This window comes from Salvia miltiorrhiza, chromosome 1 (genome assembly GCF_028751815.1).
Source record: "Salvia miltiorrhiza cultivar Shanhuang (shh) chromosome 1, IMPLAD_Smil_shh, whole genome shotgun sequence".
NCBI lineage: Eukaryota > Viridiplantae > Streptophyta > Magnoliopsida > Lamiales > Lamiaceae > Salvia > Salvia miltiorrhiza.
This window is the reverse complement of record NC_080387.1, coordinates 64,423,899-64,486,542: the sequence shown is the minus strand read 5'-3', so window position 1 is coordinate 64,486,542 and position 62,644 is coordinate 64,423,899. Positions and strand designations below refer to the sequence as shown.

The window sequence follows — 62,644 nt, the reverse complement described above, 5'->3', positions numbered from 1 at the left end:
TATATACATACTATTGTAAATATCAGAATTAGTTTATGCTAATAAAAAAATACTGTAGTGCCATAATATATATATATATATATATAGGAATTGGTTCAATTGAGATTTATATATATATTGAGATTTTGAGATAAATGAACATATAAGTACATTTTGATGAACTTGTCAATTAATTTTTATGAACGCGCGTTGGTCTGGGGTTCAATCCCTACAAGTGGCGTGTTTTTTAAATAAATTAAATAGATTCATATGTTCATGAGTTATATTGGTTATGTTCAAAGAATTTATTGATATGTTCATTTATCTCAAAATCTCAAAATATTTAAAATCTCAATATAAGCTAACCCTATATATATATAGATATATATATGCTATTCAAATGTCAGGATTTAACGTCCGATCATATCGTCATAGTCCAATTATTATACTTTGGAAATCAAGAAATTAAGTCGTATGAGTTGAGGTGTATCCAAGTTGATGCACGAGTCAAAATTCTTCTGTTTATTTTATTCAAATTGGTTGCCAGAATCAATTTTGTCAAATATAGATGTAAGGGCAATATTATCTTCCAAGTGCCACCGTGCTTGAGTATTATGACTAGTGATATAATAATATATTTATTTATAGTACGGCTTAATGTTCGATCCTTATTTTTCCATCCTACGCTCCAGAAAAAGAAAAAGAAAAAGAAGATAAGATTCCAAATTTTGCCTCCAGCATAAACAAAAGATTTAATCTGTAGTACTAGTATAGGATTATAATAGTACGTATTCTTACAAATTTTAGAATAAATGTTAGTATTTAAATTTAAATTATTTTATGTGCATCATCTTACGTGAATGCTAGCTAGTTTAATTAAATAAAGATGGTTTAGCCCCAAAAGTACGATTGCTTGGTATTGATTTCAGCTACGTTTGGCATATATATAACATTTTTGTCTTGATATTGTTATTTGCATCGATAGACAATACTATTCTCCCCATCCCATTAAAAATAGTCTGTATTCTATTTTGGATTGTCCCGCTATAAATGATCTCTTTTATAATATTGGTGCGATTTCTTTGATAGAAAAGGGTGGAATACATATATTTTCCCCATTTTCCACGCGTTCTTTTTGTTGGAAAAATTTTCTCTAGCAGCCTTTCCCACCTTTTCACTCCAATTTATGATAATATTGTCACAAGTTATAGGTATGATAATATTTTTTCATATTATATAGTTTTATGATCTTTCAATTTACCATCAAAATTTATATACAATTTAACTCATCTTTCTATATTTCTCCTTCTCTCTATCTTTTCTCTCTTTTCATAATATTTTCATACTATATTTTCCCTTCTTTTCCCATAATAAACTTACAACCAAAGAGAAACATGTCCTAATTAGTAAAAATTAACTCTTGAAAAAATATAGGTCCTACTACTTTTAACCAATTTACATGTTCTTCTTAATTTGAATACCCAAAAATTTTGCGTCACTTGTTGTAATGAGATGGAATTGAAGGAATATATATTATTTAATGTGTTGCATTGGACGCTGAAGCAATTTGAGTCCAATGAGACTTTCTATTCTTCGAAGCTTGACTTTCGAACAGAAGTAAAGGACCGGCTCATGGGATTAATTACGGCAGATAATGACGAAAGTTGATTATGGCTAATTAGTTGTATGGGTTAGATTTCGGAAACATATATGAGTATTTGATAAAGCTTGTCATTATGACAGACAGCTCCATTTTTTGCTTAAACAAAAATTCGCTTGCATTATATGTGATGAGTACAAATGTATATAGAAATACATGATACTTAACAGTAATTCCAATGTGCATGCATTTATTATGATTAAGCTTAATTAGTTAAATAAGATCACCTGATATTGAACAACACATAAATACAAAAACCTTGCAGCTATAGAATAATTATATATATAATCTCCCACCATTATATATTTCATTGTGAGCAAAGTTCTCGAAGAAACCTAGTTATATGGTAATCTTTTTCTTTTCTTTTTTTGAAGTAGAATAACTTATGTAGTTTAATACGTTTTGAAAATTGTTTGAAAATTATAATTAGGGTTAATTGCGCCAAATATCACCAACTTTGCCCGAATTCCATTTTTCCCATCATTTTAAAAAATTTCATTTTCTATCACAGATTGAATTAGTTGTTCATTTTTCCCACGATTTTTTACTCCCCTCAGATCGGAGATGACGTGGCGCTGACATGGCTAGCCAGCACACGCCACATACGTATCACTCCGGCGATTAAAAAAATTGCATTTTTTTATTACACCAAATATCACGAACTTTGACCGAATTTCATTTTTCTCATATTTTTTTTTCATTCTTCCCAGAGTTCCTCTCTGCCTTACTAAGTGTTTTTCTTCATTCTTCACCCATCCACGCACCCAGAATCCCATAAATCCACTTTTCAAAGTAAAATTATAGAGGAGCAATGTCTGGGACTGAAATCATACACTAGAATATATGCAGAAACAATACGTATATATGTGCAATAGCATAGCCGACATTTGAATTCGGGAAACTAGTGTTGCTACTACTCAGAGAACCAAAAAGAAGCCATACAATTTTCCAATATTAACCACCAAGACTCTTGGTACATACTTAACATACGTAAATGTTCAACATTCCATATGTTTCAAGATATTTTGCAACTACCTTAGTTTCAAGTCAAAAATTTGTAAAGGCATTACAAGATTTTCGGTTAGTGCAGCCCTCATTACAAGAAGTTGAAAAAAGAGGCGTTTACAAACAACTACAAACAGTTAAAATCAAAAAGCTGAATAAGCCTCTGTCGAAATCAAAATTCTAACTTTTATCCATTAAAATCAAGCAAAACTAAATAGCTACAAACAGTCAATAACCACATACTAAACAGAAAAAGTTAGCAGAATCAATCACTATGGGGGTGCTCGACAACAATTACAGCTCCGTCACTATGGGGTGGCAGCGCTCCGGCGACGGCGGCCTGGAGGTCTCAGGTGGCGGAGTTCGCAAGGGGACCGGCGGAGATGAGCGGTGGCATGGAGAAGAGGGGTGGCGTGCATGGAGAAGAGGGGTACGTGCCTTTTTTTGGTGAAGAAGAAGACAACAACTTTTTTCTAATTCAAGTGATATTAGGGCTTTTTTTGTGTGATTTTGCTATTTGATTAATTTTAAATTAATATATATATATATATATATATATATATATATATATATTTCACATCAATATTATGTGTAAATTTAAATTCACATCAGCGCCACGTCAACTTTCCAGTCACCGGAACAAAAAATTATGGGAAAAATGAACAACTAATTTAATTTGTGATAAAAAAAAATGGAATTTTTTAAAATTATGGGAAAAATAAAATTCGAATAAAGTTGGTGATATTTGGTGCAATTAACCCTTATAATTAAGTTGCTACGAAATAGAGGCCGGTATATAGGGATAAAATTTAACTATTTCCAAGTGAAACCATGTATGTAGCAGTTATACGTGATTTTATTATTACACGTTTTTATCGGCATACTTAGTGTCATCTTCCAAATGAATAAACTCTGCAGAATTTAACAAGAGTACTTTTACATGTACTTGTTCAGAACGATTAATCTAAATACAATAAATGAATTCGAATCTATATATATATATATATATATATATGTATATGCATGATGTTTCAGTCATAGACTAGTCGTCCTGATCTTGCCAACTGGTTTACTAACTTAAGGGGGTTTGGCAAGCTGACTATTAAAAATGGTTTCATGAAGAGTATAACTAATAACTCTCAAGTAAAATTAAAGATGATACTCCATTTGATAATAATTTATTGATCTATGTATGCAAATCTGCAATGCCCTTTGGCTCAGCCTCAAATAAATCGCTCGGAGATTTGCCATGTACTAATTATTTTGTCATAGTAAGTTAGTAACCTTCTAATTGAAACCTCCCAAAAAAAAAAAATCTCGCCTAATAGTTAGCTACCACGATTAATAGTCGCCAAGAAAACCTCGAATATACAATTAATTTAACTACTTAAATAAAGTTACCTAAAAAATATACTTAATTAATAATGTGTAGACTAATTTAATTAGGATTTAGGGTGTGTTTATTTTGATAGAAAATAAGAGAAAAAGTTTATTTTCACTTATTTTCCATCATTTTCACATGTTTACTATGATGAAAAATTTTCTCCAAGCATAGTGAAATATTTTCCCGGACAACTCATTTTCACTCATTTTATTATTCTAGGGTAGGGGTGTGAAAATATTTTCCAACATTTTTCATCTTTTCATCTATAGTAAACACAGGATAAAAAAATGAGAAAAAAGATAATATTTTCTCATCTTTTCTTATCCATCCTTTTTCAATAAGGCTGCGTTTACTTTGATGGATAAATTTATCCATGGAAAAAGATGGATAACAAAAATTTATACCTTAAAATGTCAAATTTCTTTTCCAACATTTGACACAAAAGAGATGTTTACCATTTTTCCTTCATTATTTTCACTTCAAAGATGGATAATATTAAAATTGTGAACTTCTCTTTTATGTATAATGTGAAAAAAGAAATGTGACATTCAAATACATAAATTTATATTATTTATTTTTTTTCATGGATAAATTTATCCATCAAAGTAAACGCACATTTAATAGTATTATACTTATATATTATTCTAATGGAAAGAAACTCGTGTAGTATGCACCCTACTCAAGTGGGACACATGTACAGATCCAATTAAATATTTCGTATATAATTTATATAGCCACATTTATGTTCGTAATTAAGGTCTTGAATCCCCCGTGAGTAACGACGATAACAACTTTAAATATTTTCATTTTATTTTATTTATTTTTATTTTTTTCTTGAGGGCGAGACCACTTGAAAGTGAACCATGCGGTAGATATATATTACGTAGTTTGACTAACATCCTAATTATCAGATTTTTCCTCAAAAAATAATAAAAATCTGATTTTGTCAAAAAAGTAACAATCAAGAGCACATCTGAAGGTGTGATATCCTACCGTTAACAATATTGACAATTAAAATGCAGCAGTTTTTAATTACCCAGGATTATAGACTTATATAGTGACAACATTTTTCTAAAGAGCACGCAAAAATATACATGCACGTGATATGTAGTTTTATATCGATTTTATAACATGCATCACTTTATATTGGAATACTTTTCTTCAATAGATACATCATATCACTCATAGGCCCATATTTATTTTTTTAATAAGATATATAATTGAGTTTTATATACTCATTGCTAGGATTTCTCAATAAGATATTAATCAAATAATAATATTAGTTTAAATGATAGGAATTATCAAGAATATCGGGATATTCAAAAGTTCTACTGCATCTTAGTAAAATATAGATTAGTCTATACTATTTTCATTTGGAGATCTTAGCCTATCAATACACAAATTTTAAAGATTTCTAAAATTGCACACAATCTTTTTTTATTTTTTTTTCTGAACACAAATACTCGACCTTTAAAATTTGCCCCAAATCAAAGCCGAGATGGCAGTAAAAAAATTCAACATGATCAAACGACAATAAAGAAAAACGGCAATATTAATTAGAACACACTAAAATGCCGCAATGTATAAATATATATTTCACATCCAAAAACCGACTTCATTTGCCATCGACAAGCTTGATGATAATCTTGAAAATTGCAACATCCCTATTCTCTCCCTTAAATTTGTTGTCTCTATATGAATCATTTCTCGATTATGCTCTTGAAATCCACCCCTCAATTTGGTCGTGAATAATTTTTTAGCTCTTCGTGAATTTTCCTCAATTTTTCCTAATTATGCTCAATTGATTGATTTAGGGATTTGATTTTTTTTTTAATGGTGTGTTTCAATACTGTATCATTTTTCTTATCGTCGATTTGACCATATTGAAATTTTTTTATTGTCAACTTAACATCGATTTAGAGAAAATTGAAAGGTTGAACATTTATAATTAAAAAAATATTACGTGCAATTTTGAAAATTTTCCTAATTTTGTATGTTTACCTACAATTTGTTTAGGTTAATACTTATTTTGATAGGCAAATAGACTTCCACGGGGTGGAGGGGGGGAGGGGCGCTAGTGGGGCTCAAGCCCCGGCAAAATTTTGAGTTTATTTTTATTTTTATTTTAAATATTTATTTATTTCATATATAAAAGAAATATAAGAGAATATAATACATTATTTTAATAATAGTAGTATATCCACGTAAAATTTTAATATTTTACAGTGATTTGTTAAATATTAGTTTGTCAAATTTGTGTTATTTCTGTCTTATTTATCTTTCTTAGTTAATTTTTAATGTTGAATTTGAGTCAATTTTCAAGTTAAAGTAAAGTTATTAATTATTAATAATGAAAATTAGTTTATTTTTTAAAAGATGAAACTTTTTTTTTGAAAAAGCCATAGAAGTATGACATTATATGCTTTCAATGTACTTATTGTTGAACTAATGGAATATGAACAATATAGTAAGTGACTTAAGTTTTAATTTGAGGTTCATTAAAATTCTACTTTGACATAAAAATAAACGGGACGGAATGCTAAAAAAAATTAGCTCATGAGCTCTACCACTGAACCTCCATACAAATACTTTCAAACATTATACATTCACAAATTCAGCCCTCTTAACAACAATTTCTATTAGACATTAGACATTAAAAAAAATCTAATTTTATATATATATATATAAAAAAAAACAATAAAAATTTCTAAATTCGTTCCTGCTACCCCTCATAACTGATTATTTTGATAAAAATTCAAATAAGTACTCCCCCATTTTTTATTAAGTGTCCTATTTTAATATTTTTCTTGTTCCCTAATAAGTGTCCCATTTCAAAATTTGAGAGTATAATTATAATATTTTTTTCTATTTTATCTTTATTTAATATTTATTAGAATATAATAATTAGTTATATATATATATATATATTATGATAATTAATAAGATTATAAATATAATTTTTTTATTTATCGGTATGTGTAATTTGATGGTGGGGGACACTTAGTCAAAAACAAAACGAAGGGAGTATATTTCATCTCGGTAACTTTTCCTATGCAATAACGTTATTTGTTCCTCCAAAATAGCAGTAGCCGGCACAACAAAAATTAATGATTCCAAATGGAGTAATGCTAAACAACCACATTGTGCCCACCCACAATTTACTTAAATAAAAAATAATTTAATTTATTTTTAAAATAAAAATAAGATTTAGTTATTTTATCATATTCTCTACATTGTAATTTTTTTTTTGGTAATTTTTTTATTTTTATTATAAAACAAATTTAAAAAAATGCAAAAAAAAGTATAATGTAGAGAATATAGTAAAATAAATAAATCTTATTTTTATTTTAAAAAATAAATTAAATAAATCAAGATTTTCCTTATTGTACTAGAGTGGGTGACTACGATGTGGCTGCATAGGTTTATTGTTCCAAATACTATCATATTTTCGTTTTGAATATTGAATTTTATTTTGACCAATTGCTTCAAAAAACAAATAGTTTAATGTGCGTGCTGTACTTTAATTACTCATAGATTACGGCCATAGCATAAAGGGTATGGGCAATCTCGACTTTTCACAATTTTGTGCAATTTAATTAAATGCCGGTCGTTAAAGAACGTTGAATTCGCCTAACCTTTGCGCGGCGGTCTTGCCCATATATATACAATATATAGTAGTTGATAAAATATTAAATGATGAATTTAGATTTATCCTCTTCCTAATATTTGAATTTATATTAATAATCTTTTTGGACGGAGAAGTAAAAATTTATTTAAACGATGGTATAAGTGGCATCCAAAAATATAGTGCAAGAAACTCTTGCTTCATTGAGAGGACTAGTGTACATAAACATAATGAAGCTTGGAGTTAATATTTGATGCATGATTTATATGCTGATATAAATCAATTGTACGTAAACGAATTTCCTCCGTTATCATGAGAACTATTTTTATGAGAACAATGTGCTAAAATGATAAAATTATTTCGTAGTAAAATTTATACTATATTAAAAAGGGAGTTTTCAATTCCAAATCAATTTTAAAATTGAGTAGCAATTTTGTAGTTAGAATAAAATTGAAGGTTTATTTATAAGCTATACATTTTTTTTCCCTTTAACTTCTTATTTTTCTATTTTATTTATTTTTTAAAATTGTGAAATTCGGCTAATTATAAAATATTTGATATGTATATCAAATTAAAGATCATGACAAGAGCTTTAATTTGGTATATGTTATGTAAATATTGTATTTAAAATATAAAAATTATATTTATTTAAAGATTAAAACTTAAGAAAATTCTCTCTCTTCTCTCCTCTTTTTTTTGAATAAATCTATTTTTTTCAATTATCTTTTAACTTATAGTATTATTTTCTTTTTTTACAATATCAATTTTTATTAATATGAATTATTCTTAATTATTTTTATATTAAACTAAAATATATATATCTTAAATTATGGTATTTTTAATTAAATTTAGAATTTTTATATAATAATCAAATTAATATCAATTTTATATATAATAAAATATAAAAATATTTTTCGTGCGTTGCACGAGCGCAAATGCTAGTTAATTATTATACGTAAAACAAGAAATTTTCATCTCTCATATGATTCAAATCCAAGTACTATATTCATTTATTAAGAAGATGCATTCATCATAAATTTTACTATATTCATTTATTAAGAAAATGCATTCATCATAAATTTTAATAATCGAAGAATTGAAAATAATTTTTCGTTCTCAGAATAGTTAAGGATTTTCAGTTGAACACTTCTCTATATATATATAGGGAATTAAGATGCATCCATCATAAATCTTATTGGTCAAATAACTGAAAATGGTTCTATGTTCTCACAATATTAAGGGTTCTCATTTGAACACACACACACACACACGCATATATATGGGTTCGAATCCTGGAGGGAGCGAAAATTTTACCAATTTTTTTAATATTGTTATTCATCAATATATACTGCCTTATTCAGCAGTCAACACTATATACTGTCTTATTCATTGTACTTATGATCTCACGAAAAATAGCAATCTCACTGGAGTGCATATATATCTCTCTCTCTCTCTCTCTCTCTCTCTCTATATATATATATATATATATATATATATATATATATATATAGGGGAAGGCTAAAATAAGAACGCTTCTTAAAATATAAATTAGGAACCATTTTCAGCCCTTAGATCATCAAGATCTACGGTTGATTCATCACCTTGTTGGATAAATTCATGGTCCTGAGTTCGAATTCCAAAGGTAGCAAAAAATTATTTTTCGCAATTCATGCCTTTATACAGTTTATTCATGCGTGTTATACATAAAATTCATGCATTTTTGCTGGTTCGTAATTCTTAAAATAAGGGTGGTTTATTGAATAACCGCCCCCTATATATATATATATAGGGAGAGGTTCAAATAAGAACCGCTAATAAAATAAGAACGGAGAACCATTTTAAGCCATTCGATCATCAAGATCTACGGTGGATGGATGCAGGTGCTGGGTTCGAATCATGAAGGGAGCAAAAAAAATATTTTTTTTCGGATGCATTAAATTTAATAGCGGATGCATTAATTTGTATAGCAGATGCAATAATTTTATTGGTTCTTATGTTCTCACGATAATTGTGGTTCTCACTATAACCGCACCCTATATATATATATATATATATATAGGGTTAAGTTCCATATGGATACTAACTTTCGGAAGCTTGGACATATGGATAACAATTGGAAAGATTACCGTATTCTCCGACAGATTGGTGTTAGAGTGAGAGCTTCCTCTCCTCCAAATTTTGTGGAAGTTTATTGGTCGCCGTCTTCTCCGCCTTGGATAAAAGTGAATACTGATGGATCGGCAGCTGGTGCGTCGGGTCCTATAGCTGCGGGGGATGTTTCAGAGACAGTATGAACTTGGTTCGTGGGTGTTTTCACTACAAGGGCGGCGTTGGCTTTGCGTTTGAGGCGGAGCTTCTTGCCGTCATTAGCGCGATTCAAATTGCCGATGCTCGTGGCTGGCACGTTCTTTGGATTGAGGCTGATTCCAGTTATGTGGTTAATTTGCTGCAGAAACAGGCGTCAGATGTTCCGTGGCGTTTTACGGCGGTTTAAAATTCTATTCTCAAATGCCTCCCGAGCTTCAGGCTTCATGTGACGCACATATACCGTGAAGGCAATGCGATTGAGGATATCCTGGCCAACCAACAACGTGTGGAGGGGTGGTGGCCTCATGGAATAGAGGAGATTAAAATTGCGGTGCGCAAGGATATGGCCACTCATAGCTATGTCCGTATGGTTAAATAAGTTTCATGGCTTCTGGGGTGCGGCATCGCTAGAGTGGCTGGGCGTGGAACGGGCTGGTCTACGCCCGCTCTGGGCGTGGTTTCTCATTTTTCTTCTTGTTGTAGGTTTTCGCTGGTTTGGCTCTCTTTAACATTTCTTCGAATAGCTGGCGGCCTCCTTTTATTCTAGCTTTTTTCGTAGGTTTTGGCGTTGGTTTTTTGCGCTTGATGCGGTGGTCTGTGGTTTTTTGTGACACGGTCTGGGTAGGGTTTGGCGTCAGTAGCACCTTTTTCCAACGTTCGGGTGCGCTCGGCGTTGAGGTGTGGATGGTTGGGTCCCGTTGGTTATCTGCAAGCAGCATGAAGTTGTCTTGTGTGGTTTGTGTTTTGAGATTAGCTGCTCCCGTCATTGATGAGCTGATTTTTGGAGTGCTATCTCATTTATGTTCGGTTGGTTGGAGTCGTCCTATGCCTCGTTTTGTTCGGCAGATGATTTCTTAGGAAGCTCTTCTGACGTTTGTTTTGGTTTCTTGGTTGGTTTGGTCTTGTTTCTTTCTCTGCGTTGAGAGCCGAGCGGCTTAGAGGTGATGGTTAGGCCGAAGTTTCTGAAGTTGCCTCTCCCGCTCCCTCGCACATTCGGTTTTTGATGAGTATTCTTTTTTCCTTTTAAGGATTTTCCCTCTCGAGTTTGCCTTAAAAGGGTTTTAACGAGTCTCGACCCTTAGTTTTCTCCTCTGTGTTCTCAAGGGTTTTAGGTTTTTCTTTGCTTCTTTAATAAAATTTCTATTTAATAATAGGGTTAAGTTCCATGGAGAAGGATATATAAGTAGAGAATGAAGAAACATTGAACATGTCAGTAGAAGCGGTTGAACATACCAATAATTTTGTTGAACGTTTGGGGGTTTAGGGGTTTGAATCCTATATAAGTTCAACACAATTCCCGTTGAACGTTAAACAAACAAATGCTGACCGTTAGATTAGATAAGATATTTTCGCAACCCCACCCCCAACCCCACCACCCCCCAAGCCAAAAAAATGGCATATTGCATGGAAATACCTCACTTTAATCAAAATCTGGTTTTTTTACAATCTTTATAACTGTGGCAAAAATTTTAACGAGCTTTCAATTGATAGCAATGTTCGTCCAGAGTAATTTTTCGGCCAATTTAAATTTGAATTGACAGCTGGAATGCCAACGTGGCATCAGAAATGCCAAATCACACCCTCCTCCCCCTCCCACGTCACCCTTTATCTCTCTCTTCCCCCATCCCCCTCCCCCCGTCGGCTCTCTCTTTCTCTTCCTCCCAAAAAACATCGATCCTCTTCCCCCTGCGGAGACCCCTCCCCCTCCTCCACCCCAGCGCCGCCGCGTCTTCTCCGGCCGGCGAACCCATCGTTGGAAGATAGAGAAAGCAGCGTGGGGCGACATCCAACGGCCAGATCCGCCGATGAGCCACCCCAGATCCGCCACCACAATGGTGGTTGTGGGCGGTTGTGGCGGACTTCCTGGGACCGCCGCGACGAGGTTGAAGGGTATTTGGGGCACCGCCGCCCTTCTGCAAACCCTAACCAAGCAGCGCCACCCCTCAGCAAGCCCTAAACAAGCGCCGCCCCTCTGCGTACCCTAACCAAGCGCTGCCCCCTATTTCGGCTCCTTCGGGCGGCGATAGCATTCTCCCATGCCACCCCTCCGCTGCCATGATGTATTTGAGCGGTGGGGGAAGCGGCGACGAGAAAAACCCTACTCGCCGCGAACCTCCCCTGCAACCTCGATTTTCCTTGAAATCCTCGCTGGGAAAAAGGTCGATGATGATAAAATCTCTTAGACCACTCCTGAAATCCTCGATTTTACTTGATTTAGGAGCGTTTTTTTGAAGTTTTTTCTAGAATTGGAACTTTTTCGTCATTCTTCAATTTCTGATTTGGGAGCGGCGGGGTTGTTGGGTATCTGGGGCGGTGGAGGGAGGAAGTCCGGCGGCCGTTGCTGCGGAGGTCCTAGAAAACGTCGGCCCTCAAGCCGGCGGACTCGAGATTCTGGGCAGATCTGGGCGGTTGTAGCGGCGGTGGAGGAAGTGAGAGAGAGGGTGAGAGCCGACGGGGAGAGAGGGAATGATGATGAGGGATGGGGGAAGAGAGAGGGTGACGTGGGAGGGGGAGGGGGTGTGATTTGATATTTTTGATGCCACGTTGGCATTCCTGCTGCCAATTCATATTTGAATTGGCCGAAAAATTACTCCGGACGGACATTGCTATCAATTGAAACCTCGTTGAAATTTTTGCCACAGTTAAAAAGATTGTCAAAAAATCAGATTTTGGTATAAAGTGGGGTATTTTCATTCAATTTGCCCCAAAAAAATTATCTTTTCACAAATCTGATTTTTTTACCGCTGCTCCCCTCCACCCCCCACCCAACAAGCTAATTTTTTTTTACAAGTCCGATTTTTTGACCCCTGCCCCCCCTCCCCCCGCCATCCCCCCTCTTTCCCCCTATCGCCCCCAATCCCCCACCCCTCCAAGCTATTTTTTTTCTTTCACAAATCTGAAAAAATAAAAATAAATAAACTTTTTTTTGGCTTGGAGGGTGGGGGTGGGGGTGGGGGTGGGGTGGTAATGGACTAAAATAAAAACACTTTTAAGTGTATAAAATATGAACAAATCATATCCATTAGATCTTGGTTGATCTTGTGACTTGAAATTTTCCTAATCAGAACATAATTTGTAACAAAAGAACTTCAGATTCGTGGATAATATATAATTCGTAACAAAGTACTTTCAATTCGTAATAAGAAAAATGTATGAATTGCAAGGGAAACAGTTATGAATTTCAGATCTCTATATAATTTGATTTTGACCATTAATTCACTATGATCTAATGAACACGATTTGTTCCTATTTTATACACTAAAAAGTGTTTTCATGGTAGCTCACCCCTATATAAATATATATATGGTGTGGTTCTAGAGATAACTACATTATTTGTGAGAACGTGAGAACCATCAAATCTAATGCATCCACTGTAAAAATTAATGCATTCGCTGTTAAAATTAATGCACTAAAAAAAATAAAAATAAAAATTGCTCCCTTCAGGATTCAAACCCAGGATTTGCATTCATCCAACAAGATGATGCATTCACATAGATCTTGATGATCGAATGACTGAAGATGGTTCTCCATTCTTCTTTTATTTAGTGGTTCTTTCTTGAACCTCTCCCTATATATATAGGGGTGCGCTTCAGTGAGACCCCCTATTTTTCGCGAGACACTGAGTACAATGAATAAGACATATATACTAATGAACAAGGGCCACAAGGCAGTATATACTGATGAATAACGAAATTTAAAAAAATTGGTAATGAATAAGACATATAAACTGATGAACAAGACTGTATATACCAATGAATAATGCAGTATATATTTATGAATAACGAAATTTAAAATATTTCGCTCCCTCCGGGATTCGAACCCTGAGAAAAAAAATTCTCCCTCTAGATACAATATATATCAGTCATAGGATTGGTGAAATAAACGCATGAGATCGTGTCTTAGGTCTCACTAAAATATAGGGGCACGCTCCAGTGAGACCCCCTATTTTTTGTGAGACACTGAGTACAATGAATAATACATATATACTGATGAACAAGGGTCACAAGGCAGTATATACTGATAAATAACGAAATTTAAAATATTTCGCTCCCTCCAGGATTCGAACCCTGAGAAAAAAAATTCTCCCTTTAGATACAATATCAGCCATGCGATAGATGAAATAAACGCACGAGATCGTGTCCTAGGTCTCACTAAAAATATGGGGTCTCGTTGGAGCGTTCCCCCTATATATATATAGGGGTGGGCTACCGTGAGAGCACATCTTAAAATAAGAAATATGAGCAATTTTCAATGTATGAATTTTATGTAGAACGCGTATGAATTCGCTGTATAAAGGTATGAATTGTGAAAAATAAATTTTTGCTACATTTGGAATTTGAACTCAGGACCATAAATCCATCCAACAGGGTTATGAATCAATCGTAGATCTTTTGTTCGATCCCGCCTGCATGAGATATAGTATTCCCATCTTTGTGTAGTGTAGCAGGCGTAGTTTTCCCACCTTTATGTAGTTATTTCGCCTGTGCGCCGACGTGCCGTGTAGTTTTTCCACCTTCATATGGTGTAGTCAATTCCGCATGCATGCAATGTAGTGTAGTGGTCTTGCTTGCGTGCGGGTAACTTATTTGATTATATTCAGATACCTATTGTAATTTTAACTTTAAAAAAAATTTGATTTGGAATTTTCCATATCTGCTCTGAGGCATTGTTGCTGTCCTCAATTCGTGGTTTAATGTATATAAACACAGTACTCCATTTGTCCCATGATAATGGTTTATTTTTCTTTTCCAAAAAAGGAAATCGCCTTCTCTCACAAAAAAATGTGGGTCTTCACTAATTTTTATCTCTTTTATCATTTAATCACTTTTCTTCTTAATAACTGTATCGAAAAATAATGAATCATTATTAATTGGCCAGAAAGGGTATTATTTTATTTAAAATTAGGGAACTTGAATTCGAAATCTCTCCGTTTACTCGATAGTTTAGTACTAGTAACTTCTTTTTCTCTTGATAGGAGTAACTACGTTATTTTTTTGTTTGAAGGTGGAATAATACAAGGAACATGTTATGTTTGTATACTTTATTAGCAATAAATACCTATATAATTATCTAATGAATATTAACAAATATATAAGGTTTAATAACGTGATATATTTTAAACAAAATGGCGAATATATTTTAATTTATTTAACTCTATTTCAAGGTTCTTTTAGAATTGGCTGAGTTTAATATTTTTGTGAATCTTAAATATGTTTGGTAAATTAGACTAGTTAAAAATAAACTTTCTAATAATTTAGTTCGACCCAATCTCCAAGAACGATAAAATAAACGGTATAAAAATATGCCTAATTTGTTCAGCACAAATTTTAATAAATACTCCCTCCGTCCCATTCTAATAGGTTCACTTCTTTTGGACGCCGAAGATTAAGAAATTTTACTTTTTGGTAGAAAAGTGGTGTGGTCCACACCAATTAAGTACAACTTTTTTACCCAAAAAGAAAAATAAGCTTATTGGAGTGGGACGGAGGGAGTATTAGTTAAGTGTTATGAGTGAAAAAATAGGTACATTTTTGCGATTTGAGCAAAGAAATAATGGTAATCATATTAGTAAAATTGTAAATAAATATTGTAAGTGAAAATAAAAAATAAAGAATTAATAATTGGATCATATTTAAAAATGGATTGCACATATTTTCATGGGATAGAAAAGAAAAGTGAGCGTACTCTTTTGGGATGGAGATAGTATTTCTTTTCCAAAATATTTTGGGCCGTGCACGTTTAACACGATTTGTAACAATATTGGCACTCATCAAGACCTAATAATCTGTCTTAAATCACCAAGGACACAAAAACTATTCTATCTGCCTTAATTGCAAGTTTGCAACAACCAAACAGTAGCTTAAAGCCACTCTACGCTCTAAAGGAGATAGGCCTACAATTTCATCACAACACCTCAATCCCCATTCATTTTCAGGCCTATCTCCTTTAATCCAACATATAAATTTTTATATATAAGAATTCTGTCACTATGATATACTACTCCAATTCATGTCTTAATTTGTCATTTTGGTCCGTCCACCAATTTGTATCCTAATGCCCTAATTAATGTATTGACATTTACTAATTTTGGATCCCCTTCTCCACTCAACAAATAAACAATATATTTTTTCTTAAAATATGTGCCCCCTTCCCCTAGGATACAAATTAGTGGACGGAGAGAGTATTTTATATCTAAATTCTAGTTGTTCTATTGCAACAAACTGGCTGCTTATTTAAGTAGGGATAATAATGAAACCTAACATACCAGAAATTTTCATACTAAATATCAACCACTCAAACAAATTTAGTCGTCCATCCACAATCCCAGTTTCAAGGAAACACAATTTTGAACTCTGATAGTATTATTTTTCGGTAAAATAAAAATGGAACAGATTCAATTCAATCCTATTCCTTTGTGAAATTGTCATTAAATCAAATTGGACAAGTACACATGTCTACTCACATCATAGACGCAACACAAAATTGCCTTGTGTTGGCTATATCAACTTCATCTTTCACATCTTCAACAAACCAGCAATGCTCAATGTAAATTATTTAATGCTTTCTCCAACACAACTTGGCCGGTAACAAAATGAATGGAAGATGTAATTTCTTTTATATCGAAAAAGAAATTATCTAGACAATAGATAATTTTGGAACACGAGTTCAGAATAATGGAATGGGGAAAGGAGATAATTTCACTTCAGATATAATTTCATATCAACGGTCTGTTCAGGATCCCAGGTAAAGAAGATAACAACACATGGAATCTCAATACAGACCATACCGTTAACTGTCAGATCGTCACAGATCAGCACTGGCACAATCACAAAAATCATCCAACTCTTGTCCAGAATTCAACTACCTCCAGATTTCAGCGTATTACTTAACCTACTCAATTGGAAATAGGGATAAAAACAAGGTAAGATCATAGTATTGAGGCAATAAGGAAAAAATGATCACCAAATTTAACCTTGTAAAAGGAATGGTAAAAACATAACCACATAGTTGGATTAAGATTAACTGCATATCATAGAATAGGAATCGGGATGCTGCATGAATACGAAATATAACGGAGGTGCATGGTGTTGCTTATTGATCCTGTTGGGAGTAAAATTGGTTGCGTAATTCAAGGGAGAAAAATGATAAGAAGACATGGTTGCCAATCAAGTAGAGTAACTTCCAATCACCTTTGCCGGGGAGTATTGAAACATACAGGAGTATCCAAACATCATATATAAATGAAAAATAGATATGCAATTATGCTTACCAGTCCAAGCCCTCGAAAAGGCCTTCTCCTTTTATGGCAGAAGTTTTAAAAATGGCCCACTGGCGGTTCTTGATCTTGTGCAACTCTAACGCTTCTGTTATGGCAGCATCATCAAGTGCCCCAGGAAGATCCTGTTAACCATCAGCATAATAAAACAGAATTTATGCATGGTAATTACACGAAAAGTCAATTCAAACTTCACAGCAAAGGTGAAGTTATGCGTGGTAATTACATAAAAAGTCAATTCAAACTTCACAGCAAAGAAAATACCTGTTTGTTTGCAAATAAGAGGACAACAGAACCTTTTAGCTCTTCCTCCTGAAAGAACAATGATATATAAATAAATATTAAGAGCAGAGAAAAGCACAAGCGAGCATGTAAAAGCTTGTAATCACTAAATAGAGCATGAACTAGAAATATTAAGTGTGTCGCAACACAAATCCTCAGTGCCATTACTGCTATAGAAGTTCCAGTCGACTAGCCAAAAATTTGATTTATATGCTCTAACCTAACCTTATACATTGCAGTTCCTAAATACAAAGAATTTGAAAGATATTATAATAGAGATTTCTAAACTTACGAATTATGCAAAACCTATTTTCTGTACACGTAGCGTGGCTAGGATGTGAGTGGCTATCTAGTGCAATATTGGAGAGCTTTGGGATGCAGAACATGATCTTCTGTCTAATTATATAGATCCTTGAGATAAAAGGGAACAATGGATCAAGAAAGGCAGAAAAGCAACTTATAAATTTTTGGGGTAATTGCCTGGAAATCCATAACGTATACACGGAATTGGTTTTTGCACCTAATTTTATTTTTCTACTTTTAAATACATAACCTTTCATTTTTGTCTCGAATTTATCCGGTGATTGGTTTTTTCTCACGCCGGCGCCGGAATTGACACTGTGGCAGCCAGAATTCTCCACTTGGCACATTTATGACATGTGGAAAAAAAATAAAATAAATAAAAAAACAAAAAAAAATCCAAATCATATCTTCCCCAACCTAATTCACCTCCCCCCTTCTTCTTCCCCCTTCCCCCAGCCCGCTGACCATATTTCACCTCCCCCCACCCGCCGGCGCCACCACCCGGTGACGCCCCCTGCCGCCGCCACCACCCTCTCCCTCCAGATCTAAAACCAAGCCACGGAAGATATGATTTGGATCTAAAACCAAGCAGCCGCGGAAGTTGCGGAGGAACGGGGCGGATAACGAAGTCGGCTCTGGGATGAGGAGGAACCCACGATGGCGCATGAGGGAGGAGCCGCCGATTTGGGGGTAATCGATGAGTTTGCCGAGCTAAGGTTATAGAATAAGGAGAAAATCGAAGTTGAGGCGAAGCATGGGAGGAATGCGAACACTAGAAAGACTAGAAATTCGGTGAAAAATGAGAATTTGGCGAAGGGTTTGAAGAATTTGGGGCCTAGTGGAATCAAAGGATCGAGAGTATTAAGCACTAGGAGTACTAGGAGCTCAAGAAAGGAAGAAAATATCGAAGAAATTGCAGTCGATTTGAGCGTAATCGAGGGCAAGAGGACGACGAGAGGTGGAGGAAGGGTGAAGTAGCTATTTGTGCAGACTACTTGTGACAAAAATGGCGGCAAATGTGTGGTGGCGGAGGGGGAGGGGGGCGGCGGGTGCCGGCATGTGGTGGCGGCAGGCGGCGGCGGCGGGTGGGGGAGGGGAAATTAGGGTTTGGGAGTGAGGATGTTGGGGAAGATGATGATTTGGATTATTTTTTTGTTTTTTTTTTAAAAAAAAATCACATGTCATAAATGTGCCACTGTGTAATTTCCGGCGCCGGCGTAAGAAAAAACCGGTCACTGGACAAATTTGAGATAAAAATAAAAGGTTATGTATTTAAAAGCAGAGTTTTTAAAATAGGAGCAAAAACCAATTCCGTGTAAACATTATAGATTTACTGGCAATTACCCCTAATTTTTTTGGATAATATCAAAGAGGCAATTCAGTTTACTGCAGCATATTATCTAAAATAGCCAACACAGAGCGTTTCTGCTCAATCAAGAGCATGAAATACTAGTATTTGGTACCAAATATTTGACTTCATGTTCAATACAATAATAACGATGAACAAAATATATTAACAAGTTCGAAGAACTAATAATATTTGGCCAGATGACACCTACTAAGATGCCTAAACTGGGATATATTGTAGCTACTAATTTGGCAAAATTGGAAAACATTTCCCCTATTTTCCCTACGAATGTGGTTTTTGAAGGATATTAAAGAAAATAAACAAATAAATAAATAGAATCAAAAACAAGAGCACCTCCAATATTGCATGAAATTCTTCTTTGGCTATCATCAGCCTATCAGTATCACTTGAATCAACAACATATATTATAGCTTGCGTGTTAGGAAAATAACACCTCCAGTATGGCCTAAACAAGAAGAATTGAAGTGTACAATGAGTGACAGCTCCAGAAAGCTTCAGAAATATATTCTCAAAGCCATGTCACCCAAAACTGAGTAAGCATATTAGAGTAAACATAACTTATTTTTCCAGATAATTTATCAGAGAAGACATAACTCCCGATAAAGATATATGACAAAATTACACAATATTCTCTGTCTAAAAGCATAGGAAAGTATTCCCATTGTAAGGAAATCCATTATATCTTTTTTCCGTCAAGATATTTATAAAGAAACAGGCCTGCCTGTGTTCTCTAATGACTATGCTTCTCAAAATAGATAAATTTGTATGGTATAATAAGCGAATAGATTATGTGCTACAAATTACAGAATCATAGAATGAAAAGCAGTTACCTGATACTAGTTTGTCCACCTGCCATTAGCCAAAAAAACCTCTATGTTAGAATATTGATCATGACTCTCCAAACAAATCAAAGTTCCCTTCATTAGCTTTACATAATTACACGCACTAATTGAATTCCTTCAGCGAATTTTCATTTTCTATCTAATCTATTTTCGCTGGAAATGGTATAGCATACGCCTAAGCCACCACTCTCCAAGAATTTAAATAAAAAAAAAGGTGGAAGCTGCTTTGCGTCTGTTTCTTGCTTAGAAACAATTAATAAGAAAACATAGCTTAGGTGTGGGACCTGAACTACCCCTCCTGGGACAACCCTACTTATAATTCAGTGCAGACATTTTTCAGAATCCAAAGGTTGCATCTCAATCAAATCCTTTTGACTGAATATAGGATTATATTCTACACTCCAAAAGTGTGCTTGACACACATCAAGTTAGATCTTCTGAACCAAAAAATTATTGTTGCAATCAACACTAACACAAAGCATGAGGCCTCCTGCCACAAGGTGGGTTCTTATAAACTCTTTTGTATATGTTATTAAATATTAAAGAAAATTAATTATTCAAATAAAGAGAGGCGATTGCATCCACTTCAAAGTAAATGTAACTTCCTCCAAAAATCTATCTGGGACATCACATAAAGAACCAATAACCTAGGTCAGTACAACAATCTTCGATATATTTGACAATATTCCCATTGAGCAACAGTCTTTAGTGTGATGATTAGCACCTTCCACTGAATTACAACGCAAACAACTCAACTATGCCATTTCTTTTCCTTTCATATTTTAGGAATCTGATAAGACCTTTTACATAAAACTTACAAGTCCTTTAGATCCCCCCCATGTAGTACTGACAAATTTCAACGGTTGGCAGTAATGAATTGTCACGTTTTCATTAATCACAATTCCAGAGAACCAATGTGCGTGAAAAATGAGAAGCTTATACCATAACTTGAACAAAATAAAATGCTACAATTCTGAGTCAAATAACATAAAGCTACATGCAAGCAAATCATTCTAGAAAGGAAGTTTGAATCAACATACCTAGGTCCCAAACTTGAAACTTTATGTTGTTATATTGAACGGTTTCCACATTGAACCCAATTGCTGTAGAAAATAAAGAATGACACGTGAGCCAAGAAAAATAAAATTTTGTTTTCTCTTCACTGGATATAGATATACAAAGTTTGTGCATCAATACGGCTTAACTACGAAGCATTGACACACAGCTAAAAAAATACGAAATACAAGCTTAGGAGCAGAGAACCAGCTTGAATAACAATTACTTAGAAATAACTTAAATCATCCACACTCTACATTTATACATTTTTCTTCTACATACCAAGTTAAAAAAATAAGACTGAATACAATAATGCGATTCGAATATCATCAATTCATCATAGATTCATAAACGGGAAAGAAAGCCGAAGCTGAAAATGTGACACTCACTTGGAATAGTGGAGACAACTTCGCCCATCTGAAGCCGATCTGCAAGAACAGATATTAAAAAAAAATAAGATCAAAAACCCACAAAGACGCGAGTCAACAATATGCAAGCGCGAAAGCACAAATCCATACAAAGAATGGTAGTTTTTCCCGCATTGTCGAGCCCCAGGACAAGGATCCGAGCTTCCTTATTCCCAAACAGCGACGAAAACAACCGCGTAAAAACAATTCCCATCACTCTCTCTTCACCTTCAAATTCGATCTCACGAGGAAAAAGAATTCGAAAACTCCAGATTGGTTCGAGCAAAATATCAGCACTTTATCATCCTTCAAAGGAGTTTCGCAACAATGAAATTGTAGCCACTATTACGTAGCGTAGCTAAAGTTTGCAGTAGAGGAGGACGCAAATGGGAGGATCTACCGGAGAGAATGAATGCGATTTGGGTGGGTTGAATTGTGAATATCAGAAGTAATGGTGGCGAATTTGCTATTTTAACAGAGATTCGGGACACATGGGACCAAACTTGGTTTCTACATAAGTAAACGTGGCTTTTCTTTTCTTTTTCTTTTTTGCGTTGATTGTTGTTTTCTTCTTTTTAATTCGCTTTGTTTGTCTTTTTCTTTTCTTTTTTGTGTGATAAATTCGCTTAAGTTTAGAAGAAAATGCCCCTCAAAAAAAAAATGAAAAGTTAACGGTTCAGACTTTAGATGAGCCATGCACTAATTTTATAATAATAATAATAATAATAATAATAATAATAATAATAATTAATTGCATATAAATTATTGAACTTTGAACAAATTCTCATTTTGCACATGAATTTTAAAATCTTTATTAAAATTACTCAATTATTAATTTCTTTTCATTTTACATATTTGTTTATTTTCCGATCAAATTTTGAGTTTGAAATAACGTCGTTTCCATCCAACTATATATTACAATGTCAATTCTATTTTTTCACACGGTCATATTTATGCTACGCAAGCATATTCATGCCAAACGAGTATTATTTATACCATGTTACCACGATGAAAAATGAACAAATATGTAAAATGAGAAGAAATTAATAGTTGAGTAATTTTAATAAAGATTTTAAAGTTCATATGCAAAATGAGAATTTATTAAAAGTTCAGTAATTTATATGTAATTAATCATAATAATAATAATAATAATAGTAATTTGAGCTTTTTTTATCCTCACAAGAGTGAAAAAATTACCCACACAAATATGAAAAAACTACCCGCACATAGACGGGATTGTGGGGATATTTGAATAAATCCCTGAGTTCGAATTGATACATTTGTTGTGCCGCCGTAGTGATTTGGTCATCACTCATGGCGCTCGCTAATTGGCTCGACATTTTTCGTAAATGGACTTTCAAACATTTACGTCCTTTTGAACTCGAGCTTGATTCTGACAGCACTTGGCTCGTTAAGCTAGTGAACATATTTGAATTTGATTGTTTGCAAACATGTTTGTGAGCTTATTCAAGAACCTTCAATCAAGTTAGTACACAATCCTTAAACGAGACGAGCTCGAGTAACATATTAGTTAAGAAAATTTTCCTAAATTTTTAACGAATTCGAGTTCAAACACCATGTATACGAACATCTAACGAGTTGAGCTCAAGCTCGAATTCGACATTATCGAGTATCACACGAGCTGAGCTCAAACCAAGCTCAAGCTAAAGCTCGGTAACTGGGGGACGAGCCGAGCTCGAACAGCAAGCCAAAAGCTCGAATTGAGCTTGAACACCCGAATATTCAAACAAGTCGAGTTCGAGCCCGCTAGTATTCAACTCGCATCAACTCGTTTACAGCTCTAGTATTAGGAGGTCGTTGCTCGATGTATTTCCTTGTGATTTCCCTCCAATAGACGAGAGCCTTTTGATCAGCTCTCTTGACGATGTTTAGCGTCGCCTCGATCTACAAGGTACATATGAGCTCCATCTCCGTAGAGTGTAGCCGTCGTGTTGCTTAATTGACTACGACATGACGGGTATCTCGGTGATTTCATTGTCTTAAAACAATTTTTTTGTTCTAGTTTATCCCCCTCAAGACCCGCCGGAGTGAAGGCGTTTGATTATTAAGAGAATGGCGAACAAGCACTGCCGAAAAAACTGGAAGCCCCAACGACATGATTTTGTAGGTTGTTCCACTAATTTTCAAATTCACAAATCCGTATTAATATTAATATAGATTTCATCTCCTTAATTGCATAAAAAATACTACCATTCACTCCTTCTCATTATTGTGTGTTATTAAGAAGAATAATGATTAAAGAATAAAAGTGATAGAAAGTTGCAGAGCTCCACAACTTTTTGTGAGGGTAGGTGGTTTCTTTTTATGAAATAGACCATTATCAATGGAACAAGCAAAAAAATGAAAATGAACCATTATCAATGAGACAGAGGGAGTATAATTTAAAAATATTAAAATTTAAAATAGTTATAATTAAACAATCAAGTAAACTTAACAAGCCATGAGATGAAGTGAAAATATATATATATATATATATATATATATATATATATACTATATAGGATTAGGTTCAATGAAAAAGGCCTAAATGTAAGAGAGAAGAGAGAAGAAATCTCATCCGTTGATCTTATATAATCTAACGGACATGATTTATTCACGCCATGTTCAACAGATTTTTTCGTTGAACATTCGTGAACATATACAATATTTTTGGGGGTTCTGGGGTTTGACCCCCCATACGTTCAACAGAAAAATCCGTTGAACATGACGTGAATAAATCATGTCCGTTAGATTAGATAAGATCAACGGATGAGATTACTTCTCTCTTTTTTCTTACATTTAGGCCTTCTTCATCGAACCTTGGCCTATATATATATATATATATATATATTTAAAGTGATCCTTGTATAAACTAATCTTTAATAGACTTATTTAAAGCTAAAAGAGTATATAATTAGATTCTTCTCAGAAAAATTAAGGGGAAAGAAATATGCATAGAAAAGTGAATGTAGCCTAGTTTATTGAAGTTGTGTTCCGAAGCAAATAAAGGGAAAAAGGTCCACCCTATATTGCAGACTGGAATATCATCTCCGCCAACTCCTGCAATCACGATTTGAATGAATGAAATGTTTAAAACTCAAGCAACTCTACAATCTACAATTGTTGTTACCTGCTTAGCAGAACCAACTTTGGATTCCCCCCATTTTATAGCCTTCTTCTCCAGTAGATCGAAATCAGCCTTTCCAGCCTGTTGCATCATTCCACGGTCAAGACTCAAGCAATACACAACAAAGGAGTAGGTACCATCAAAATTAAACTTGCCTCGATTTGGGCTCCCAATTCTGTGTCAAAACTTTGATACCTCTTGCGAACTAGCTCATCCAACAAACCGCCCTGCTCGAGTACGTGGACACATAATTTAAGTAAGGCATAAAACATGGAAGGTCTTCAAAAAGAAAGATATATAGAATCAAGACACCATCACCTCAATTAGCTTGGCAGCATTTCGGAGGCCTCGTGCAATAGTATCCATACCCGCGATATGAGCTATGAAAAGGTCCTCAACATCTGTGCTTTCTCTCCGCCTATTAAACATTAACATCAACAATTTTAAGGATACCATGAACCATTGATTACATTTTATGTATTCAAGATAGATCCATATAACTTTTTTTATTAAGGATACTAGATCTTAAATCGGAAACCAAATGTAAGTAGCCAATGAGAAAGCTTACAGTTTTGCATCAAAATTAAATCCTCCAGGTGCCAATCCTCCCTGTGGTGCATAGATAAACAAGAAAACCTTGTTTATTAGCTTATATGAGCTTCTGATACTTCTTTCATTGTGAATAAAAAACTACAAAATCCACATACATTTTTAATAACAGAGAGCATAACTAGAGTTGCTTCTCCTACATCCATCATAAACTGGTCTGTATCCCAACCTGCAACAGGCCAACACTCGTATTATAACTTGCTGACACAAAACGAATACGATGCGTTTAACATTAGTAAAATAGAGCTCAGCAGAAGAATCTATCGAGCATACCAACTTGAGGGTCTCCAGAGTTTGCATCAATATTCCCCAATATGCCATTAATTCTAGCAGTCTCAAGCTCATGATGGCAGCTGCGTTGTACGAGAGGGTGTCAGGAATGCTAAATTCACTTATGTATGGATGGTGGGAAACAAACAGAAAACAGCATACCTGTGACCCGAGAGAGTTGCGTGGTTGCACTCAATGTTCAGCTTAAATTCATCTGCACAGAAGATGAGGAAAATAATAAATGCAAAAGACATTCTTTACTGAATCAGCAGCATAGTCTGTCTCTCAAAAATGAAGACGAAAGAGGTAGGGGTTTTCTCCACTTAACTAACAACTTTGCTTTCTTGACGTTGATAGTAGTTAAATATAACCTTTTTTTTTTAAAAAAAATTGTGAAACTATAAACTGAATAGAAAATGGAAAAGAAAATGAAGAACTGAAGTGATTTCATTTATCATACAATATTTCTAAAAAAAAAACTACTCCTATAACAATCAAACTCTCATGTATACACCTCATTCCATCAACAATGAAGTTAGTTTTCACAGATAATTCATCAGGTAAGAGTACTGTAGACATATCGTCGCAAAAGGCAAAGCCTGAATATGCAACACCAACACCAATTAAACTCAAATATTCCGCTGTCAAACAGAAATTTTCTTGTTACTTTGCAAAAATTCCAGAATGCCATAATTAATACCTATCAATCCGTATTTCCGGAGGAAATTAGCTGATGTTGCAGCATCCCAATCATACCTGGCAAGATTGAGAATATGTCGTGTAAGCTGAACAGTCTTATGCATAGAATGTAAAGGTTGACAAAAACATACTGGTGTTTAGTAGGCTCCTGGGGTTTAGGTTCGATGAGCAGTGTTCCTGAAAACAATTTTCAATGTCAGCTATTAGAGAGAAAAACATTGTTTCCTTTATTAGTTTAACCGTTGGCAACATCAAATGAATCAAAGAGTTAGGAATGCATTAAATTTTCTGGCAAAGTGCTAGTCAAGCATTAGGACAAGTTTGAGCTACCATTCACATTACTGTTACAACTCAGAGAAATATACATCAGTTCCTACACAAAGTTGAAGATAGAAATACCATTGAATCCAATTTTCTTCTTGTAGGCAACAGCTGCTTCAAAAAAACGTGCCTGCAAGCATATGACAATCATGTAATTCCAAATTTTGGCAAATAAAACATAATGTCAGAAGAAGCAAACACAAAAGGCACAAAATTATAAATCTACAAGGCATGAAAAGATAGCATAACATAATAATCATACCATGTGATTCAGCTCTCTTTCCATATCTGTGTTCAAAAGAGACTGATAGCCTTCACGACCACCCCAGAAGACATAATTTTCTCCGCCTAGGTAATGTGTAACCTATCAGCACAAAATGGAATGTCAAACGTGCATTTATATTTTGTATAACTTGAACATGACCAGGGGAGTCGACCACCAACCTCAATTGCCTTCTTGACCTGTGCTGCCGAGTATACATAAACTCCTAGTTCAGGACTGCATAACGAAAAGGTCAGAATGTCAGACCAGCGGAACATTCAATAAGTCATCAAATCAAGCCAAATATATAGCGTCATGTACCTAGTTGCAGCTCCATGCATGTATCTTGGATGGAAGAACAACTGAGCTGTACCCCATAAAGGACGAATCCTTGTACCCTAGTTGTTCACAGAGAACAATATTGGAAGAAAGTATCTATGAGCATCCAAATTAAAGTTTCTGCATTTTTCTCGATAAAAGCTTCAAAGTGTTTACAGAGAGAAATGCATTGATCTCAACTTCCACATGCATGAATCGAATAAAAAGGGAGATTGTTACGTTATATCTTTGTTATCATTTAAAAGCCAATACGTAATTCAACCATGTAAAGTTACCTGAAGTTCTTTGGCAAGAGCTACCACTTCATCCAAGTTAGCATTAGATTCCTACGAATTCACAAACAATTAAAAAATCCAATATTTGAAATTTAAATTCACAACAGATTAATGAGATAACTTTCAAACAGTAGAGCTCCCTGATATCCAAAGGACTATGATTTCCTTTTCTATTTTATTGTCTTCAAAAGGGAAAGAGATACCAGGCAAGCATATTCACTGCATTCATGCACTAACAACTAACCTCAATTGTTTTACCCTCTGGGGCAATATCCCTGTCGTGGAAGCACCATCTGTCAACTCCAAGCTTATCAATGAACTCGAAATTTGCCCTCACTGAATAACCAAGGTCCAAAAAACTTTAGATTAACAAATTCATTTAACCCTATTTAATTGAGAACTTAATATTTGCAGCATAACCATACTTCTTCTCTTTGCCATTGCCAAGGAATTAGTGCCATCTTCCCAAGGCCACATCTTGGTCGGTGCACCAAACGGATCACCGCCTGTTCCACGAAATGTATGCCAAAATGCAATGCTGAACCTCAACCAATCCTATGTCAAATTAGGAATTTTAGGTTCCATAACTCAACCCATATAATCCTCTAGAATCTAGATTGCTGAAAAGCATACAGCATTACCACAATAAAACCCTCACCTTCATCTTTTTACCAAGAATTTCCTCTTCGGCATTATACCATTTGTAGGAGAGAGGATTCTTACTGGTAGGACCCTGTATTAGCCAAGCATAATCAAAATCACCATATTCATCACATGACTATTTAACAAATTCCAGCTAAGGAAATTGAAATAAGCATATTCTTCACTGACTATTATTAAGAAAAAGAAAAAGCTGATCACAAATTTCACCTCGTACTTAATTTTTGAAATGCCTGGGAAAAATTCCCCTTCCCATTCACCAGAACCAGAATCACAACCACTTGAAACATCAGCAGGGCACGTCGGTGGCGGCGCAGCAGTCTACGCTCGTATTCATTCAGTTCGTAATTAATCGTAAAATTAACAAAAAAAACCACATGAACGTGCACAAAGGATTGCAACAAAATTGGGAAAATAATACGAGCTGAAAAAGATAGAATCTTTACCGCTATATAAGAGACCACATTTAGAGACAATAGCAACAACAAGAACTTGGGGCTCTTCATTTTAATTTCTCATGAAATAGAATGACTGCAACCAGATTTAGGAATTCGTAAGCGAACCAATAAAGTCTGAAAGAAAAATTTCAGAGCAAACAAACATGCAACTCCTTTAGTAACCCATCATCAGTCGTCACACACAAAAATGAGTTATTGATTGTTTAGATTATACTTTTCCACATCACATCAAGCCAACACCCTTTTCAGCTTCTCATCAAAACCGACTTTAAACCTCAGCTTTCTTCAAAACCTTTGCAGATTCCACACACACACACACACAGAAGAGACACAAGGCCTTTGACCAGAAATCACCGATAACAGAAAAAAGTGATAAAAACTTACCGATGAAATTGGGTTGTTGAGTTTGAGTAGCCAAGGTGGAGCAACAGAGAGATTTTATACTACCGAGAATGAATTCTCTGGGCTAGTTTAGTAATTCACTGCAAAATCTTGATATAATTGGATAAAATAGATCTTTTTCCCAAATACTTACAATGTTTACGTTGGTGAGCCATTAATATTGATATAATTTTTGGAGGAAAAAGTATTGTTTTCGTACACGTCTCGTGGCAGCTATTGACTTCCCTATTTTGCCCCTAATCTTTATGACGGATTTCGAGGCATTTTGATTGATAATTGCGAGGGTATACTAGTAAGTGCGCTGCATTAAAATTTAAAAAGATCATTCAGGTGAATCATGACTAATTATCTAATCATTGCCCTTATCCGTTCGAATTTTCGTTTGAGAAATGAGTAGGCCATGGATGACGCGGAATAATTACCATTATCAAACTCAGTATGACTTTTCTTTTCAGGTAAACATTACTATACCGAAACGTATTTAACATTTTAGAGAATATGTTCTTTAATTTGAATAAATATATAGAAGTATCTAGGGTTAGTTACACCAAAAATCATAAATTTTGGGCCAATTTCCAAACTTGCCATGAACTTTCTCTTCTTTTTTTATCAAAAATTCCATAAATTTAAGGAGTTGAACAATTTTTCCATGACTTTTAAGAATCTCCAAATTGAATGCTGACTTGGCACCGTTTTAGTAATCTGAGACGTGACATGGCATAGCCGGCGGTGAACAAAAACGACGTCGTTTGTTGGGATTAAAACGACGTCGTTTTGAGCCCAACCGTGCCATGGTTGGTGGCTGCGGATCTGCGAACCCTTTTGCTCAATCTGGGAGGTGGTGGATCTGATGATGATGATGATGGTGGAGGGCGGTGGAGAGAGCTGGGTCTGGGCTCACAACTCACAAGAAACCATAAATCACAGAGAAGAGAAAAACGACGACATTTTTTTCCACAAGCAAATGAGGGTTTGAACCAATTTCCACTCCACTTTTCTTTATATCCAATGCTAAAACAGGGTTTCGATTTAATCACCTGAAATCACCTAAATAGGGTTTCGATTTAATCACCAATTTCCATTCCACTCCACTTTTCCAAGAGCAAATGTGGATTTATTACAATTTTCTGAAGCTTATGTTTCTTCTGAATTTTTCCTTGTTAATGATGGTGGTGGATCTGGTGATGATGATGGCGGAGGGCAGTGGAGAGAGAGATCTGCGTGTGTGGTTGGCGGCGGCGGATCTGGTGATGATGGTGGTGGAGGGCAGTGGAGAGAGAGAGGGCGGTTGAGCGGTGGATCTGTGTGGGTGGTTTGGCGGTGGCAAATCTGGTGTGATTTTTGGCGTAATTAACCCAAGTATCTATTGTATCAATTTTTTGTTATTTATCTTTCGGAAAAAAAAAATCGACATACAACTATTTTAAACAACGCGGCAACATTAAAATGTGTTTTCTTTCTCAAAACAAGAACTCCCAAATCACACAATACACACAGAAATGAAGAACTCTTAACTCTGCGAGACCCAATTGAACCATCTTCCCAAAGCATCGATTCACCCCGAGCTGCTTGTGCCTACACAATCGTTGAACCTTCTTCTCACGCTGCCTAATAAGAATGTCAAACACATCTTCTTTTAGTGAGGATTCGATGTGCCACAGTGAAGGAAATATTGCATTCATGGAGTATGTGATCTTCTGAGGTTGTTTCTCATGGAGTATGTGATGTTGCATAGGCACAAGCAGCTGAGTAAATCGATGCTTTGAGGAGAAGGTTCAGCTAGGTCTCGCAGAGTTAGGGTTCTTCATTTCTGTATTGTGTGGTTCGTGAGTTTTTGTTTTGAGAAAGAAAACACATTTTTAATGTTGCGATATCAGTTAGAACAATTGTAATTAAAAATTTTGTTTTCGGCCCAAAAAAACCACGTAATATGCTTATTTTGTTTCAATGATATATTTAATTTAATTTCATAAAAAATTATTGCATATATTTTCATGAATACAAATAATGAAATTATAGGGAAAATATAGAGAGAGAGAGAGAGCAGGTGAGCATACAAATAATCTTTTAATTTTATGCTAATTACAAAATTGTTGTCATGCAAATAATTCTTTAATTTTATCTTTATTTATAAAATTGTCATATATTCAAGACGTATAGTATAAACTAGTAAGTGACCCGTTGAAATTCGACGGGATCTATTAAAATATAAATTTATGAAATTATTAATGTATTTTTTATTTCATGAATTTTTTGCACTAAAATAAAGAATTTAATGAAATTATTTTAAAGTAAAAGATTATAATATTTATTTAAAATTGACCGACCTAATTTAAATATCTTATGAAATTTATATGTAAGCAAAGTTTCGATTCAAAAAATATTAAAAGAGAAATTGAAACAATTATTTGAAACATAACTATATTATATGTCTGTAGTATGAATTAGTAATTAAAAAATAAGAAAAAAATAAATTAGATAATATCACTAATGACTTAACTTTAAAAGTTTGAATAAATTATAAAATTTGCAATTACCTCATAATCTATCGAAAATTTCATCATACACCACATTAGTTGTTGCGTCTTGCGTATGACCTCTTTTTTTAGTGACTTTTGAGATTGTCGCGTAAAGTTGTCCATAACTAAAAATAGGTTTCGACATGTATAATCCTACATTTGAAAGAGATTATCCATGACTTTTATTTATTGTCGACATAGCAAAACAAACACTCATAGAGAATTGCCTTCTCTAAAACCGAATTGGAAATTTAGTGAGTTGCGATGAAATTATAATCATTCTAGCTATAGAAAACTTCTTGCATGCATTTTTTTTTCCTGAAATGAGTTAGCCTTCACTTACGTGTTCCCCAAGTTGAGTTACTATCAGCTTGGTGCCACTGCATAGCTCATTAGATTGATCATATTTTTTAGAAGCATGATTATGCATTTTTCTTTCGAATTCAATTTAATCTCATAACTCGACAATCCTGAACACTTGATCGTGTCGAAATATTCAACTGAGAATACCTATTCATCGAGGTCAATTTGTCCATCTTCTTTGCAAATGTTGTCTGAACTTAGGTAAACCCTTTCTTTGGTAGACATTAGAGACATGACGTAATCATTTATCGTATCAACCATCTCATTAGGGACTAAGATAGCTATATTCTTAAACATTTCTGTATCAAATGCATTAATAATTACGTTGTGGATATAAATATTTTTTTCTTGATTTGTGAAATATTAGTATAATGATTTTTAGATATTTCATAGTTTTTAGATATATACTGATTTTTAGATATTTAATGGTGTACATGGAAACTGATTAAAATTTAGAGAAAAAAAAAGAATGTAAATCAAGTACGTTTTTAAATTGAAATTGGAGAGTTGGATATCATGAAGTATAATATTACAATAATCATTACAACCTTAAAATTACAAATATATGTATTTTCTATTTTTCGTGTATGGATATAAATAAAATTTCATTAATCAGTGGAATACTAATATAAAGATTTTTAGATATTTAATAGTTTTTAGATATATAATGATTTTTAGATATTTAATAGTTTTTGGATATGGAAATGATTAAAAAATAAAAAATAAAAATGAATAAGAATTGAGGAAAATTAGAAAAGAGTGATCGTACGACGCCACATAGGATAAAATTTATTTTGTTGGAATATTTATATAATGATTTTTAGATATTTAGTTTTTTAAGTATATCATGATTTTTAGATTTTTAATGGTTTTTAGATATAGAAATTGATTAAAATTTAGAAAAAAATAAGAATCAATGAGAATTGAGGAAAATTAGAATTGAGTGATTATAGGATGCCACGTAGGGTAGGATTTATTTTGCTTTAATATATATATATATATATATATATATATTGAGGAAAATTAGAATGGAGTGATTGTACGACGCCACATAGGATAGAATTTTTTTTTAGAATATTTATATAATGATTTTTAGATATTTAGTTTTTAAATATATCATGATTTTTAGATTTTTAATTGTTTTTAAATATAGAAATTGATTAAAATTAAAAAAAAATAAGAATGAATCAGAATTAAAGAAAATTAGAATGGAGTGATTATAGAATGACACATAGGATAAAATTTATTTTGCTTTAATATAGATAGATGATTGCAACACTTTCAAAAAGTTTTGAAGAAAAAGAAAAGTTGTGGTCAATCCGCAAGACAACATAAGTTTTTGTGTTTATGATATATTCCCTCATTTCACAAAGATTGTATAAGATTGTATGCTTATTATAATTTTTGTTTATTCACAAAGATTGTATGCTTTCATTTTTTGGAAACTATTAAAATTTGTGCCCTTTATTGCACCACACAATCTTGGTGGATGGGAGGGAGTACATGATTAGAATAATAATCCGAAGTCAATCTTACAAGTCTCAATTCTAAATTTATTTTTATAAAACCAAAAACTGATACATCTATCTTATATCTGTTATATTGAAATATTTCATGTATATTACTCCTTACCAGGTAATAGAAGTTATGGCTGAAATAATAGATCCAATAAATAAGAACTTTTCAATAACATTGCACAGAGTCGAGTCTAATTATTTTTTAATGTGAAAATCTCTTCTTTCCGAGTAGAAGATGAAGAAAGCTAGGCTGCTAGTGTTATAATTTTGACATCTAAATGTAAAAATGAAGTCCAATCTTACAGGGTGTAAAACGAAAGACAAAATACATACAAATATGGAATGGGGACAAAAAACTACAATACCACTTGCTAACTATAAGCTTGATACACAGCTACATAACAAAGTTATCTATCATATGTTGCACCACATCAGCACCATCTGAATTTAACCAGTAGCTCTTAACCTGAATCAACGTTTGCATAAAATAATTACTAGCAGAAGAAGAAAAGTGCTAAAGAATGAATCGAGACAAACACTATTCGTCTTGATATATTCCATATATTCTTCTTGATCTTAACATGAATATAATGCGCAGGTACAGAAACTGCAAAAAGGGTGACAGTATCTATGATGAAGGTATCTGAATATACATTTTTCAGCATCCTACTCCTGCTTATCTACGTTTCCTGATTCCAGAACTGTGCGTGGAGGGTTTATTACGACTCACTATAACAAAGGGACTCCTAGGTCTTGCAATAAACGTGTTTTCAGTTTTTCGTTCAGACCTTATCAGTTAGTGAGTAGACTAACTTGCATATGTTGTCTTCATTTCTTGGAGTTTTCTCACGAACTCTTAATTATTCCTCACTACAATTCCAGATCCACGAAATTCAGAGTCCCGATACTACACTACTACTATAACTACATCTTGCTGACTCTGATTAATTCCATTTTGCCATAAATGAAGAGAAATAGATGAGAATTTTCAGGGGTTCTTAATCAGATGAGCGTCACGACAAGTGCAACTACAAAATGACAAATCACAATTTATGAAAAACTAAGGAACCAAAGAACCCTGATTAACTCATCATTCTTCGTATGAGCGCATGAAGTTAACGAGAGGTACACCAAATGCTTTTTAAAATTCAGCTCTGAATAGAATGCTTACCTGTATGGTATTATGTGCAACGTATCGCTGTCTGCTTTTGTGAAAGCTAACATCAATACGCTCCCAAGATACTTGATTAAGACCTCTAATCATCTCCTCTACACACAGAATTTTGAAGTTCCTGTTAGCACTTAAACACATGAAGACTTTATCTTACGCAAACACAACACACAGTAGAGTGTAGCCAACCTTCCAAGTCAATAACCTGTGTTCCAACAGCAGAGGATACTTTACTGTTTACATCTTCAGTTATTCCCTGTTCTACATGGACGATGTGAGGATACTTCATATCATTCACAAGAAGACTTTCCTGTAGAAGAATCAGAGGAAAAATGACTATCACTTCAACATTTCATGAAATAAGAAGAGAGTGTTCAAATTGGGAAAACATAAACCTAACCTTTGGTAGTTCGTTTTGACGGCGGATTGATGAAGTTCTCCATCCCACCACATCTTAGACATCAGTGAAGGCAAATGTAAGTTTATCAAGAAGGAAGGCAAGAACTTTTCTGCTACAAGAAAAAGGATCATAAACTATTTAAAGGATACGGTCATAGTTTGCGTTGGCATATACCACACGACGCTTGAAAGATCGTAATGCTGATCTGAATATAGGGTCAGAGTTGTCAGAAGATAACAAAAGAGACTTCATTTGCTAACAAGTGATATACAGAGTGATCGTGCTGCCAAAAATCGCATACTAACATGAAATGAAGGTCAGCAGAGTCCTTGACCATCTGAAGCAGGAGTGGAAGTTTCCCACCATCATTATCCGTAAGGAAAAGATGCTTCCCTGATCTTCCAGCAATCCAGTGTGCAGTTTGTGAGGCACTCTTTTCCAGAAAAGGAAGCCCGCAGAGAAGCGGAAGCTGAAAAATAGTGAAAAATGACATGAAAAGAAAAGGCACTACATGATGCTTCATGCTTTGCTGAAGTAAAACAATCAATATATCAAGAGATACAGTAAAAAGGCTAAGTGGAATATAATTAGCCATCAAGCCCCCCACCTGTTTATGTCCATCGAGCCCAAATGAAAAAAACGAGAAAGTAAGAAAGTAAAAGATAATACAACTACAGAAACAAAACCTAAAAGTAATTCCACGCCTACAAACAATTTCTGGTGAAGTAAAATAATACACTCACCTGTTTATGTCCTCTTGAACCCAAATGCGGTGTTGCAAACGTCACAAAGTTCACGGGTTCCAGGCCACCTATATTTTCTTCATAAAATTCGTCGTTTAGTGAGGTGGAAACGTTGGCTTCACCATTTGAGCAATACCCAGGAATACTTGCAGAACTGGTTTTGGCGGAAAGTCTGTATAACCTGCCTATGGCATAACGTGCTACGAGTCCGCCTAAGGAATGAGCAACGAATGAAATTTTGCGAACTCCATGCCAGCGCCTGATGACATCCATCACCTGCACGACTGCTCTATGTGATCACAAATTGATAGATCTGATTTTCCAGGTTTCTTCCAACACTGGGAAACAAGAATAATATGCTGTTACTACCAAAGTACCTCTTCAGCGAGCCTTTCGCCCATTCTATCAACACCATCAAAAGTCAACCTGGAAGGATTACACTCGCTACCTATTCACAAGCATACATTAAAGATATATATATTTTTGCATCTAGGGCAGTTGAATTGAAAATTACATATTACGTACATAGAGCAGTTCATAACATTTTTTTCGAGGAAAAAAAGAAAAGAACATCTTCATAAAGCAATTAATGGAAAAAAAAGTGAAACATGAGAAGAAGAGTTCTCTACGTGATATTATACACTGTAGGGTGAGAACCAGCAAACAAATCACTCACGGTGAACAATGACTTTGTCGGGAAGGTTCTTCACAAATTGATCAGCAGCATATCTCCAATCTGCAGCACTGGAGACGGCGAAATCTAAGCAAAACTTGATAATAACAGATCCAGATGACTACATGGCAGTTGCATCACAATCCCACTCGAAAATTTAGGTGCATCAGGTAATATTTCAAACCTAAGAAAGAGTTCTTAGGGGTTTCTATCATGCATTACATGCCTAAGCAATGATCTCATTTTCACTCTGCAACTTATATTTTAAAGACAACCTGACATTAATTTTTCTATATGCCAGTTCTACGACACAGTGAAAAGGCAATACTTTCTACAATATGTAAAGTTGACCATATCAAATGTTGGCTCCACAAGAAGAAAGAAGCATGACATTTTGGGGGGCAGGGTGGGAGGTGGGGGGGGGGGGGGGGTATATTTTTAGGCAAAGGCTTCAGGGTGATTTGTTTTGGCTTTGCTCATCTTATGCAAAAGATGTATAAGTTCAACTATATTAGAATGTGCCAAGAATTACTCCATCGTACAATCATTAATTGAACAACAGCTAATCATGAGGAAGGTTCAAAACCACTCAATTGCTCTATCTGGAACTTATTATCATTAGCTCAGCCATTTTGTACATAAACTGCCAGATCTATAGGAAGGAAGCTCCATTATGAACAAACCTAAATCTTGTTTTACATATTGATCATCCATACAAACACTGATATCTATGAATTGGATGAGTTCCTCCCCAATAAATAAGCATCTGGACCATTAAATTTCTGCCTTATCAATATTACTTCAAGAGTAGACCAACCCGATGGCTTTCATTTCAATACCAATAAATATAGGTAAAAGAATCTAAAACTTTATGAAGAAATTTTTGGCCTATCGGCAATGGAATTAGTGAAGGAAGTAAACGCTAACGGCTAGATCAGTACACCATTACTCAATTTTCCAACAAAGCAACAATCCTATTGCATAATGGTAGACGATAATAAAAAAAATAAAGATTATAGCAAAACAGAATATGCAAACAGAATATCAATAATAACAAAATTATGTCAAGATCAATTATTTACCTCCCAATGATACCATTAACCATGATAACAAGATGGTCAGGCTGCACTTTAGAGTCGGCCACCGCCGCATCGAAAAGATCCTCGCCGCCGTTGGCGGCCTCGACTTCCACCTCTGTCTCCTTCTTGGAGCAACACCCCTTGAAGCAACCCCTACTCAATTTCTGCAGAAATCCCATTTCACCACGCTCATCCACCAACCACAATTCACTGCCCCCTCCAATTCTCGATCTTCTCGCAAATCCGAAGCTGAAGTTCAGCACAACCGCTGAAAATTGAGAATTTGAAGTGGGTTTTGGGTTTGGAACAGTGGGTTGCAGAGGGAACTTGGCGGTGGCGATCATGGAAAGTTGAAGGACTTAAAGGACAGAATCTGGGGGGAAAAGTGTAGACTGTAGAGAGAGAAAGGAAGTGAGAGAGAGAGTGTGTGCGAGTGCGTGACAGAAGTTCCCGGAGATTCTACCCAATACACTGATGATGTAAAAACCAGATAATAATGGGCTCTGATGGCAGATTTTGGTGGGGAAATTGGAAAGATTTGGGATTTCTTGTTCAAATTTAGAAGTTCTTCCAAACTCCGAGAAGTATTTCCAACGTGGTGACATTTAAATTTAGCACGTGATGTTTTTCACGTTTTATCATTTGAATTGAATTGCTCTATGGTTTAGTTTTCGATTTCTATTTTATGTTGGAATTTTTGACTCTCAATTGTTGTGCGCAGTAGATTTTTTTGATTAAAAGAGAATTTAGAAGAGGTATTTTGGCGCAATGGTTTGTTCTAATAGAAGACTATGACAGTTATGTATGCTCATCATTACCAAAATTTTCATTTGTTTTCGGCCCGTGATAATCATTCTTTCTCTTGTTTCTTTAGCTACTACTCCCTTCGTCCGATTCAAATGACCTTATTTCTATTTTTAAGTTGTCCCATTTCAAATGATCTCATTTCATTTATAGAAATATTTAACACTATTTTTCGGATGGTCTCACCACCACTTTACACCTTTTATCACACATTTTTTAATCTCCGTGCCGAAAAATTTAGGATCATTTGAAGCGGGACGGAGGGAGTATTAGTAACCGGACTTTCTCTTTTGAAACGTTTAGTAACCAAACTTTATAAGAGCGTCAATATTCGTTGAGTAAGTTGCTTTACTCAATTAAGGAGAAGATTATTTATGAGTAAGTAGTTTGTATTGGAGAGACTCATCCAACTTACTTATATTTATTAAATTTGATTTTTGTATTTTTCATTTGCTTTACATTGCATCAACTTAAATAACACAATTACTTGAAATTAAAATTTCATTAATTTAAATTACATAAAATTGAAATTACATAAAATTTAAAAAATAAAACATAGCTTAAAATAAACATCTAAATAACTATTTCGGCCCTAGAGGTCCGAAACGTGCCCAAATGTGCTCGATAAAATCCGCTTGGAGCTTGGCATGCATCTGCCTATCTATGAGAATTGCATCTCTATGCACGTATTCCTCGAAGTTAGACGGGGTCGATCGAGCCATCTCCGACGAGTCACTACCAGACGCCCTGTGTCCCAAGTAGTCATCTCTCCAGTGGGTAGTTCATTCCCATTTGTTCTCCATAATCATGTTGTGAGAAATAATACAAGTCAACATGATGTCTTTGAGATGGTCAATGCACCAATTTCGGACCATATTTCTAATGATTTCCCATCTAGCTTCAAGCACTCGAAAGGCACGTTCGACATCTTTTCGTGCCAGTTCTTGCATCTTCTTAAACCTCGCCTCTTTCGGATTGGTCGCCAACGGTGGGCTCTTAACGAACTTTGGCCACTCAGGATAGATGTCATCGCACAAGTAGTAGCCCATCTGGTAGTAGTGCTGGTTGACCTCAAAGATCACCGGCGAAGACGTTCCTCCCAAGACGTCGGCGAACAGAGGCGACTGGTTCAGAATGTTGATTTCATTATTTGAGCCGGCGATACCAAAAAAAGCATGCCAACTCCACAAATCGTGGGATGCAACGGCCTCCAAGATCAAGGTGGGTGCATACAATCAAGACTCCTGAGCATCCCGGGAAATTCAAGTCGCGCCTCGTGCATCTGAAGCAGTCGTTGGACGTCCACCAGTGTAGGACGCCGAAGATACTCGGCACCGTATGCCCGGATGACAGCTTTGCAAAACTTCTTCAGGCATGACCGTCTAGTCGTGTCAGCAATTTTCAGATACTCGTCAAAAGTATCCGTAAAAATACCGATGGCTACTTGTCGGATAGCCACCGTGCATTTCTGCAACGGCATGAGAGAGTCTTGGCCCATAGCATCCACCCCTATCTGGAAGTAACTATCAAAACCTTGCACACCATCGATGATGCGTAAGAATAGCTCCTTCTGCATCCAAAAACGACGTCGAAAAAATGTTGGGCCGTACGTCTGATTGTTGTTGAAGTAATCTCGAAGAAGTCGTTGATGGGCAACCTCACGATCACGATAAACGAACCCTCTATTGAAAATAACAAGTCACTAGGGAGTGAAAAATTGAGCAATCGTATTTTGCGACTGGATGATGATATACATGATTTCTTGCGTCTTCCCCTCAGACGAAGACGAAGTATCATCGAACCATGAAGCCATTTTTTGATGGAGATGAAGTAAATGAAAGGGAAAGAGTGAAAGGGATGGATGAAATGAAGAAGAAATAAATGATTTATGTAGGAGGGAAAAGGAAATAAATAAAAAAATAAAAAAATTGGCCGAAAATAACTATTGAAATTCAAAATATTTTTTTTAATATGGCGCGTGTATTGCACGTGCCTGAAATAAAGGCGGATGAGCCTTACTCATCCGAATGAGTAAGGCTCGAGTAAGCAGGGGGCTAAATCGGCTTATTATTTGTGTTATTCAACATTATATACCGACTTATTCATAATTCTCATGTCTCACTGTTCGCTAATATTTTCACCACACCGCAAGTATACGGGTAGTTGTAATATATGGAAGCAAGGTCGTATCCCACAAGGATTAGTAGTTCAATCTAGTGATTATCCTAAGTCATTATGCTATAGCTATTTAGACTAAACAATGAGGTGAGTGGTTTGATTAACTAACAAATTCAAAGACAAAATAAGAACAATCAAACAAAGTGGATTAATTAAGTGATGAAGGTGGTTTAGGGATTAGGCATCGATGGATTAGCAATGGACTTCAAATTAGCTCAATATTAGTCTTGATATTCCTATTTATCTAGAGTGATCTCCCCACTAGTTCTAGCCCCCTCCCGGACGACTAAAACGGTAGATTACGGGTCATAGTTGCCGTCCCCGGTCAACTTCTAACCTATAACTCCCAAAAGCACAAAGGATCGGTAAACTCTCACCCAACTCTCAACCTCCCGGTTTATTGAGTCAATATGTTTCAAGCTCCTAATCTATTATGATTATCCTCTCCCAATTCAAATCACAAATTAGAAATGCATAGAAAGTGGCCAACAATCCATACAAGAATTAAAGCTAGGGCTTGAAAAGATAATAACAAGGAAATAATCAAGACATATATTAAGCATAATAATCAATCCATCACATAATCAACTAGCCTAATCCCCAAACCAATGGGGGATTTATTCAAACATGTTCACAAACAACAAACCTAAATCAAAGAAATACATAAATGAAAGAGAGAGTAAGAAGTGACAAATCCTATTAATGAGCTTTCTTCAATCTTCTCTCCTCTTCAATGCATTCAATCTTGGTAAAAAGATGTGGTAATGGAGGCTAGGGTTTGGTGTGGAGGAATTGGGGAAGATGGAAATGGGTGTGTTGAATGTTGGGGATGATGAATAGTGTGAGGAAAAGGGGGAGAAAGGGGTTTAAGGGCTGAAAAACGCGACTCCGCTCTTTTCCCGCGGTCATGGCCCGCGCCCGTGGTGCTCAAACGTGGGCAAAACTCAGGGAACCCGCGGTCCCGCCCCGCGGCCGCGGGTGGTGACCGCGGTACACCCCTGGAATTGGGAACAGCTGACCCGCGGTCCCACCCCGCGGCCGCGGGTGGTGACCGCGGGGGTACTGGGCGTTTTGCACAGTCCGCTCGTTTTGCTCCGTTCTCCCTCGTCCGGACTCGGATTTGGTCGCCGTTTGCGCTCACGGATTCCTCTCGAGACGTACTTCAATCTCATATCTTCAAAATGCTCCAATTAATCCTTTATTTTTCCTGAAATTACTCCAAAACTACACCAAGATATCAAATCTTCATAAAACTAAATATTCGGGCACAAACAAGCATTCACAAGCAAAACATGAAGGGAAATGACAACAAAACATGTGGAATTGAGGTATGAAAACCATGTTTGTCACTCACGAAAAATAGTAATCTCACTATATATATGGGCGCGCTCCAGTGAGACCCCCTATTTTTCGTGAAACACTGAGGATAATGAATAAGACATACTAATGAACAAGACGTATATCTAACGAACAAGATGTATATACTGATGAAAAACAAAATTTTAAAAAATGATAATGAATAAAGCATATATACTGATGAACATGACAATATATACTAATCATCAGTATATACTGATGAATAACAAAATTTAAATTATTCTGCTTCCTCCTGAATTAGAACCCTGCGAAAAAAAATTCTCCCTCCAGAAATAATATCAGTCATAGGATTGATAAAATAAACGCACCAGATCGTGCCCTAGATCTCGCTAAAAGTAGGGGTCTCATTGGAGCGGCCCTATATATATATATATATATATATATATATATATATATATATGGAAGAGTTCAATGAAGACCACTCCCCTATATAGAGAATGAAGACCAAATCAGAGCCATTGATCTCACCAAAATCAATGAATCAGATTAATCCGAATTCTTCAAGTTTAGGAAATCTCGTAAATTCCTCATTTTCTAATTTTGTTGGGAACCAACGAACATTATTATGAACTTACGAACATAAGTATGTTTATTTGTATGTTCATTTATTTTTATATGAACATATCGACGAACATTAATATGTTCATTTGCTTTTTATACGAACATTAATATGTTCGTAAGTTCATAATAATGTTCGTTGGTTCTCAGAATTGAAAAATGAGGAATTTACGGAATTTTCTAAACTTGAAGAATTCAGATTAATCTGATTCATTGATTTTGGTGAGATCAATGGCTCTGATTTGGTCTCTATATGAACAAAGCTAAACTTTATGATTTCTATGTAGAACACGTATGAATTTGCTGTACAAATATACGAATTGCAAAAAATAAAAAAAAATTCTACCTATGGGATTCGAACTCAGAACCATGAATTCATCCAGTAAGGTGATGAATCAACCGTAGATCTTGATGATCTAAAGGTTGATAACGATTCATATTTTATATTTTAAGAGGTGTTTTTATTTTAGCATATTATATATATATATATATATATATATATATATATATATATATATATGGGTGGGCTACCGTGAGAGCACATCTTAAAAAAAGAAATAAGAGCAATTTTTAATGTATGAATTTTATGTAGAACACGTATGAATTCGCTGTATAAATGTATGAATTGTGAAAATAAATTTTTGCTACCTTTGGGATTTGAACTCAGGACCATAAATCCATCCAACAGGATTACGAATCAACCGTAGATTTTGATGATCTAAGGGCTGAAAATGATTTTTATTTTATATCTTGACAAATGCTCTTATTTTAGCCCTTCGGAGGGCTATGGTGAAACACAACCTGTAGTGTATAAAATAGGAATAAATTTACATCATTCATCTACTCATAATCTAATGGTCAATATTTAATCTTTGAAAAGTCGTATATATATGTCTGAATTCTATTTAAAACACTTATGAATTCTTAGTATAAATGTATGAATTACGAAAATTAATTTTTTGTTGCCTATGATATTTGAACTCAAGATCATGAATTCATGCAATAAAGTGATGAATTAATCGTAGATCTTGATGATCTAAGGACTAAAAATGGTTTTTATTTTATCTTTAACATGTGTTTTTATGTTAGCTAGCTCACTATTACAGACGTGAGTTGCATGTCTTTAATTTAGGACAATTTCATGCCACAAAATCTTGAATATCCAATGGATAAGATTTGTTCTTATTTTATACATTAAAAAGTATTTTTATTTTATATTTTAGAATATATTTTATTTTAACTTACTCACTCCAATATATATATATAAGTTCTATTGAGAATTTGATTTTCGTAAAAAATGAGAATAATGAACAAATCAATAAATTCTTTGAACATACCAATACAAGAGCACCCATAGTAGGTGACTCGATCGGCGCCACTAGAGTCACCCAAAGATCGTGTCCCCCACTACAGCAGCCATGGACTTGAAGCTTACCCGATTTATCGGGTGATGCCTGATCTTCTTTATTCAATGCGCGTGTGGACACGCGCTTATTAAAAGAAAAGTTAATTCTTTAAATTTGAATCTAACGGCTATATAGCCGAATTTTCCTTTTTTTGTTCCAACGGTTTTCTAGCCATTTTTTCTACTTTTTTTTTCCTTTCTATAAATACCTCCCTAATTTCTTCATTCACACACACAAATAATTTTCTTCTTCAATCTTCCTCTCTTTATCTACTACATTTCCATATTCTCTTCGTCTAAAAATGACCGAATGGTTAGAGAATACTTCGTCGTCTTCGTCCGATGGGGTAGCGCAAGAGATCATCGATGAGATCCAGTTGTAGAAACAGTTGATTGCTCAAATGTACTCCCAATCGGAGCCGGAGCGTGTTGTTCATCATCGGTCTTACGTCTACCGTGATCGTGAGGCTACCCATTTATGTCTACCGTTGTTCTTGCTCATCGTCGATGCTGTGCAAGGTGAAGATAGTTACTTCCAGATGAGCCATGGTGCACGAGGTTGGAACTCTTTCATGCCTTTGCAGAAATGCACGGTGGCTATCTGCCAATTAGCCATCGGCGTCAGTGCGGATACTTTCAACGAGTATCTCTCAAGGTCGCCGACACGACGGAATGTCTATGCCTCTAAAAATTCTGCAAGGCTGACATTCGGGCTTACGGAGCCAATTATCTTCGCCGTCCAATGCCGGAGGACGTCCAACTCCTTCTTCAGATGCACGAGGCGCGACACGGATTTTCCGAAACGCTCGGAAGTCTTGATTGTATGCATTGGGTGTGAAAGAATTGCCCAAAGGCGTAGCATGGCGCATATACACGCGGTGATCAAGGGGAGCCCACCTTGATCTTGGAGGTCGTTGCATCCCACGATTTGTGAATTTGACATGCCTTCTTCGGTGTCGCCGGTTCGAACAACAACATCAACGTTCTGAACCAGTCGCCTCTGTTCTCCGACGTGTTGGATGGAACGGCAGCGCCGGTGATCTTTGAGGCCAACCGACACTACTACCAGATGGGATACTACTTGTGCGACGGCATATATTCGAAGTGGAGTTGCTTCGTCAAGAGTCAATCGACCAATCCAAAGGAGGCGAGGTTCAAGAAGATGCAAGAATCGACACGGAAGGATGTCGAACGTGCCTTTGGAGTGCTTCAAGCTCGCTGGGGAATCATTCGAAGTCCGACGCGGGGTTGGTACGTCGAGCATCTCAAGGACATCATGATGTGTTGCATCACTCTCCACAACATGATTGTGGAGGACGAAGGTGAAAGAGCTACCCATTGGATAGATGACGATGCAGGACACGGGGTGTCTAGCAATGACTTGACGGAGAGTGCTCAAGCAACCCCGGTTTGTTTTGAGCAATATGTGCAAAGAGATGCACTTCTCCGAGATATGCAGATACAAGCTCAGCTCCAAAATTATTTGATCGAGCACGTTTGGGCACATTTCGGATCTCTAGCGTCGGAATAGTTATTTTAGGATATGTTTTAAAAAATTTAAGATTTGTGTAATTTTTTATGTAATTTTTAGGATTTTAAAATTAATGCAATTTAAATTTGAAGTAAATTGTGTTATTTAAAGTTGTGCAATTAAATTTAAATAAAAAATACAAAAATCAAAACTAAAAAAATCAAGTAAGCTATCAAGTCATCCCACTGTGGCCTCCTTACTCATTGTGGTCCCCCCTTCTATCAAGTCATTCCACTGTGGATGCTCTAACTGGTGAACATACGTATTTATTTAATTTGGTAAAAATCTTGTCACTGACAGAATTTGAATCACAGACCAAAATGCTCATTCTTAAAAATTATTGATATGTTCATCAAAATGAAATGACTTGTTCACAATAGTTTGAACGAATTCTCAATTCTCAATACATTTAGCATTTTCAATTAAACCTTTCTCTCTCTCTCTCTCTCTCTCTCTATATATATATATATATATATATATATATATATATGGAACGGTTCCAATGAGATCCCTTATATATGATGAGATCTTAGATTGATTTGATGTATCCTATGACTGATATTTATCTGGAGAGAGCGATATTTTACATGGGTTCGAATCATGAAGGAAATAAAAATTTTGTCAATTTTTTTTAATATTGTTATTCAATATTATATACTGTTACACGAGGTGAAACTTCTATACCACACAAATATGAAAAAATATCTGGATTCGAATTATAGAAAGAGCAAAAAAATTATCAATTTTTTGAATATCGTTATTCAATACTATATAACGCTGCACACAAGCGGAACTTGTATACCACACAAATATATATATATATATATATATATATATATATATATATATAGGGTAGCTAGGGTTAATATAAAAACCCCTCTTAAGATGAAAACTAGGAACCAATTTAAAATCATTGATTTAAATAAAATAGAGGGCTGAGATTAAACTACAGATGCACAATTTCGATTGCATAGATGCATAGATGCACAATTTCGATTTGCTTGAGTATTTTGCATTGTTGGTTTCAATTGCATATTTTTTAATTGCACAGTAAAATATAATAGATGCACAGTTTCTTTTGTTGACTAAATCCTAACCACTAGATCTAATATTTAAAAGGTCAAGATTAGGTTCCTAGTTCTCATTTTAACAGAGGTTTTTATTAGAACCTCTTCCTATATATATATATATATATATATATATATATATATATAAATAGTACACTGCGTGTAAATGAGATTGAACTTAAAATCTCTTATAAAAGAGGGTCTTTGAGTACCTCAATTTATTACTTGAGCTAAAAGTCTAATTGGCTGGTAAAATGCTTTTTTAGACTCATTATTTTTCCACCAATAACATTGGAGTATAAATTAATTTTATTGCTCACAAATGGGATGGTTGATTTCCATCCTGACAATGACTCCTAGAATTAGTAAGGCACTAAGGCCCAACTAATGGTCCAGGTGGTCCAGCCCCCTTGAATAACACCCAATTGCGTAAAGATATGCTGCATATAAATGTGATAAAATTCCTATAACATTCTACAAGGTTAATTATGAGAAAATTTAAAATCTTAAGTTACTTCTATAATTTAGCAATATATATGTTTTTTTTCTTTTGTACCATTGAGATGAACTGTAAATAAACAGAGTTACTCGCAAGATATTCGAGATTTGATAATTTATCGAGTCGAGCCTGACATCATTCGGTTCATTAAGCTTGCTAATATGTTCGGATTTGATTATTCATGAAAATGTTTGCGAGCCTATTCACGAACCTTCAATCAAATTAGTACACGAGACTTAAATGAGATGAGCTCGAGCTCGAGTAACATATATTTTTTTAATTTTTAACGAATTTGAACTCGAACATCATGTATATATACGAACATCTAACGAGTTGAGCTCGAGTTCAAGCTCGAATTCAACATTATCGAGTGTCACACCAGCCGAGCTCGAATAACAAGATAAAAGTTCGAATTGAACTCGACTCAAACACCCGAATATTTAAATGAGTCGAGCTCGAGGCTACTAGTATTCGACTCGGCTCGCTTACAGCCCTAATAATTACGTATTTGTTGCAATTCCATTCAATACCTTTAACTTTGTTTTGACTTGAGAAAAAGTGATGGTTTTTTTCAGAAGGAAAAGGAAACTTAATTGACTTAAATTTGAAAGAGCAATATTAAAAAGCAAGGATGAAAATCTTGATTTTCAAATTATTACATTCGAAATATTAAACAAAAAACGAGCAAGTTGACGAGCCGTTTTAAATTTTAATGGTTACAAACTAAAGTATACATTGCATGATTGTCTTTTTATGGAATTGCACGACTTTTAATAAAATTTCAGAAAATCATAATTTAATTAAAACATAATGTCCTAATCTAAAGCGTGTGCAGCAGTTTCGGAAGTAAAATGGAATAATCATTCATATAAAATATCTTTAGGGTAAATATCACTTTAAACTCCAAACTATTTTTGCACTATCAGTTATACCCTGAATTATTGAAAATAATTTTTTAAACCTTAAACTATCAATTTTATATCAATTGTACCCTTTATCCATTTTTCATCATTTGAATTTTTAATGAGAAATGCATATAATCATGTCGTTTTATATAATATAGGTAAAAAAAAAGAATGATTCTAAATATATTATGGTATCCGGTGAGCCACGTCAATATTTTCAAGCTAAAAAAATGAACGAATTGTACAATTGATACAAAATTGATAGTTCAAGGTTCAAAAAATTATTTTCGATAGTTCAGCATATAATTGATAGTGCGAAAATAGTTTGGGGTTTAAAGTGATATTTACCCATATCTTGATATGGCATATATATGTATATATAGGAAGCAAAATGGAATACTCATTCATATATACTCTTTTCGTCCTATAAAAATGCTCACTTTTTATTATTTCGATATGTTCTTCATAAATGTATATTTTTTGTTTTTAAATACCACCTCATTATATAAAACTTTAATAAAATGAGTCTCTGTATTCACAACATACTTATTTATATTTATTAAAATTTGTGTCATAAAAAGTTAGGTACATTCTTAAAGTACGAAGGAGTTTGGTAGGAGATATATCGAGTATAATATGTTCTTGTCATTGAGTAATCGCACGTCAACACATTTAAAATTATTACAGCTACTGAATTTTGGGTTTGAAAATAATTGTGCAAGTAAACAATTGTGGCATGTGTGTGAGTGTGAAAGGGGAGGGTGATAATCATCGCCGCTAATTTAGGCGACAGTGAGTGAACTCTCTTTTTTGGTGGGGATGTGAGAATATATTTTTGTAAGTTGTAAATTAGAACACGACACTTTTTTTCAGTTGTGACATATGACTTATGACTTATGAGACCTTCATTCATACACATAAATAGACTAATGCTTCGAGTATCATTTTAAAAAGGCAACTTTCGTTACTCCTATGCACGTCTTTACTAATATAAATATATACTTACTCCGTGCCCAAATAATTTTTTATCAAATTTTTTTTTAATCACCTCTTAAATAACTTCTTATTCATTTTCGGTTATTACTCATCACTAATAATGTTACATTTATTCTTACTTTTCACATTTTTATAATTTTCAATACTAATTATTCAATTCGTCCCTCAAATAATTTCCTAGGAGAGAGGGGCATGAATTTCAAGACAAAGTTATCGAAGATATATATTAAAAGTGGTGAAAAAAATATTATAATTAATATCAAAAATGGTGAAAAAGTGCTATAATTAATATTAAAAATGGTGTAAATATGAGAAGTAAGAATAAATTAAATATTATTAGTGGTGGGATAATATCCCAAAATAAATAAGAATTTATTTGGGGGATGGAGGGAGTATAATATTTTTTTACCACTTTCAATATTTATTATAATATTTTTTTTTATCAATTTTAATACAATCAATAATTTTATCTTAAACTCGTGTCCCTCTTTTCTAAAAAATTATTTTGGGAACGTAGGGAGTAGATACATAAGTGAGAATTGAACTTTAATAATATAATTAAATTGAAACAATATTTTGGGAGTAGCGTCCAGCTACATGTACCTAAAACTACAACACAAATTTATTAATTGAAGTGTCCCACATTGAATTGGAGATAGTGACATGAGCCACTTTATATGGTGAGGCAACCCTCTCCCTTACAAGGCCTTTTAAGGGAGGAATGGACCCAATATTCATTTCTAACATGGTATCAGAGTCAACTCAATCCAATGATGGGCCCCCCCAATATCGTTGTCAACAGATGGCGTTTGGGATAGTCCACGCTGCGCGTGCGGGGGTGTATTAATTGAAGTGTCCCACATTGAATTGGAGATAGTGGCATGAACCACTTTATATGGTGAGACAACTCTCTCCCTTACAAGGCATTTTAAGGGAGGAATGAGCCCAATATCCATTTCTAACAAAATTGAAGTACATCGAAATAATTAGTACTATTACATCGAGAATTACATGATCAACCTACCGGCTACCGTGTATATGAATTTGACGATTATCGATAGCCAGTTATTTCTTTCGTTTCAGAATAAGTCTTTTCAGTTATCAAACTTAATATGTCAACTATAAAATTTTGCTCTTATCACTTCTAATTATTGCATTAAAGACTGAAAAAGATAAAGAATTTTCATTGAAAGCCATAAGTAGAATGAAAAGTTTCACAATATTGTACTATGAAACTATGAATTGAAACATTTTTATTCGAAAACAAAATTCATTTTTAAAATAGGATATTTATTTGGGGCAGATGGATATTATGAATACACTATATGTAGTTCATAGTCTCAATTTAAAATATTTGTAACAATTATATTAAGTGAAAGAGTCATAATATTCGCAGAATTGAGTCACTATTGAATCTAGTTTAAGAAGGAAAATTACCTAAAGAAATCTCACAATATTCGAAAAGTTGTTATAGAAAATATTTTTGGAGAAGACTAGGATTTAAAGAAACATTTGTTTTATTGTTTGTTATCAATTATGCATAAATATTTCTTTTTTTTAGGGAAAATAAAATTATATTAAATCACAATAAACAATATTTAAAAATGAGGATGAGAAATCCAACTCTCAGATCATTACACCATCAGATCAAGCTGTAAAATTAGCTAAACAATGAGCAGCTATGTTCGCCTTACGACAAACATACCGAAAATCTAAACAATGTGTTCCATGACGTGCGTGAACACTTCAAACAAATAATCGCGCACATAGAGAATTCGTTCCTTCATAATTATGATGCACTGCATGCACTGCTAGCAGAGAATCCGAATAAACCAATAAGGGGCCGAGATCATTCTCCAAATAAAATTCATGAATACCCACTAACATCACATGCAACTCACCATTATAATCATTTTGGCTCATGGAAACTGTACATACTGACATGAAGTAATATAATCATTCTTTTTGCCTAAAAATATTATAAAAGAAATTATTATATGAAAATTACCTAACTTTCTTCATGTTTAAGCTATTTCCATAGTTTACCACAAGCAGTGAAATTCCCCTTATAATAGTGAATAACAATAATTAAATCGCTAATAATTGGACTTCAAAAATATCTAAATTAAAATAGTAAAAATAAAAATTGTTCATTAAAAAAAAACTTAAAAATGATCATACTTACCATTTTACCCTTCACATAAAAATCTTAAAAATTATCTATTAATTTTTTTTAATTGTGAATTCGAGTTTTTGAGCTCAAATTCACAACCAAGACTATTTTTAATTGTGAATTCTACCTTTAAAACTCGATTTCACAAGAGTAAGATTATTTGTAGCTGTGAATTGTAGCTTTAAAACTTGAATTCACAGTCAATCTATATTTGAGTTGTGAACTCTAGTTTTAAAACTCGAATTCACAACTAAAACAACTGCTTGTGAATTCTAGCTTTAAAACTTGAATTCACAACTAATATTATTTCTAGTTATGAATTGTAACTTTATTAAAACTCGAATTCACAACCAATCTATATTTGAGTTGTGAATCGAGTTTTGTTGGAAACTTAATGAAATATCCTAACCCTAGTTTTGATGATACCAAAATCCTTAAGTGTTCTTTGTAATAGACTAGAACTTTTCGAACTCAAGTGTTGGAGTTCCTTTTCTAGTTTAGCTTGTGTTCTGAAGACTGAAGACTAAATATCGGAGGAATGAAGAATGAAGAATGAAGAACGAAGGACTGAAGACTGAAGAGCTCGACTGATATTGCGAATAAAGGCTGAGTCAAGCACTGATGTTTGACTGATCACGTTTCTCAACTAAAGGATCAGTTGCGAACTGATTCATTAATGCAGGCCACGTGGATTCAGCAGACTGATACTAAAGTCAAGTATCAGTTAAACATTCTTCCTCGAACTGAACCTCCAAAGTTAAAAGGAAACCTCGCACTCCCAGAGTACAGCCGCATTAAATGTAGAGATTTCAAGGATCGTCTTTTCTCTGCAGAGCATTCCTTTTTGGTGACTACCTTTTCAGAGATGTCCTATCTCCTGCTCCTTAGTAGCCGTTCTCACTAAATAAGGAGCCTCGAAGATTGAAGCCTCAGCAAAATTCGAAATACACTCCAACGGATGAATTATTGAAGATCATCTCCGCCAACAAATCTATTCAAGACCTCTCCTATAAATAGAGCTCGAGGATCACTTCAATTTTCACCGATTCAAATACATAAGCTGAAACGCTGCCGAATTCGTTACTCAGCAAATCAAAGGCTTCCAAAGTTTGAATCGAATAAGAGAATCACAAAGCCAAAATCAGTCCACTACTGATTATATATATTCTCTTAGAACCTTAGGCATATATTGTTTATCCAAAGCCTAAGTTACTGATTACAGAGAGCCTATTCTCTGTGATCTAGTTGGTAGTTTTCGAACCTCCTTTCAACTGAGCGAAAAGAGTGTTTAAAGTTGTGCGGAGCTCAGACCAGTGTTCTGACTCCAAAGAAATCGTAGTGCCCAGTGTGTGCTAAATGTGTTTGAGAAATCCAACCCAGTGTGTCGTTACTGAAACGTGTGGTTTCAGTTCAAAGGTTGCTGTGCACCCGTAAGCACAAGCCCAGAGTACTTGTCAGTGTGATCAACTGACCGTGGACGTAGGAATTGGATTCCGAACCACGTAAAAATCTCTTTGTTGTTTATCGCTTCCAGTATTTACTTTCTTATCTGTGCAAAATCATTTTGTTAACTGAAACTAACTAACTGCAAAGTGAGACTAAGATCTTGACAACGTGCTTAATCACAAACGGCTTTTTAAAAAAAAAAGTTTTCCGCTGCCAAGTGTTATTTGTCTGACTGATTTATCTTAGGATATTCAGGGGGATTCTTAACACTTCTCTGTTTTACAAACTAGACTGAAGCCTTACGCATATAAGTTAAAGTCTAGGACTTAACTGATAACTTTTTACACAAAAGAGATTCAGTATCAGTCTTCAACCAAAGTCTTTCTTAGTTCTTACACTGTTACAAGGTTGAGTTGGTTTGTTGTTTTCGAAAAATAGCCTATAGGTGTATTCCCCTCATACACCTATTTCAGACCTTCCGGGACCTAACAAGTTTTAAAACTTGAATTCACAACTAAGACAACTAGTCGTGAATTCTAGCTTTAAAACTTGAATTCACAACAAATCCATATTCGAGTTTTAAATTTAAGTTTTAAAACTCGAATTCACAATTAATAATAAGTTGTGAATTCAAGCTTTAAAACTTGAATTCATAACTAATTAACTATCGTTAGTTGTGAATTCATCGAGCTGATTGTTAATTTAAAAACATCAACGACACAAACTCACTTTCACAACAAGTTGACAACATATAACTTCAAATATTTGATTAAATCCACAAAAATTTCTTCATTATTTTTGTTTTGTATTATTTCTTTTTTTGTTGAGATCGGATGGACGGCGGCGGCGCTCACTAGCATAAAAACTAAAAAGTTGTTTTTCCTAAAAACACTCGAACAGTCCTAAAAAGTTGTTTCTCAATTTGCAAGAACTATCGATAGTTCGTGTTGTTGGACGGACATTATCCCTAGATGGTTAGGGCCTTTTGTTATTGACGACAAGATCTGAGCGTTAATATAACTCCTGTTTCAAAAAAAAAAACACTCGAACCCGCGCTGAACAAAAAATTAGGATCTTCTAGGGCAGGAAAACGATTTTGCTTTGATTGAGAAAGCGAAAGCTTGCATTTCCACCAGTATAGCGTGTCAACACTTCAAGTTGGCTCCCAAAAATCAACAAATAGTAATTTTTACATCAAAAAAGTTCAACCACGAAATCCGACGCTCAGACACTTAAATTCGACTTTTTTCCACAAAAAGCGGTTAGATTTTTTTTTTTTTTTTTGTAATCTAAGTTGATATTTTGTTATTTTTACTATATGAGAATGTTTATTTTGATACATTGATTCAATCCCCAATCCCCGAACTAAAAAAAAAAAAGAGTGATGAGTTCAAAAAAGTATGCATGAATCCTATGTTATATGATGTATTTAATCACCTGTTTGCTGGAAATCGAGACACGGAGCACAATATGAAAAGAGGTAACTGTTGTATTAATGAGATCGCGTCACCGGTGAATACAAATGACTGAACTATACATAGCGAGCTAAATCGAGGGTATTTTAATCTTTTCCTATGCAAGGCATGCGCTCCCCTTATACTGGCTAGCAGCGACGATGTAGTGCACGTGCGTCAATGAGCAGTGTTGTCAGCCGTGGATGCTCCAAGCCCCTTCAATGAAATACAACTCTGTTACTTGTAGAAACGGGCATTATCTCCGAGGAATATTTCTCTGCTCTCCAGCCCTGTGACAATACACGTGTCGCAATCACAGGACCTCTGCGATCTGCTCCTCATCAAAGAGGAATAAGAAGAAGAAGATGTGCAGGATGAAATAATATATATATATATATATATATATATATATATATATATATATATATATATATAGGGGGAGGCTAAAATAAGAACGCTTCTTAAAATATAAATTAGGAACCATTTTCAGCCCTTAGATCATCAAGATCTATGGTTGATTCATCATCTTGTTGGATAAATTCATGGTCCTGAGTTCAAATCCCAAAGGTAGCAAAAAATTATTTTTCGCAATTTATGCATTTATACAGTTTATTCATGCGTGTTATACATAAAATTCATGCATTTTTGCTGGTTCGTAATTCTTAAAATAAGGGTGGTTTATTGAATAACCGCCCCATATATATATATATATATATATATATATATATATATATATATAGGGTAGTGCTATTCAATGGTCTTCCCTTAGTCTATAATATAAGACTAAATCATGACCATTGATCATTCATTATCGACGGCTGGATTGCATTTTTAAGGGATTGTAAAGTTCATTTAATAAGTTAAATTATGCAGATGCGTGGCTGACGTAAGGGTATAATTGCCCATATGAATTTGACTTTCTAAATCATCTATTTTTTCGTTTTCGAATTTCAAGCATCAATTAAATAGGAAACTGAAGATTTGCAATGATTACTTCTGGGTATATTTAAGGGAGAGAAGAAATTATAGTAATAAATGATTCCCTACCTAAATTTTCACCGAATCTTTCTGATGATATCAATAAAACTTTGATTTTTTTTCATTGTGTACATATAAATGGTATTTTGTTATGAATAATACATGGGAATGTATGAATTATTTCATAATAGTTAATGAATTATTAGTTGTGTACTATTTACATGAATAAATAGGCGTGTGGTATGATTTTTTCCTGAAGACTAATTATGTATATACATGTGTTTGTATTAATTTTTTTATAATTTAATATTGATGTTGGCAGAATGAATATTTTAGTTCAGATGAATGAACCATCTTAAACATCTTTATTATATATTATTATTTGTGAGGTAAATTATGTTGTATAATTGTGTTTTAGGCTAATTCTGTTTTTTTGGTTTGTTAATTTGATTGTGACTACGCAGGAGATGCAAGAGTATAATAAAATGTTCATACATTTATAATAAAAATATTCATACAGAAAATATGCAAAACTCACTGACTCAAAGGGTCATATAGAACAAAAATTCGTACATAAAAATTCATATAGGTATAATTTAAAATATTCATACATATATACTTAAAATATTGATATATGTATGTTAAAATATTCGCGCATAAAATGTGAAAAATTCATGGACTTAAAGTATCAAATAGAAATAAAATTGTTACAGAAACGATGTAAAGAATCAAAAACATTCATATAGGTATACTTAAATATTCATATAAAAAGGCATAAATAAAATGCATAAATAAATTTTCATACAGCGCAAATGACTTGGTTAATTAAGATATGGAATATGTGTTCCCATAAATAGTGGGATACATATTAATTAATGGAAATGTAATTACATTATTAACCTCCTTTAACAATTCGGATAACCCATTTAAAACAACATTTGTCCGTTGATCTAATTGAGATGAAGAGTTGATATTGAGTCTTATTTTATAGTATAAGATTGAGTCTTATTTTAGCGCAACCCTATATATATATATATATATATATATACATATAGGGGGCGCGCTCCAGTGAGACCTCTTATTTTTTGTGAGACATTGAGGACAATGAATAAGATATATATACTGATGAACAAGGGTCACAAGACAATATATACTGATGAATAACAAAATTTAAAAAAGTGGTAATGAATAAGACATATAAACTAATGAACAAGGCAGTATATACTGATGAATAACGAAATTTAAAATATTTCGCTCCCTGCAAGATTTCAACCCTGAGAAAAAAAATCTCCCTCTGAATACAATATCAGCCATATGATTGATGAAATAAACGTACGAGATCGTGTCTCAGATCTCACTAAAAATAGGGGGTCTCATTGGAGCGCTCTTGCAAAAAATTTCCTCCAAAACTATCATTGATTTATTTGATGGATATTAGGTTTAACTATTGGTTAATATATATGTTATGATTGTTATCCATCACGTACTTTCCTAATAAATAAATAAAAATATTTGTAAAATCACTTTATCATTTAGTGATGAGTTCAATTGTTAAATAAAATGGGCATCGACCCATCATCAAAATTAAAGAACGGTGTTCCGAATTTTACCTACCTTAGAAGTCTTTTGGATGATACTCGGCGACTCATAAATGGGTTGGAACATGTGGAGTATTGCTGGGCTCCAAGGAAATGTCATTGCTGATAAGATTGTTAAATTTGCTTTTACTTCTCGATGTAATTCAGTTTTTACGAATTCTTTACCCTCTTTTGTGAACTCTATTGTTGATTTATAATAAGTTCACTTGATTTTCTCTCTAAAAAAAGTTCATTTGAAAGAAAATAAAAGCATAAAATAGTCATAATTTATATTTACAATATTTTTATATTCAAAAAATATTTTTGGTTCCTATAATTATTTGATGGACATATCATATGAATATTCCATTACACATAAGAATTTCTATAAAATATTCATATTGTATAACACATTGGTACAAAGTTATATTTTTAACGATGAAGTTGTATAAATTTAGTTACTATGGAATATAATTGCAAGCAATATTTACTTTTCATTTTTTTTCCGTTTTATATTATGATATCTATAAGAAAGTATATTTATTATGTTTAGTATAATCAATGCAACGAGCCTTGTAATATTAAATTGGTAGTTATTTTACAAATTTGGGTATAAAAATAAAATATTTATTTTATATTCATTACGTTGAATTATTTTATTTTTTATACAAGAATAAAATATTATTCTCAAAATATAAAAAAAAATTATGTAAATTCATCTAAAATAATCCACACAAGTGATATCAAATGAGTGAATTTAGTAGAATGATATTTGTACAGTGGTACACGAGAATTTTGTAAAAAAAAAATAATGATGAAGAAGGGGAACGTTGGATATTGAACCACAAACCTCTTAATTAACTAAGATAGTCTTTACTGCTTAGATGTCATCTTATAAGTAAATTTTTTTAGGGGGCCCCTTATGAGTATTTTTTTCTATTAAAATAAATAATAAAAATATTGTGAAACTATAATTCACAATTAATTTTGTATATAACTATCTATATAAGTTGTATTATTCCTTTTTATTTATAATAATTGTTGAGGGTACGTCCAACAACTACGGATAAGGACGTCGGGGTCGTCCTGGACGGCGGGCACTAGCAACCTGAAACCACAGACACGTTAGAGCCCTTCTAACAACACCGGTGGGGGTGTCGATGGAAGGGCCTCCGACGCTCAAGTCAGTAACAGTACAAGAAATCGTATTGAAAAGAATTGAAATATATTAAGAAGAACGACTAGATCGGATCGATCGGGTTGGTGGATCAGAGAGTCGTTCAGCGATCAGCCGGAGTCGCCGGGGCGTCCTGGATCAACTGGTTGCTGGGATCTCCTAGATTGAGAGCGTGTAGGCGGAGTAGTGCGCGTGAGGAGAGAAAGCGGAGAGGATGTGTTAAAGCGTGAATGATTGGATTCCTGATTGACCTAGTTGGTTTCCTTATATACTATGGTATCTTGACGGCTAGGGTTCTACTGGAACGTCTTTCAACCCTAGTTGTTCCGATATTCCCGGGATCCGTATCTCTGACCTGCCTTCTTACTCAAGTCGCTGCTCTTTTTAGGATTTGGTGCTATTGGGCCTTGACGACTTAGCGTATGGGCCGAATTAATTCCAATTAATTCAATTTCTGGACTGAGCTGAGTATTTGGACTGCGAATATTTATTTAAATGGGCTATACGAATTTTGTCCATTACAATAATTATGATTGATGAAATATAGTAGTAACATCTTGATCGATCGTTCAATAGTATGACTCAATTAGATTATACGATTGTTTATTTATACTGCTTGATTAAATTACTGTATATATATATATACTATATATATATATATATATGGTTAGGTTCTATTGAAAAGTTGATTTTCGTAAGAAATGAGATTAATAAACATATCAATAAATTCTTTGAATATACCAATATAACTAATGAACATACGAATCTATTTAATTTGTTAAAAAACACTCCATCGCCAGGGATTGAACCCCAAACCAAACGCGCGTTCATAAAAATTAATTGACATATTTATCAAAATGTACTACTTGTTCACGCCTATATATATATATATACATATAGGGAGAGGTTCAAGAAAGAACCATAAATAAAAAAAGACCGGAGAACCATTTTCAGCCATTCGATCATCAAGATCTACGGTGTATGCATCATCTTGTTGGATGAATGCAGATCCTGAGTTCGAATCCTGAAGGGAGCATTTTTTTATTATTTTTTTAGTGCATTAATTTTAACAGCGAATGCATTAATTTTTACAGTGGATGCATTAGATTTGATGGTTCTCCCGTTCTCACAAATAATGTAGTTCTCTCTAGAACCACACCCTATACACACACACATATATATATATATATATATATATATATATATATATATAAATTTGGAGATGAAAAAATTCAGATTCATAATTCCACTTAGCTATATAGTATTTTAGATATATATATTTTTAAATATAGTATTCAATATAATTATTGTAATTTGTCTTTTATATTATTCTTTGTATTGATAATTAGTTTATGAATAAAAAGTCTATATTATTTATAATGTGAAATAAAAAACAAGGTATTGCCAAAAAAAAAAAAACAAGGTCGATCGGTCCAAGGTTTAGTTTTGTCTTCACATTAAAATTCCAAGAAACATCCATACTTTTTAATCATAATAATAATTAGATATAAATTCATTAAGCTAACCTTTTAAATTCCAATTTCTTTCTGTCAATTTAATACGATTAGATGACTATATTAATCATTAATTAATGGTGCCTGCCTTCTCATTTCATAAATTGATTCCGACCTAAACATTTAAGATTATCATCCGTGGGAATAATCTCTAAAATATTACTACTATAATATATTTTGACTTCTAGGGCATATATATAATATGTAGATGTTTCATCTAGATACACACTACTTCATTTGTCCAATTTTCAGCAGCCCCGATTTCACTCAAATTTAAAAACTCATGTCACATATAGAATAGTATCGAATTAATAATGCATACATTATAATACGTAAATAAATAAATAAATTAAAGGGATAATTGCGTGAAAATACACAAATTTTCCCAAAAATCCATATTTGACGCGAAGTTAGGATTTTACATTTTAATACACCAACTTTAGTTGTTGTCCAAATTTGACACGACTTAATTCTTAAAAATTCAAAAAATAACTCATTTTTATAAATAATTATACAAAGACTCACTTATGTTATTATTTGAGACATTTAAACCAAACCAAGATATTTCCTTATGATGTTTTCTTTTAATCTTTGATCCGCGCCTAAAATGGTTTAAAGGAAAACATTATAAGGAAATATCTTGTTTTGGTTTAAATGTCCCAAATTATAACATAAGTGGGTCTTTGTATAATTATTTACAAAAATGGGTTGTTTTTTGAATTTTTAAGAATTAAGTCGTGTCAAATTTGGACAACAATGAAAGTTGATGTATTAAAATGTAAAATCCTAACTTCGCGTCAAATATGGATTTTTGGCAAAATTTATGTATTTAGGTGCAATTTTCCCTAAATTAAATAGTTCCCCTCTGCTGAATATTTTGACCTCTCACAGATGTGGCAATCATTATCGAACATGGGTGCCACCCCATATTTGACGCTTTAAACTCCTTAATTTTTTTTTATTAAAAAAAACTCCTTAATTTCAACTACTTTATGCCTCCATTCTTATAAATATTATTACAATGCTACATAAACTATCGTACATAGTTGGAAGGAAAAAAATTCCATGACCAAAAAATAATAATTTCAATGCAATGCTACTCCTCCAAATGCTCAACCCCTTCCCCTTGCACTATGCAATCATCCTAATTCTCATCTCCAGCTTCCTCACTCCAACCGCCGCGGTGGCCGGGAACAGCGAAGTGAAGCAGTTCCTGGGCGTGCAGAACGCAGCGCGGTCGGCGCTGCGGCTGCCACCGCTGGTGTGGGACGCCAGGATCGAACGGTACGCGGCTGGGTACGCGGCCCAGCGGCGAGCGGACTGTGAGCTGCTTCACTCGAACGGACCGTACGGGGAGAACATCTTCTGGGGAAGCGGCAACCGATGGACGGCGGGCCAGGCGGCGGCGGCCTGGGTGTCGGAGCGGCGGGGTTATAACTACTGGTCCAACTCCTGCGTCTACGGCCAGGACTGCGGGCATTACACCCAGATTGTGTGGCGCGGCACGCGGCGGGTCGGCTGCGCCAGGGTCGTGTGCTACGGCGGCCGCGGCGTTTTCATGATCTGCAACTATGATCCGCCGGGGAATTACGTTGGAGAGAGGCCCTACTGATCCACTCACATATACATTTCATTTGTTTTTTTTTTGTATAAATAAAACACGAGCATGGGCTGAGATGAATGCTGTTAAAATTTAGTGAGAGGGAGGCATCGACTTGAAGTTATTACAATTTAATTTTCTTGCATTCATTAAGGTTTTCATTTTAGGAATTCGTGGGGTTTCACTTTTTAAGGAACAAATAGGTACTGGGGGTATACTTTGCAACTCATATACTATATATCAATATAATTAAAGTGCATGACTAACAGGTACTTATTTTCTGCATTAGGGACTACAACTGTCACCTTTTCTCCTTTTAATATTTTCTTCTTTTTTATTATGTTTGTTTGGTTGAAGAGACAGATTAGCATATCTGCTTATCCAAAAGTATGTGGTTTTGTTACTGCAACAGTTTATGTTGTCACAGGAGAAAACGACGTAGTTTGGACCACTACACAGCTGCCCCAAAACAGCACTACTCCAAATTCTGCCAACTTGCAACTTTTTAATTTCTTATAAATATAGAAGGATTTAGCATCGCATGTACCTTATTTATTACAAGATCATTTTCTTTTTGTAAAATAATTGAGAGTTTTAAAAAAGTAAACTTTTTTTTTTTTGTAAAATATACTCTTTCTGTCTCACTAAAAGTGGTATGTATTACATTTTGGGTCGTTCCACTATAAGTGGCTTGCTTTCATAAATAAAAATGAGTCCTACCACTTTTAACAAATTTACATCTCTTCCTTAATTCTTGTGCTGAAAATTTTTGATCGAGTTGTTTATAATGGGACGAAGGGAGTATAAAAGGTTAATAAAATGTTGGATATTCGAACTTCAGACATCCAGCCTTTTCTTGTGATATCGCGTCATCTATTTTAAAATATGTATATATATAGATGATATACTAGCATTTGGTAATACTTCGACACAAAGGGTGGAACCATTTCATGCATTTCAAATTTAAACGCGCATATATATATATATATATATATATATATAATGGGTTATTGCTGGAAAATACTCATAGTTTGTCAATTTTTTAATTTATAATACGACTTTATAATTTGACCAGAAAATACATCAATTTTCAATTTAATCGCAATTATAACATGACCTTATAATCTGGCCAGAAAATACACCAAATTTCAATTTAATCTCAATTATAACATGACCTTATTTAGATCATTGTTCATCATAGATGTATTGATATTTATTGTAATTTCATATTAAATTGTTGTGTATAAATTATTGTTAATTGATTGATTTATTTTTATAAAGATTAAGTTAGATAATTAATTATTTTATATTAATATTGTTTTAATATATATATATATATATATATATATATCTACGTTTTCAAAACACAAATGCATATATATAATTAAATTTTAATATTCTATTAATATATTACCTACATAATAAGTATTTATCTATTTAAATTATGAAATTATAAAATATTAGGACCAATAAATAATTAGTATATTGTGAGATGAAAAGAAAATTAAAAATATTTAATGTTAAATTTTGATATTATTATACTAAATTATAAGCTCATGTTATAATTGCGATTAAATTGAAAATTTGTATATTTTCTGGTCAAGTTATAAAGTCATGTTATAATTGCAATTAAATTAAAAATTGGTTTATTTTTTAGTCAAATTATAAGGTCATATTATAAACCAAAAAATTAATAAATTATAAGTATTTTTCGACAATAACCCCCGTATATCTATACTATATTAAAAGAGGAGTTTCCAATTTGAAATCAATTTCAAATTGATTTTAATGGCGATTTTGTAAATAATGGAGAAATTAAAGTCATAAATTTTGCAAAACTCAAATCTATCTATAACCAAAAAATTCCATTATTTTCAAAAAAACGTGTTGCATAAAAAATGGAGATGATGGGTTGACCATATTTTCATTCTACTTTTTATTATTTGTTTTTTTGTTGTAATTTCTTTTAAATTATTTTTCGGTTTCTTTTCATTTTGAGAATTTTTGTTTTTTCTACAAATTA

The 62,644-nt window shown here is 33.9% G+C and overlaps 5 protein-coding genes across 5 annotated transcripts; 1 reads left to right on the top strand and 4 right to left on the bottom strand.

Moving 5' to 3' along the window:
* Positions 1–16,553: 16,553 nt before the first annotated feature.
* LOC131004995 (ADP-ribosylation factor 1-like) lies at positions 16,554–22,065 on the bottom strand. Its single transcript, XM_057931772.1, has 8 exons — positions 21,607–22,065; positions 21,478–21,516; positions 21,073–21,135; positions 20,021–20,039; positions 19,524–19,635; positions 17,501–17,548; positions 17,231–17,361; positions 16,554–16,851 (listed from the first exon to the last, which is right to left on the bottom strand). Exons 1-8 carry the CDS (start codon positions 21,707–21,709, stop codon positions 16,818–16,820), a joined length of 549 nt encoding a protein of 182 aa, XP_057787755.1. The 5' UTR covers positions 21,710–22,065; the 3' UTR covers positions 16,554–16,817.
* A 2,293-nt stretch (positions 22,066–24,358) lies between these two features.
* LOC131004993 (xylose isomerase-like) lies at positions 24,359–29,079 on the bottom strand. Its single transcript, XM_057931770.1, has 21 exons — positions 28,900–29,079; positions 28,504–28,588; positions 28,268–28,378; positions 28,056–28,130; positions 27,823–27,952; positions 27,642–27,733; positions 27,398–27,448; positions 27,105–27,181; positions 26,966–27,020; positions 26,784–26,885; positions 26,600–26,651; positions 26,332–26,377; positions 26,202–26,257; positions 25,664–25,715; positions 25,505–25,584; positions 25,330–25,400; positions 25,191–25,231; positions 24,941–25,040; positions 24,778–24,849; positions 24,626–24,703; positions 24,359–24,555 (listed from the first exon to the last, which is right to left on the bottom strand). The coding sequence occupies exons 2-21, from the start codon at positions 28,561–28,563 to the stop codon at positions 24,520–24,522; spliced, it is 1,437 nt and encodes a 478-aa protein (XP_057787753.1). The 5' UTR covers positions 28,564–28,588; positions 28,900–29,079; the 3' UTR covers positions 24,359–24,519.
* A 4,391-nt stretch (positions 29,080–33,470) lies between these two features.
* Positions 33,471–38,182, bottom strand: LOC131004979 (uncharacterized). The gene is made up of 10 exons (XM_057931760.1): positions 37,386–38,182; positions 36,307–36,374; positions 36,008–36,078; positions 35,631–35,906; positions 35,193–35,356; positions 35,037–35,092; positions 34,888–34,940; positions 34,677–34,797; positions 34,488–34,585; positions 33,471–33,782 (listed from the first exon to the last, which is right to left on the bottom strand). The coding sequence occupies exons 1-10, from the start codon at positions 37,724–37,726 to the stop codon at positions 33,711–33,713; spliced, it is 1,320 nt and encodes a 439-aa protein (XP_057787743.1). The 5' UTR covers positions 37,727–38,182; the 3' UTR covers positions 33,471–33,710.
* A 585-nt stretch (positions 38,183–38,767) lies between these two features.
* LOC131011480 (uncharacterized) lies at positions 38,768–39,999 on the bottom strand. The gene is made up of 4 exons (XM_057939273.1): positions 39,941–39,999; positions 39,493–39,868; positions 39,048–39,394; positions 38,768–38,933 (listed from the first exon to the last, which is right to left on the bottom strand). Exons 1-4 carry the CDS (start codon positions 39,997–39,999, stop codon positions 38,768–38,770), a joined length of 948 nt encoding a protein of 315 aa, XP_057795256.1.
* Positions 40,000–60,018: 20,019 nt separating this feature from the next.
* On the top strand, positions 60,019–60,770 carry LOC131004974 (pathogenesis-related protein PR-1). Its single transcript, XM_057931749.1, has one exon. It carries the CDS (start codon positions 60,115–60,117, stop codon positions 60,631–60,633), a length of 519 nt encoding a protein of 172 aa, XP_057787732.1. The 5' UTR covers positions 60,019–60,114; the 3' UTR covers positions 60,634–60,770.
* The last annotated feature ends 1,874 nt before the right edge of the window (positions 60,771–62,644 follow it).

What these genes read in the sequence shown, in the direction of transcription:
- LOC131004993 (XM_057931770.1), bottom strand. Translation starts at nt 28,563, where the DNA reads ATGAAGAGCCCCAAGTTCTTGTTGTTGCTATTGTCTCTAAATGTGGTC. An exon ending in AGGTCAAGAAGGCAATTGAG is followed by an intron (nt 26,886 to 26,965) that starts GTTGGTGGTCGA and finishes TTGTGCTGATAG; the next exon opens with GTTACACATTACCTAGGCGG. An exon ending in CTCTGGAGACCCTCAAGTTG is followed by an intron (nt 25,401 to 25,504) that starts GTATGCTCGATA and finishes GGCCTGTTGCAG; the next exon opens with GTTGGGATACAGACCAGTTT.
- LOC131004995 (XM_057931772.1), bottom strand. Translation starts at nt 21,709, where the DNA reads ATGGGAATTGTTTTTACGCGGTTGTTTTCGTCGCTGTTTGGGAATAAG. An exon ending in AGTTGTCTCCACTATTCCAA is followed by an intron (nt 21,136 to 21,477) that starts GTGAGTGTCACA and finishes TATTTTCTACAG; the next exon opens with CAATTGGGTTCAATGTGGAA. An exon ending in CTTTTCGAGGGCTTGGACTG is followed by an intron (nt 16,852 to 17,230) that starts GTAAGCATAATT and finishes CCAATTGAGTAG; the next exon opens with GTTAAGTAATACGCTGAAAT.
- LOC131004974 (XM_057931749.1), top strand. Translation starts at nt 60,115, where the DNA reads ATGCTACTCCTCCAAATGCTCAACCCCTTCCCCTTGCACTATGCAATC.
- LOC131011480 (XM_057939273.1), bottom strand. Translation starts at nt 39,999, where the DNA reads ATGGCTTCATGGTTCGATGATACTTCGTCTTCGTCTGAGGGGAAGACG. An exon ending in GGGAAGACGCAAGAAATCAT is followed by an intron (nt 39,869 to 39,940) that starts GTATATCATCAT and finishes TATTTTCAATAG; the next exon opens with AGGGTTCGTTTATCGTGATC. An exon ending in ATCTTCGGCGTCCTACACTG is followed by an intron (nt 39,395 to 39,492) that starts GTGGACGTCCAA and finishes TTGATCTTGGAG; the next exon opens with GCCGTTGCATCCCACGATTT.
- LOC131004979 (XM_057931760.1), bottom strand. Translation starts at nt 37,726, where the DNA reads ATGATCGCCACCGCCAAGTTCCCTCTGCAACCCACTGTTCCAAACCCA. An exon ending in GCGAAAGGCTCGCTGAAGAG is followed by an intron (nt 35,907 to 36,007) that starts GTACTTTGGTAG and finishes GCAGTCGTGCAG; the next exon opens with GTGATGGATGTCATCAGGCG. An exon ending in TTGCACATAATACCATACAG is followed by an intron (nt 33,783 to 34,487) that starts GTAAGCATTCTA and finishes ACGTTGATTCAG; the next exon opens with GTTAAGAGCTACTGGTTAAA.